This window comes from Pristiophorus japonicus, chromosome 2 (genome assembly GCF_044704955.1).
Source record: "Pristiophorus japonicus isolate sPriJap1 chromosome 2, sPriJap1.hap1, whole genome shotgun sequence".
Lineage (NCBI taxonomy): Eukaryota > Metazoa > Chordata > Chondrichthyes > Pristiophoridae > Pristiophorus > Pristiophorus japonicus.
The window spans coordinates 28,209,882-28,281,970 of NC_091978.1; positions in this window are offsets into that span (position 1 = coordinate 28,209,882).

Below are 72,089 nucleotides of genomic sequence, written 5' to 3' on the forward strand. Positions count from 1 at the left end.
AAATGAATATCTGCTGAAACAATATCTGAAGGCAATGTTGGTTTAATCAATATCTGAAGGGAGATTTCAGGTTAATCAATATCAGAAGGGAATATTGGCTTAATCAATATCTGAGAGGATGTTGGGTTAATCTATATCTGAAGGGAATGTTGGGGCAATCTATATCTGAAGCGAATGTCTGCCTAATCAATATTTGAAGGGAATGTTGGGTTGATCAATATCTGAATGCAATGTCAGGTTAATCAATATCTGAAGGGCATGTTGGGTCAATCAATATCTGAAGAGAATGTAGGGTTAATTAATGTCTGAAGGGAATGGTGCGTAAATCAATATCTGAAAGGAATGTTGGATGAATCAATATCTGAAGAGAATGTGGGTTTAATCAATATCTGATGGGAATGCGGAGTTATTCAATATTTGAAGGGAATGTCAGGTTAATCAATATCTGAAGGGAATGTCAGGAATATCAATATCAGCAGGGAAAGTTGGGTTGATCAATATCTGAGGGGAATGTCAGGTTAATCAATATTTGAGGGAAATATCGGGTTAATCAATATCTGAAGGGAATGTTAGGTAAATCAAGATCTGAAAGGAATGTCAGGTTAATCAATATCTGAAGGGAATGTTGAGTTCATCACTATCTGAAGGGAGTGTTGAGAAAATCATTATCTGAAGAGAATGTTGGGTTAATCAATATCTGAAGGGAATTTTGGATCAATCATTATCTGAAGGGAATGGTTGGTTAATCAATGTCTGAAGGGGATGCTGTGTTAATCAAGGTCTGAAGGGAATGTCTGCGTAATCAATGTCTGAAGGGAATGTTGGGTTAATCAATATCTGAAGGGAATGTTGATTAATCAATATTTGAATGGAATGTTGGGTTAATCATTATCTGAAGGGAATGTTGAGTTAATCAATATCTGAAGGGAATGTTGGGTTAATCTATATCTGAAGCGAATGTCTGCCAAATCAATATCTGTAGGGAATGCTGGGTTAATCAATATCTGAAGGTAATATCAGGTTAATCATTATCTGAAGGGAATGTTGGGTTCATCATTATCTGAAGGGAATGTTTGGTTAATCAATGTCTGAAGGGGATGTTGTGTTAATCAATGTCTGAAGGGAATGTCCGCGTAATCAATGTCTGAAGGGAATGTTGGGTTAATCAATATCTGAAGGGAATGTTGTGTTAATCAATAACTGAAGCGAATGTCTGCGTAATCAGTGTCTGAAGGGAATGTTGGGTTAATCAATATCTGAAGGGAATGTTGAGTTAATCAATATCTGAAAGGAATGTTGGGTTAATCTATATCTGAAGCGAATGTCTGCCGAATCAATATCTGAAGGAAATGTTGGGTTGATCAATCTCTGAAGGGAATGTTGGGATAATCAATATCTGAAGAGAATGTAGGCTTAATCAATATCTGAGTGTAATGTATGGTTAATCAATATCTGAGGGGAATGTTGGGTTAATCAATACCTGAATGGAAATTTGAGTTCATCAGTATCTGAAGGGAGTGTCGGCTTAATCAATATCTGAAGGGAATGTTGGGTTAATCAATATGTGAAGGGAATGTTGGGTTAATCAATATCTGTTGTAAATGTCAGTTTAATCAATATCTGAAGCAAATATCTGCTTAATCAATATCTGAAGGGAATCTAGGGTTAATGAATATCTGAAGGGAATGTTGCGTTAATCAACATCAGAAAGGAATGTTGGATGATCAATATCTGAAGGGAATGTTGGTTTAATCAATATCTGATGCAAATGATGTGTTAATCAATATCTGAAGGGATGGTCAGCTTAACCAATATCTGAAGGGAATGTCAGGAATTTCAATATCAGCAGGGAAAGTTGGGTTGATCAATATCTGAGGGGAATGTCAGGTTAATCGATATCTGAGGGAAATGTCGGGTGAATCAATATCTAAAGGAACTATCAGATTAATAAATATCTGAAGGGAATTTCAGGTTCATCAAGATCTGAAAGGATTGACAGGTTAATCAATATCTGAAGGGAATGACAGGTTAATCAATATCTGAAGGGAATGTTGAGTTCATCAATGTCTGAAGGGAATGTTGAGAAAATCAATAACTGAAGATATGTTGGGTTAATCAATATCTGAAGGGAATTTTGGGTTAATCAATATGTGAAGGGAATGTTGGGTTAATCAATATCTGAAAGGAATGTTGGATGAATCAATATCTGAAGGGAATGTTGGTTTAATCATTATCTGATGGAAATGCTGTGTTATTCAATATTTGAAGGGATGGTCAGCTTAATCAATATCTGAAGGGAATGTCAGGATTATCAATATCAGCAGGGAAAGTTGGGTTGATCAATATCTGAGGGGAATGTCAGGTTAATTGATATCTGAGGGAATTGTCGGGTTAATCAATATCTAAAGGGACTATCATATTAATAAATATCTGAAGAGACTGTAGGGTTAATCAATATCTGAAGGGAATGTCAGGTTAATCAAGATCTGAAAGAAATGTCAGGTTAATCAATATCTGAAGGGAATGTCGGGTTAATTAATTTCTGAAGGTGATGTCAGGTGAATCAATATCTGAAGGGAATGACAGGTTAATCAATATCTGAAGGGAATGTTGCGTTCATCAATATCTGAAGGGAATGTTGAGAAAATCAATATCTGAAGAGAATGTTGGGTTAATCAATATCAGAAGGGATTTTTGGGTCATTCAATATCTGAAGGAAATGCTGGGTTAATCAATATCTGAAGGGAATGTCAGGTTAATCATTATCTGAAGGGGATGTTGTGTTAATCAATGTCTGAAGGGAATGTTGAGTTAATCAATGTCTGAAAGGAGTGTTCTGTTAATCAATATGTGAAGAGAATGTTGGTTTAATGAATATCTGTTGTGAATGTCAATTTAATCAATATCTGAAACGAATGTCTGCTTAATCAATATCTGAAGGGAATGTTGGGTTAATGAATATCTGAAGGGAATGTTGCGTGAATCAATATCTGAAAGGAATGTTGGATGAATCAATATCTGAAGGGAATGTTGGTTTAATCGATATCTGATGGGAATGCTGTGTTATTCAATATTTGAAGGGAATGTCAGGTTAATCAAATTCTGAAGGGAATGTCAGGAATATCAATATCAGCAGGGAAAGTTGGGTTGATCAATATCTGAGGGGAATGTCAGGTTAATCGATATCTGAGGGAAATGTCGGGTGAATCAATATCTAAAGGAACTATCAGATTAATAAATATCTGAAGGGAATTTCAGGTTCATCAAGATCTGAAAGGATTGACAGGTTAATCAATATCTGAAGGGAATGACAGGTTAATCAATATCTGAAGGGAATGTTGAGTTCATCAATGTCTGAAGGAAATGTTGAGAAAATTAATAACTGAAGATATGTTGGGTTAATCAATATCTGAAGGGAATTTTGGGTCAATCAATATCTGAAGGGAATGTTGGATTAATCAATATCAGAAGGGAATGTTGGGTTAATCTATATCTGAAGAGAATGTGGGTTTAATCAATATCTGATGGGAATGCAGAGTTATTCAATATTTGAAGAGAATGTCAGGTTAATCAATATCTGAAGGGTATGTCAAGAATATCAATATCAGCAGGGAAAGTTGGGTTGATCAATATCTGAGGGGAATTTCAGGTTAATCGATATTTGAGGGAAATATCGGGTTAATCAATATCTAAAGGGACTATCAGATTAATTAATATCTGAAGGGACTGTTGGGTTAATCAATATCTGAAGGGAATGTTAGGTGAATCAAGATCTGAAAGGAATGTCAGGTTAATCAATATCTGAAGGGAATGACAGGTTAATTAATATCTGAAGGGAATATTGAGTTCATCACTATCTGAAGAGAATGTTGGATTAATCAATATCTGTAAGGAATTTTGGGTCAATCATTATCTGAAGGGAATGTTTGGTTAATCAATGTCTGAAGGGGATGCTGTGTTAATCAATGTCTGAAGGGAATGTCTGCGAAATCAATGTCTGAAGGGAATGTTGGGTTAATCAATATCTGAAGGGAATGTTGATTAATCAATATTTGAATGGAATGTTGGGTTAATCAATATCTGAAGGGAATGTTGAGTTAATCAATATCAGCAGGGAATGATGGGATAATCTATATCTGAAGCGAATGTCTGCCGAATCAATATCTGTAGGGAATGCTGGGTTAATCAATATCTGAAGATAATGTCAGGCTAATCATTATCTGAAGGGAATGTTGGGTTCATCATTATCTGAAGGGAATGTTGTGTTAATCAAAAACTGAAGCGAATGTCTGCGTAATCAGTGTCTGAAGGGAATGTTGGGTTAATCAATATCTGAAGGGAATGTTGAGTTAATCAATATCTGAAGGGAATGTTGAGTTAATCAATATCTGAAGGTAATGTTGGATTCATCAATATCAGAAGGGAATGTTGGGTTAATCTATATCTGAAGCGAATGTCTGCCTAATCAATATCTGAAGGAAATGTTGGGTTGATCAATCTCTGAAGGGAATGTTGGGATAATCAATATCTGAAGAGAATGTAGGCTTAATCAATATCTGAGTGGAATGTAGGGTTAATCAATATCTGAGGGGAATGTCAGGTTAATCAATATCTGAATGGAAATTTGAGTTCATCAGTATCTGAAGGGAGTGTCGGGGTAATCAATATCTGAAGGGAATGTTGGGTTAATCAATATGTGAAGGGAATGTTGGGTTAATCAATATCTGTTGTAAATGTCAGTTAAATCAATATCTGAAGCAAATATCTGCTTAATCAATATCTGAAGGGAATGTAGGGTTAATGAATATCCAAAGGGAATGTTGCGTTAATCAATATCTGAAAGGAATGTTGGATGAAGCAATATCTGAAGGGAATGTTGGTTTAATCAATATCTGATGGAAATGCTGTGTTATTCAATATTTGAAGGGAATGTCAGCTCAATCAATATCTGAAGGGAATGTCAGGATTATCAATATCAGCAGGGAAAGTTGGGTTGATCAATATCTGAGGGGAATGTCAGGTTAATTGATATCTGAGGGAATTGTCGGGTTAATCAATATCTAAAGGGACTATCATATTAATAAATATCTGAAGAGACTGTAGGGTTAATCAATATCTGAAGGGAATGTCAGGTTAATCAAGATCTGAAAGAAATGTCAGGTTAATCAATATCTGAAGGGAATGTCGGGTTAATCAATTTCTGAAGGGGATGTCAGGTGAATCAGTATCTGAAGGGAATAACAGGTTAATCAATATCTGAAGAGAATGTTGGGTTAATCAATATCAGAAGGGAATTTTGGGTCATTCAATATCTGAAGGGAATGGTGTGATAATCAATATCTGAAGGCAATGTCAGGTTAATCATTATCTGAAGGGGATGTTGTGTTAATCAATGTCTGAAGGGAATGTTGAGTTAATCAATGTCTGAAAGGAATGTTCTCTTAATCAATATGTGAAGGGAATGTTGGTTTAATGAATATCTGTTGTGAATGTCAGTTTAATCAATATCTGAAGGGAATGTTGAGTTCATCAATGTCTGAAGGAAATGTTGAGAAAATCAATAACTGAAGATATGTTGGGTTAATCAATATCTGTAGGGAATTTTGGGTCAATCAATATCTGAAGGGAATGTTGGATTAATCAATATCAGAAGGGAATGTTGGGTTAATCTATATCTGAAGCGAATGTCTGTCTCATCAATATCTGAAGGAAATGTTGGGTTGATCAATATCTGAAGGGAATGTTGGGATAATCAATATCTGATGGAAATCCTGTGTTATTCAATATTTGAAGGGAATGTCAGGTTCATCAATATCTGAAGAGAACGTTGGGTTATTCTATATCTGAGGCGAATGTCTGCCTAATCAATATCTGAAGCAAATGTTGGGTTGAACATTATCTGAAGTGAATGTTGGGTTAATCAATAGCTAAATGGAATGTTGTATGAATCAATATCTGAAGGGGATGTTGGGTTAATCAATGTCTGAAGGGAAATATCATGTTAATCAACAACTGAATGGAATGATGGGTTAATCAATATCTGAAGGGAATGTCAGGTTAATCAATATTTGAAGCGAATTTTGGATTAATCAATATCTGAGGAGAATGTCGGGTTAATCAATATCTGAAGACAATGTTGGGTTAATCAATATCAGAAGTGAATGATGGATAATCAATATCTGAAGGGAATGCTGGTTTAATCAATATCTGATGTGAATGTCAGGTTAGTCAATATCTGAAGCGAATGTCTGCTTAATCAATATCTGAAGCGATTGTTGGAATAATCAATATCTGAAGGGAATGTTGGGTTCATCAATATCTGATGGGAATGTTGGGATAATCCATATCTGAAGCGAATGTCTGCTTTATCAATTTCTGAAATGAATATCTGCTGAAACAATATCTGAAGGCAATGTTGATTTAATCAATATCTGAAGGGAGATGTCAGGTTAATCAATATCTGAAGGGAATATTGGCTTAATCAATATCTGAGAGGATGTTGGGTTAATCTATATCTGAAGGGAATGTTGAGTCAATCTATATCTGAAGCGAATGTCTGCCTAATCAATATTTGAAGGGAATGTTGGGTTGATCAATATCTGAATGCAATGTCAGATTAATCAATATCTGAAGGGCATGTTGGGTCGATCAATATCTGAAGAGAATGTAGGGTTAATTAATGTCTGAAGGAAATGGTGCGTAAATCAATCTCTGAAAGGAATGTTGGATGAATCAATATCTGAAGAGAATGTGGGTTTAATCAATATCTGATGGGAATGCGGTGTTATTCAATATTTGAAGGGAATGTCAGGTTAATCAATATCTGAAGGGAATGTCAGGAATATCAATATCAGCAGGGAAAGTTGGGTTGATCAATATCTGAGGGGAATGTCAGATTAATCGATATTTGAGGGAAATATCGGGTTAATCAATATCTAAAGGGACTATCAGATTAATAAATATCTGAAGGGACTGTAGGGTTAATCAATATTTGAAGGGAATGTCAGGTTAATCAATATCTGAAGGGAATGTCAGGATTATCAATATCAGCAGGGAAAGTTGGGTTGATCAATATCTGAGGGGAATGTCAGGTTAATTGATATCTGAGGGAAATGTCGGGTTAATCAATATCTAAAGGGACTATCAGATTAATAAATATCTGAAGGGACTGTAGGGTTAATCAATGTCTGAAGGGGATGCTGTGTTAATCAATGTCTGAAGGGAATGTCTGCGTAATCAATGTCTGAAGGGAATGTTGGGTTAATCAATATCTGAAGGGAATGTTGAGTTAATCAATAACTGAAGCGAATGTCTGCGTAATCAATGTCTGAAGGGAATGTTGGGTTAATCAATATCTGAAGGGAATGTTGGGTTAATCAATATCTGAAGGGAATGTTGTGTTAATCAATATCAGCAGGGAATGTTGGGTTAATCTATATCTGAAGCGAATGTCTGCCGAATCAATATCTGTAGGGAATGCTGGGTTAATCAATATCTGAAGGTAATGTCAGGTTAATCATTATCTGAAGGGAATGTTGGGTTCATCATTATCTGAAGGGAATGTTTGGTTAATCAATGTCTGAAGGGGATGCTGTGTTAATCAGTGTCTGAAGCGAATGTCTGCGTAATCAATATCAGAAGGAAATGTTGGGTTGATCAATCTCTGAAGGGAATGTTGGGATAATCAATATCTGAAGAGAATGTAGGCTTAATCAATACCTGAGTGGAATGTAGGGTTAATCAATATCTGAGGGGAATGTCGGGTTAATCAATATCTGAATGGAAATTTGAGTTCATCAGTATCTGAAGGGAGTGTAAGGTTAATCAATATCTGAAGGGAATGTTGGGTTAATCAATATGTGAAGGGAATGTTGGGTTAATCAATATCTGTTGTGAATGTCAGTTTAATCAATATCTGAAGCGAATATCTGCTTAATCAATATCTGAAGGGAATGTAGGGTTAATGAATATCTGAAGGGAATGTTGCGTTAATCAATATCTGAAAGGAATGTTGGATGAATCAATATCTGAAGGGAATGTTGGTTTAATCAATATCTGATGGAAATGCTGTGTTATTCAATATTTGAAGGGAATGTCAGGTTAATCAATATCTGAAGGGAATGTCAGGATTATCAATATCAGCAGGGAAATTTGGGTTGATCAATATCTGAGGGGAATGTCAGGTAATTGATATCTGTGGGAATTGTCGGGTTAATCAATATCTAAAGGGACTATCAGATTAATAAATATCTGAAGAGACTGTAGGGTTAATCAATATCTGAAGGGAATGTCAGGTTAATCAAGGTCTGAAGGGAATGTCTGCTTAATCGATATCTGAAGGGAATGTTGGGTTAATCAATATCTGATGGGAATGTTGGGTTAATCAATATCTGAAGGGTATGTTGGGTTAATCAATACCTGAAGTAAATATCTGCTGAATCAATATCTGAAGGGAATGTTGGGTTAATCTGTATCTGAGATGAATGTTGAGTTAATCAATACCTGAGGGAAATGCAGGTTTAATCAATATCTGATGTGAATGTCAGGTTAGTCAATATCTGAAGCGAGTGTCTGCTTAATCAATATCTGAAGCGATTGTTGGAATAATCAATATCTGAAGGGAATGTTGGGTTCATGACTATCTGATGGGAATGTTGGGATAATCCATATCTGAAGCGAATGACTGCTTTATCAATATCTGAAATGAATATCTGCTGAAACAATATCTGAAGGGAATGTAGGTTAAATGAATTTCTGAGGGAGATGTCAGGTTAATCAATATCTGAAGGGAATATTGGCTTAATCAATATCTGAGAGGCTGTTGGGTTAATCTATATCTAAAGGGAATGTTGGGTCAATCTATATCTGAAGCGAATGTCTGCCTAATCAATATTTGAAGGGAATGTTGGGTTGATCAATATCTGAATGCAATGTCAGGTTAATCAATATCTGAAGGGCATGTTGGGTCAATCAATATCTGAAGAGAATGTAGGGTTAATTAATGTCTGAAGGGAATGGTGCGTTAATCAATATCTGAAAGGAATGTTGGATGAATCAATATCGGAAGAGAAAGTGGGTTTAATCAATATCTGATGGGAATGTGGAGTTATTCAATATTTGAAGGGAATGTCAGGTTAATCAATATCTGAAGGGTATGTCAGGAATATCAATATCAGCAGGGAAAGTTGGGTTGATCAATATCTGAGGGGAATGTCAGGTTAATCGATATTTGAGGGAAATTTCGGGTTAATCAATATCTAAAGTACTATCAGATTAATAAATATCTGAAGGGACTGTAGGGTTAATCAATATCTGAAGGGAATGTTAGGTGAATCAAGATCTGAAAGGAATGTCAGGTTAATCAATATCTGAAGGGAATGACAGGTTAATTAATATCTGAAGGGAATGTTGAGTTCATCACTATCTGAAGGGAATGTTGAGAAAATCATTATCTGAAGAGAATGTTGGGTTAATCAATATCTGAAGGGAATTTTGGGTCAATCAATATCTGAAACGAATGCTGGGTTAATCAATATCTGAAGGGAATTTTGGGTCAATCATTATCTGAAAGGAATGTTTGGTTAATCAATGTCTGAAGGGGATGCTGTGTCAATCAATGTCTGAAGGGAATGTCTGCGTAATCAATGTCCGAAGGGAATGTTGGGTTAATCAATATCTGAAGGGAATGTTGATTAATCAATATTTGAATGGAATGTTGGGTTAATCAATATCTGAAGGGAATGTTGAGTTAATCACTATCAGCAGGGAATGTTGGGTTAATCTATATCTGAAGCGAATGTCTGCCGAATCAATCTCTGAAGGAAATGTTGGGTTGATCAATCTCTGAAGGGAATGTTGGGTTAATCAATATCTGTTGTGACTATCAGTTTAATCAATATCTGAAGCGAAAATCTGCTTAATCAATATCTGAAGGGAATGTAGGGTTAATGAATATCTGAAGGGAATGTTGCATTAATCAATATCTGAAAGGAATGTTGGATGAATCAATATCTGAAGGGAATATTGGTTTAATCAATATCTGATGGAAATGATGTGTTATTCAATATTTGAAGGGAATGTCAGGTTCATCAATATCTGAAGGGAATGTCAGGATTATCAATATCAGCAGGGAAAGTTGGGTTGATCAATATCTGAAGGGAATGTCAGGTTAATTGATATCTGAGGGAATTGTCGGGTTAATCAATATCTAAAGGGACTATCAGATTAATAAATATCTGAAGAGACTGTAGGGTTAATCAATATCTGAAAGGAATGTCAGGTTAATCAAAATCTGAAGGAAATGTCAGGTTAATCAATATCTGAAGGGAATGTCGGGTTAATTAATTTCTGAAGGGGATGTCAGGTGAATCAATATCTGAAGGGAATGACAGGTTTATCAATATCTGATGGAATGTTGGGTTAATCAATATTTGAAGGGAATGTGGGGTTAATCAATATCTGAAGTGAATATCAGGTTAATCAATATCTGAACGGCATGTTGGGTGAATCAATATCTCAAGGGAAAGTCTGCCGAATCAATATCTGAAGGGAATGTCAGGATTATCAATATCAGCAGGGAAAGTTGGGTTGATCAATATCTGAAGGGAATGTCAGGTTAATTGATTTCTGAGGGAATTGTCGGGTTAATCAATATCTAAAAGGACTATCAGATTAATAAATATCTGAAGAGACTGTAGGGTTAATCAATATCTGAAAGGAATGTCAGGTTAATCAAGAATTGAAAGAAATGTCAGGTTAATCAATATCTGAAGGGAATGTCGGGTTAATCAATTTCTGAAGGGGATGTCAGGTGAATCAATATCTGAAGGGAATGACAGGTTACTCAATATCTGTTGGAATGTTGGGTTAATCAATATTGAAGTGAATGTGGGGTTAATCAATATCTGAAGTGAATATCAGGTTAATCAATATCTGAAGGGAATGTTGGGTTAATCAATATCTGAAGACAATATCGGGTTAATCAATATCTGATGGAATGTCAGGTAAATCAATATCTGAAGGAAATGTCTGCTTAATCAATATCTGAAGGGAATGTTGGGTTAATCAATATCTGATGGTAATGTTGGGTTAATTAATATTTGAAGGGAATGTCGGGTTAATCAATATCTGAAGGGAATGTAGTGTTAATGAATTTCTGAGGGCGTTGTCAGGTTCATCAATATCTGAAGTAAATGTTGGAATAATCAATATCTGATGTGAATGTCAGGTTAGTCAATATCTGAAGCGAATGTCTGCTTAATCAATATCTGAAGGAAATGTTGGGTTGATCAATATCTGAAGGAAATGTTGGGTTAATCAATATCAGAAGGGAATGTCTGCTTAATCGATAGCTGAAGGGAATGTTGGGTTAATCAATATCTGATGTGAATGTTGGGTTAATCAATATCTGAAGGGTATGTCTGCTTAATCGATAGCTGAAGGGAATGTTGGGTTAATCAATATCTGATGTGAATGTTGGGTTAATCAATATCTGAAGGGTATGTTGGGTTAATCAATATCTGAAGTAAATATCGGTTGAATCAATATCTGAAGGGAATGTTGGGTTAATCTGTATCTGAAGTGAATGTTGAGTTAATCAATATCTGAAGGGAATGCTGGTTTAATCAATATCTGATGTGAAAGTCAGGTTCGTCAATATCTGAAGCGAATGTCTGCTTAATCAATATCTGAAGCGATTGTTGGAATAATCAATATCTGATGGGAATGTTGGGATAATCCATATCTGAAGCGAATGTCTGCTTTATCAATATCTGAAATGAATATTTGCAGAAACAATATCTGAAGGCAATGTTGGTTTAATCACTATCTGAAGGGAGATGTCAGGTTAATCAATATCTGAAGGGAATATTGGCTGAATCAATATCTGAGAGGATGTTGGGTTCATCTATATCTGATGGGAATGTTGGGTCAATCTGTATCTGAAGCGAATGTCTGCCTAATCAATATTTGAAGGGAATGTTGGGTTGATCAATATCTGAATGGAATGTCAGGTTAATCAATTTCTGAAGGGCATGTTGGGTCAATCAATATCTGAAGAGAATGTAGGGTTAATTAATGTCTGAAGGGAATGGTGCGTAAATCAATATCTGAAAGGAATGTTGGATGAATCAATATCTGAAGAGAATGTGGGTTTAATCAATATCTGATGGGAATGCGGAGTTATTCAATATTTGAAGGGAATGACATCTTAATCAATATCTGAAAGGAAATTTGAGTTCATCAGTATCTGAAGGGAGTGTCGGGGTAATCAATATCTGAAGGGAATGTTGGGTTAATCAATATCTGAAGGGAATGTTGGGTTAATCAATATCTGTTGTAAATGTCAGTTTAATCAATATCTGAAGCGAATATCTGCTTAATCAATATCTGAAGGGAATGTAGGGTTAATGACTATCTGAAGGGAATGTTGCGTTCATCAATATCTGAAAGAAGTGTTGGATGAATCAATATCTGAAGGGAATGTTGGTTTAATCAATATCTGATGGAAATGCTGTGTTATTCAATATTTGAAGGAAATGTCAGGTTAATCAATATCTGAAGGGAATGTCAGGATTATCAATATTAGCAGGGAAAGTTGCATTGATCAACATCTGAGGGGAATGTCAGGTTAATCAAGATCTGAAAGAAATGTCAGGTTAATCAATATCTGAAGGGAATGTCGGGTTAATCAATTTCTGAAGGGGATGTCAGGTGAATCAATATCTGAAGGGAATGACAGGTTAATCAATATCTGAATGGAATGTTGCGTTCATCAATATCTGAAGGGAATGTTGAGAAAATCAATATCTGAAGAGAATGTTGGGTTAATCAATATCAGAAGGGAATTTTGGGTCAATCATTATCTGAAGGGAATGCTGTGTTAATCAATATCTGAAGGGAATGTCAGGTTAATCATTCTCTGAAGGGAATGTTGGCTTCATCATTATCTGAAGGGAATGTTTGGTGAATCAATGTCTGAAGGGGATGTTGTGTTAATCAATGTCTGAAGGGAATGTCACGTTAATCAATAACTGAAGCGAATGTCTGCGTAATCAAGATCTGAAGAGAATGTTGGGTTGATCAATATCGAAGGGAATGTTGGATTAATCAATATCAGTCGGGAATGTTGGGTTAATCTATATCTGAAGTGAATGTCTGCCTAATCAATATCTGAAGGGAATGTTGGGTTAATCAATATCTGAATGGAATGTCAGGTTAATCATTATCTGAAGGGAATGTTGGGTTCATCATTATCTGAAGGGAATGTTTGGTTAATCAATGTCTGAAGGGGATGTTGTATTAATCAATGTCTGAAGGGAATGTCTGCGAAATCAATGTTTGGTGAATCAATGTCTGAAGGGGATGTTGTGTTAATCAATGTCTGAAGGGAATGTCACGTTAATCAATAACTGAAGCGAATGTCTGCGTAATCAAGATCTGAAGAGAATGTTGGGTTGATCAATATCGAAGGGAATGTTGGATTAATCTATATCTGAAGTGAATGTCTGCCTAATCAATATCTGAAGGAAGTGTTGGATCAATCAATATCTAAACAGAATGTTGTATTAATCAATATCTGAAGGGAATGTTGGGTTAATTAATATTTGAAGGGAATGTCGTGTTAATCAATATTTGAAGGGAATGTAGTGTTAATGAATTTCTGAGGGCGATGTCAGGTTCATCAATATCTGAAGTAAATGTTGGAATAATCAAGATCTGAAGGGAATGTTGGGTTAATCAATATCTGAAGAGAATATCGGGTTAATCAATATCTGAAGGGAATGCTGTTTTAATTAATATCTGATGTGAATGTCAGGTTAGTCAATATCTGAAGCGAATGTCTGCTTAATCAATATCTGAAGCGATTGTTGGAATAATCAATATCTGAACGGAATGTTGGGTTAATCAATATCTGATGGGAATGTTGGGTTAATCAATGTCTGAAGGGTATGTTGGGTTAATCTATATCTGAAGGGAATGTTGGATAAATCAATATTTGAATGGAATCTTGGGTTAATTAATATTTGAAGGGAATGTTGGGTTAATCAATATCTGAAGAGAATGTAGGGTTAATGAATTTCTGTGGGAGATGTCAGGTTATTCAATATCTGAAGGGAATATTGGCTTCATCAATATCAGAGAGGATGTTGGGTTAATCTATATCTGAAGGGAATGTTGGGTCAATCTATATCTGAAGAGAATGTCTGCCTAATCAATTTCTGAAGGGAATGTTGGGTTAATCAATCTCTGAATGGAATGTCAGGTTAATCAATATCTGAAGGGCATGTTGGAATAATCAAGATCTGAAGGAAATGTTGGGTTAATCAATATCTGAAGAGAATATCGGGTTAATCAATATCTGAAGAGAATGCTGGTTTAATTAATATCTGAAGCGAATGTCTGCTTAAGCAATATCTGAAGCGATTGTTGGAATAATCAATATCTGAACGGAATGTTGGGTTAATCAATATCTGATGGGAATGTTGGGTTAATCAATATCTGAAGGGAATATCTGCTTTATCAATATCTGAAGGGAATGTTGGGTTAACCAATGTCTGAAGAGTATGTTGGGTTAATCAATATCTGAAATGAATATCTGCTGAAGCAATATATGAAGGCAATGTTGGTTGAATCAATATCTGAAGGGAATGTTGGGTTAATCTATATCTGAAGGGAATGTTGGCTTAATCAATATTTGAATGGAATCTTGGGTTAATTAATATTTGAAGGGAATGTCGGGTTAATCAATATCTGAAGAGAATGTAGGGTTAATGAATTTCTGAGGGAGATGTCAGGTTAATCAATATCTGAAGGGAATATTGGCTTAATCAATATCAGAGAGGATGTTGGGTTAATCTATATCTGAAGGGAATGTTGGGTCAATCTATATCTGAAGAGAATGTCTGCCTAATCAATTTCTGAAGGGAATGTTGGGTTAATCAATATCTGAATGGAATGTCAGGTTAATCATTATCTGAAGGGAATGTTGGGTTCATCATTATCTGAAGGGAATGTTTGGTTAATCAATGTCTGAAGGGGATGTTGTATTAATCAATGTCTGAAGGGAATGTCTGCGAAATCAATGAATGAAGGGAATGTTGGGTTAATCAATATCTGAAGAGAATGTTGCGTTAATCAATAAGTGAAGCGAATGTCTGCATAATCAATGTCTGAAGGGAATGTTGGGTAAATCAATATCTGAAGGGAATGTTGAGTTCATCAATATCTGAAGGGAATGTCTGCTTTATCAATATCTGAAGGGAATGTCTGGTTAATCAATGTCTGAGGCAATGACAGGTTCCTCAATATCTGAAGGAAATGTCAGCTTAATCAATATCTGATGGGATGTTGGGTTACTCTATATCTGAATGGAATGTTGAGATAATCAATATCTAAAGGAAATGTTGGCTTAATCAGTATCTGAGGGGATTTTATGTTAATCTATTTCTGAAGAGAATGTTGGGTTAAGAAATATCTGAATGGAATGCCAGGTTAATCAATATCTGAAGGTTATGATGAGTTAATCAATATCTAAAGGGAATGTTGGGTTTATCACTATCTGAATAGAATGTTGGTGAAACCAGTATCTGAAGGGAATTTCGGGTTCATCAATATCTGAAGGGAATGTTGATTTAATTAATATCTCAAGGGAATTTTGGATTAATCATAATCAGAAGGGAATGTTGGGTTAATCTATATCTGAAGTGAATGTCTGCCTAATCAATATCTGAAGGAAATGTTGGCTGGATCAATATCTGAACGGAATGTTGGGTTAATCATTATCAGAAGGGAATGTTGGGTTAATCAATATCTAAACGTAATATTGCATTAATCACTATCTGAAGGGGATGTTGGGTTAATCAATGTCTGAAAGGAATGTCACGTTAATCAATAACTGAAGCGAATATTGGGTTAATCAATATCTGAAGGGAATGTCAGGTTAATCAATATCTGAAGCGAATGTTGGATTAATCAATATCTGAGGAGAATGTCTGGTTAATCAATATCCGAAGAGAATGTCGGGTGAATCAATATCTGAAGCAAATGTCTGCTTTGTCAATATCTGACGGGAATATTGGGTTAATTAATGTCTGAAGGGTATGTTGGGTGAATCAATATCTGAAATGAATATCTGCTCAATCAATATCTGAAGGCAATGTTGGTTTAATCAATATATGAAGGGAATGTTATGTAAATCAATATCTGAAGGGAATGTTGGGTTAATCAATATTTGAATGGAATCTTGGGTTAATTAATATTTGAAGGGAATGTCGGGTTAATCAATTTCTGAAGGGAATGTAGGTTTAATAAATTTCTGAAGGAGATGTCAGGTTAATCATAATCTGAAGGGAATGTTGGTTTAATCAATATCTGAAGGGATGTTGGGTTAATTTATATCTGAAGGGAATGTTGAGATAATCAATATCTAAAGGGAATGTTGGCTTAATCAATATCTGAGGGGATGCTATGTTTATCTATATCTGAAGAGAATGTTGGGTTAATCACTGTCTGAAGGGAATTTTGGGTTTATCAATATCTGAAGGCAATGTTGGGTTAATCAATATCTGAAGTGAATGTTGGGTTAATCAATATCTGAAGTGAATGTCAGGTTAATCAATATCTGAACTGCATGTTGGGTTAATCAATATCTCAAGGGAATGTCTGCCGAATCAATATCTGAAGGGAATGTTGGGTTCATCAATATCTGAAGGGAATGTTGCGTTAATCAATATCTGAAGGGAATGTTGGGTTTATCAATATCTGATGGGAATATTGGGTTGATCAATATCTGAAGAGAATGTCTGCTTTAGCAATATCTGATGGGAATGTTGGATTAATCAATATCTGAAGGGTATGTTGGGTTAAACAATAGCTGAAGTAAATATCTGCTGAATCAATATCTGAAGGGAATGTTGGGTTAATCTGTATCTGAAGTGAATGTTGAGTTAATCAATATCTGAAGAGAATGTCCGGTTAATCAATATCTGAAGGGAATGCTGGTTTAATCAATATCTGATGTGAATGTCAGGTTAATCAATATCTGAAGAGAATGTTTTCTTAATTAATATCTGAAGTGAATATTGGAATAATCAAGATCTGAAGGGAATGTTGGGTTAATCAATATCTGAAGAGAATATCGGGTTAATCAATATCTGAAGGGAATGCTGGTTTAATTAATATCTGATGTGAATGTCAGGTTCGTCAATATCTGAAGCGAATGTCTGCTTAATCAATATCTGAAGCGATTGTTGGAATAATCACTATCTGAACGGAATGTTGAGTTAATCAATAACTGATGGGAATGTTGGGTTAATCAATATCTGAAGCAAATGTCTGCTTTATCAATATCTGAAGGGAATGTTGGGTTAATCAATGTCTGAAGGGTATGTTGGGTTAATCAATATCTGAACTGAATATCTGCTGAAACAATATCTGAAGGCAATGTTGGTTTCATCAATATCTGAAAGGAATGTTGGGTTAATCAATATTTGAATGGAATCTTGGGTTAATTAATATTTGAAGGGAATGTCGGGTTAATCAATATCTGAAGGGAATGTAGGTTTAATGAATTTCTGAGGGAGATGTCAGTTTAATCAATATCTGAAGGGAATATTGGCTTAATCGATATCTGAGAGGATGTTGGGTTAATCTATTTCTGATGGGAATGTTGGGTCAATCTATATCTGAAGAGAATGTCTGCCTAATCAATATCTGAAGGGAATGTTGGGTTAATCAATATCTGAATGGAATGTCAGGTTAAGCAATATCTGAAGGGCATGTCGGGTTAATCAATATCTGATGGAATGTCAGGTTAATCAATATCTGAAAGGAATGTGGGGTTAATCAATATCTGAAGTGAATGTCAGGTTAATCAATATCTGAACGGCATGTTGGGTTAATCAATATCTCAAGGGAATGTCTGCCGAATCACTATCTGAAGGGAATGTTGGGTTAATCAATATCTGAAGGGAATGTTGGGTTAATCAATATCTGAAGGGAATGTTAGGTTAATCAATATCAGCAGGGAAAGTTGGGTTGATCAATATCTGAGGGGAATGTCAGGTTAATCGATATCTGAGGGAAATGTCGGGTGAATCAATATCTAAAGGGACTATCAGGTTAATAAATATCTGAGGGGACTGTCGGGTTAATCAATATCTGAAGGGAATGTTAGGTGAATCAAGATCTGAAAGGAATGTCAGGTTAATCAATATCTGAAGGGAATGACAGGTTAATCAATATCTGAAGGGAATGTTGAGAAAATCAATATCTGAAGAGAATGTTGGGTTAATCAATATCTGAAGGGAATTTTGGGTCAATCAATATCTGAAGGGAATGCTGGGTTAATCAATATCTGAAAGGAATGTCAGGTTAATCATTATCTGAAGGGAATGTTGGGTTCATCATTATCTGAAGGGAATGTTTGGTTTATCAATGTCTGAAGGGCATGCTGTGTTAATCAATGTCTGAAGGGAATGTCTGCGTAATCAATGTCTGAAGGGAATGTTGGGTTAATCAATATCTGAAGGTAATGTTGAGTTAATCAATGTATGAAGGGAATGTTGAGTTAATCAGTATCTGAAGGGAATGTTGAGTGAATCAATATCAGAAGGGAATGTTGGGTTAATCTATATCTGAAGCGAATGTCTGCCTAATCAATATCTGAAGTGAATGCTATGCTAATCAATATCTGAAGGGAATGTCAGGTAAATCATTATCTGAAGGAATGTTGGGTTCATCAATGTCTGAAGGGAATGTCTGCGCAATCAATGTCTGAAGGGAATGTTGGGTTAATCAATATCTGACAGGAATGTTGAGTTAATCAATAACTCAAGCGAATGTCTGCGTTTACAATGACTGAATGGAATGTTGGGTTAATCAAAATCTGAAGGGAATGTTGCGTGAATCAATATCTGAAAGGAATGTCTGCCTAATCAATATCTGAAGGGAATGTTGATTTAATTAATATCTAATGGGAATGCTGTGTTTTTCAATATTTGAAAGGAATGTCAGGTTCATCAATATCTGAAGAGAATGTCAGGAATATCAATATCAGCAGGGAAAGTTGGGTTGATCAATATCTGAGGGGAATGACAGGTTAATTGATATCTGAGGGAAATGTCGGGGGAATCAATATCTAAAGGAACTATCAGATTAATAAATATCTGAAGGGACTGTAGGGTTAATCAATATCTGAAGGGAATTTCAGGTTCATCAATATCTGAAGGGAATGTTGAGAAAATCAATAACTGAAGAGAATGTTGGGTTAATCAATATCCAAAGGGAATTTTGGGTCAATCAATATCTGAAGGGAATGCTGGGTTAATCAATATCTGAAGGGAATGTCAGGTTAATCATTATCGGAAGGGAATGTTGGGTTCATCATTATCTGTAGGGAATGTTGGATGAATCAATGTCTGAAGGGGATGTTGTGTTAATCAATGTCTGAAGGGAATGTCACATTCATCAATAACTGAAGCGAATGTCTGCGTAATCAAGATCTGAAGAGGATGTTGGGTTTATCAATATCTGATGGGAATGCTGTGTTATTCAATATTTGAAGGGAATGTCAGGTTAATCAATATCTGAAGGGAATGTTGGATTAATCAATATCAGAAGGGAATGTTGGGTTAGTCTATATCTGAAGCAAATGTCTGCCGAATCAATATCTGAAGGAAATGTTGGGTTGATCAATATCTGAAGTGAATGTTGGGTTAATCAATGTCTGAAGGGAATGTCATGTTAATCAATTACTGAAGCGAATGTTGGGTTAATCATTATCTGAAGGGAATGTCAGGTTAATCAATATTTGAAGCGAATGTTGGATGAATCAATATCTGAGAAGAATGTCGGGTTAATCACTATCTGAAGACAATGTTGGGTTAATCAATATCTGAAGGGAATGTTATGTTAATCAATATCTGAAGGGAATGATGGATAATCAATATCTGATGAGGATGTTGGGTTAATTAATGTCTGTAGGGAATGTCAGGTTAATCAATAACTGAAGGGAAAGTTGGGTTAAACAATATCTGAATGGAATGTTGGATTAATCAATATCTGAAGTTGGTGTTGGGTTAATCAATGTCAGAAGGGAATGTCAAGTTAATCAATAATTGAATCGAATATTGGGTAAATTAATATCTGAAGGGAATGTCAGGTTAATCAATATCTGACGCGAATGTTGCATTAATCAATATCTGAGTAGAATGTCGGGTTAATGAATATCTGAAGTGAATGTTGGGTTACTCAATATCTAAAGGGAATGTTGGTTTAATCAATATCTGAGTGGAATGTAGGGTTAATCAATATCTGACGGGAATGTCGGGGTGATCAATATCTGAAGGGAATTTGGGTTAATCAATATCTGAAGGGAATGTTGCATTAATCAATATCTGAAAGGAATGTTGGATGAATCAATATCTGAAGGGAATGTTGGTTTAATCAATATCTGAAGGGAATGTCAGGTTAATCAATATCTGAAGGGAATGTTGAGTTCATCAATATATGAAGGGAATGTCAGGATTATTAATATCAGCAGGGAAATTTGGGTTGATCAATATATGAGCGGAATGTCAGGTTAATCGATATCTGAGGGAAATGTCGGGTTAATCAATATCTAAAGGGACTATCAGATTGATAAATATCTGAAGGGACTGTAGAATTCATCAATATCTGAAGGGAAATGTCAGGTTAATCAAGATCTGAAAGGAATGTCAGGTTAATCAATATCTGAAGGGAATGTCGGGTTAATCAAATTCTGAAAGGGATGTGACGTTAATCATTATCTGAAGGGAATGACAGGTTAATCAATATCTGAAGGGAATGACAGGTTAATCAATATCTGAAGGGAATGTTGAGTTGATCAATATTTGAAGGGAATGTTGAGAAAATCAATATCTGAAGAGAATGTTGGGTTCATCAATATCTGAAGGTAATTTTGGGTCAATCAATATCTGAAAGGAATGTCTGCCGAATGAATATTTGAAGGGAATGTTGGGTTAATCAGTGTCTGAAGGGGATGTTGTGTTAATCAATGTCTGAAGGGAATGTCACATTCATCAATAACTGAAGCGAATGTCTGCGTAATCAATATCTGAAGGGAATGTTGGGTTAATCAATATCAGAAGGGAATGTTGGGTTAATTTATATCTGAAGCGAATGTCTGCCTAATCAATATCTGAAGGAAATGTCACGTTAATCAATAACTGAAGTGAATGTCTGCATAATCAATATCTGAAGGGAATGTTGGGTTAATCAATATCTGAAGTGGGTGTTGGGTTAATCAATGTCAGAAGGGAATGTCAAGTTAATCAATAACTGAATCGAATATTGGGGTAAATTAATATCTGAAGGGAATGTCAGGTTAATCAATATCTGACGCGAATGTTGCGGATATCAATATCTGAGTAGAATGTCGGGTTAATGAATATCTGAAGTGAATGTTGGGTTACGCAATATCTGAAGGGAATGTTGATATGATCAATATCTGAAGCGAATGCTGGGTTAATCAATATCTCAAGGGAATGACTGCCGAATCAATATCTGAAGGGAATGTTGGGTTAATCAATATCTGATGGAATGTCAGGTTAATCAATATCTGAAGGGAATGTCTGCTTAATCATTATCTGGAGGGAATGTTGGGTTAATGAATATCTGATGGGAATATTGGGTTAATCAATATCTGAAGAGAATGTCTGCTTTATCAATATCTATAGGGAACGATGGGTTAATCAATATCTGAAGGGTATGTTGGCTGAATCAATATCTGAAGTAAATATCTACTGAATCAATATCTGAAGGGAATGTTGGGTTAATCTGTATCTGAAATGAATGTTGAGTTAATCAATATCTGAAGAGAATGTCAGGTTAATCAATATCTAAAGGGAATGTGGGTTCAATCAATATCTGATGTGAATGTCAGGTTAATCAATATCTGAAGCGAACGTTTGCTTAATCAATATCTGAAGTGAATGTTGGAATAAACAAGATCTGAAGGGAATGTTGGGTGAATCAATATCTGAAGATTATATCGGGTCAATCAATATCTGAAGGGAATGTTGGTTTAATTAATATCTGACGTGAATGTCAGGATAATCAATATCTGAAGCGAATGTCTGCTTAATCAATATCTGAAGTGAATGTTGGAATAATCAATATCTGATGGGAATGTTGGGTTAATCAATATCTGAAGTGAATGTCAGGTTAATCAATAACTGAAGGGAAAGTTGGGTTAAACAATATTTGAATGGAGTGTTGGATTAATCAAGATCTGAAGGGGATGTTAGGTTAATCAATGTCAGAAGGGAATGTCACGTTAATAAATAACTGAAGCGAATATTGGGTAAATTAATATCTGAAGGGAATAACAAGTTAATCAATATCTGACGCGAATATTGCGTTAATCAATATCTGAGTAGAATGTAGGGTTAATGAATATCTGAAGAGAATGTTGGCTTAATCAATATCTGAGGGGAATGTTAGGTTCATCAATATCTGAAGGGAATGTCAGGTTAATCGATATCTAAAGGGAATGTCGGGTTAATCAATATCTGACGGGAATGTCGGGTTAATCATTACCTGAAGGGAAATTTGGGGTAATCAATATCTGAAGGGAATGTTGGGTTTATCAATATGAGAAGGGAATGTCAGGTTAATCAATATCTGAAGGGAATGTTGAGTTCATCAATATCTGAAGGGAATGTTGAGAAAATCAATATCTGAAGAGAATGTTGGGTTAATCAATATCTGAAGGAAATGATGGTTTAATCAATATCTGAGTGGCATCTGGGTTAATCAATATCTGACGGGAATGTCGGGTTAATCAATATCTGAAGGAAAATTTGGGTTAATCAATATCTGAAGGGAGTGTCGGGGGAATCAATATGTGAAGGGAATGTTGGCTTAATGAATATCTGTTGTGAATGTCAGTTTAATCAATATCTGAAGCGAATGTCTGCATAATCAATATCTGAAGGGATTGTAGGGTTAATGAATATCTGAAGGGAATGTTGCGTTAATCAATATCTGAAAGGAATGTTGGATGAATCACTATCTGAAGGGAATGTTGGTTTAATTAATATCTGATGGGAATGCTGTGTTATTCAATATTTGAAGGGAATGTCAGGTTAATCAATATCTGAAGGGAATGTCAGGAATATCAATATCAGCAGGGAAAGTTGGGTTGATCAATATCTGAGGGGAATGTCAGGTTAATCGATATCTGAGGGAAATGTCGGGTTAATCAATATCTAAAGGGACTGTCAGATTAATAAATATCTGAAGGGACTGTAGGGTTAATCAATATCTGAAGGGAATGTTAGGTTAATCAAGATCTGAAAGGAATGTCAGGTTAATCAATATCTGAAGGGAATGACAGGTTAATCAATATCTGAAGGGAATGTTGAGTTGATCAATATCTGAAGGGAATGTTGAGAAAATCAATATCTGAAGTGAATGTTGGGTTAATCAATATCTGAAGGGAATTTTGGGTCAATCAATATCTGAAGGGAATGTCTGCCAAATCAATATCTGAAGGGAATGTTGGGTTAATCAGTGTCTGAAGGGGAAGTTGTGTTAATCAATGTCTGAAGGGAATGTCACGTTCATCAATAACTCAAGCGAATGTCTGCGTAATCAATATCTGAAAGGAATGTTGTGTTAATCAATATCTGAAGGGAACGTTGGGTTAATTTATATCTGAAGCGAATGTCTGCCTAATCAATATCTGAAGGAAATGTTGTGTTAATCAATATCTAAAGGGAATGTTGGCTTAATCAATATCTGAGGGGATGTTATGTTGATCTATATCTGAAGAGAATGTTGGGTTAATCACTATCTGAATTGAATGTTGGGTAAATCAATATCAGAAGGGAATTTTGGGTTAATCAATATCTGAAGTGAATGTCAGGTTAATCAATAACTGAAGGGAATGTTGGGTTAAACAATATGTGAATGGAGTGTTGGATTTATCAATATCTGAAGGGGATGTTGGGTTAATTAATGTCTGAAGGGAATGTCAGGTTAATCAATAACTGAAGGGAAAGTTGGGTTGAACAATATTTGAATGGAGTGTTGGATTAATCAATATCTGATAGGGATGTTGGGTTAATCAATGTCAGAAGGGAATGTCACGTTAATCAATAACTGAAGAGAATGTTGGCTTAATCAATATCTGAGGGGAATGTTAGGTTCATCAATATCTGAAGGGAATGTCAGGTTAATCGATATCTAAAGGGAATGTCGGGTTAATCAATATCTGAAGTGAATGTTGGGTTACTCAATATCTGAAGGGAATGTTGGTTTAATCAATATCTGAGTGGCATGTAGGGTTAATCAATATCTGACGGGAGTGTCGGGGTAATCAATATCTGAAGGGAATGTTGGCTGAATGAATATCTGTTGTGAATGTCAGTTTAATCAATATCTGAAGTGAATGTCTGCTTAATCAATATCTGAAGGGAATGTAGGGTTAATGAATATCTGAAGGGAATGTTGCGTTCATCAATATCTGATGGGAATGCTGTGTTATTCAATATTTGAAGGGAATGTCAGGTTAATCAATATCTGATGGGAATGTCAGGAATATCAATATCAGCAGGGAAAGTTGGGTTGATCAATATCTGAGGGGAATGTCAGGTTAATCGATATCTGAAGGAAATGTCGGGTTAATCAATATCTAAAGGGACTGTCAGATCAATAAATATCTGAAGGGACTGTCGGGTTAATCAATATCTGAAGGCAATGACAGGTTAATCAATATTTGAAGTGAATGCTGAGTTCATCAATATATGAAGGGAATGTTGAGAAAATCAATATCTGAAGAGAATGTTGGGTTCATCAATATCTTAATGGAATTTTGGGTCAATCAATATCTGAAGGGAATGCTGGGTTAATCAATATCTGAAGGGAATGTCATGTTAATCATTATCTGAAGGGAATGTTGGGTTCATCGTCATCTGAAGGGAATGTTGGGTTAATCAATGTCTGAAGGGGATGTTGTGTTCAACAATATCTGAAGGGAATGTCAGGTTAATCATCATTTGAAGGGAATGTTGGGTTCATCGTTATCTGAAGGGAATGTCGGGTTAATCAATATCTGAAGGGAATGTAGGGTTAATGAATTTCTGAGGGAGATGTCAGGTTAATCAATATCTGAAGGGAATGTTGGTTTAATCAATATCTGATGGGAATGCTGTGTTATTCAATATTTGAAGGGAATGTCAGGAATATCAATATCAGCAGGGAAAGTTGGGTTGATCAATATCTGAGGGGAATGTCAGTTTAATCGATATCTGAGGGAAATGTCGGGTTAATCAATATCTAAAGGGACTGTCAGATTCATAAATTTCTGAAAGGAATGTCAGGTTAATCAATATCTGAAGGGAATGACAGGTTAATCAATATCTGAAGTGAATGTTGAGTTCATTAATATCTGAAGGGAATGTTGAGAAAATCAATATCTGAAGAGAATGTTGGGTTAATCAATATCTGAAGGGAATTTTGGGTCAATCAATATCTGAAGGGAATGCTGGGTTAATCAATATCTGAAGGGAATGTCAGGTTAATCATTATCTGAAGGGAATGTTGTGTTCATCAATATCTGAAGGGAATGTCTGGTTAATCATTCTCTGAAGGGTATGTTGGATTGATCAATATCTGAAGTGAATATCTGCTTTGTCGATATCTGAAGGGAATGTTGGGTTAATCAATATCTGAAAAGAATGTCAGGTTAATCAATATCTGAAGGGAAAGTTGGGTTAAACAATATTTGAATGGAAAGTTGGATTAATCAATATCTGAAGGGGATGTTGGGTTAATCAATGTCAGCAGGGAATGTCACGTTAATCAATAACTGAAGCGAATATTGGGTAAATTAATATCTGAAGGGAATAACAAGTTAATCAATATCTGAGGCGAATGTTGCATTACTCAATATCTGAGTAGAATGTCGGGTTAATGAATATCTGAAGAAAATGTTGGCTTAATCAATATATGAGGGGAATGTTAGGTTCATCAATATATAAAGGGAATGTCAGGTTAATCGATATCTGAAGGGAGTGTCGGGGGAATCAATATCTGAAGGGAATGTTGGGTTAATCAATATGTGAAGGGAATGTTGGCTTAATGAATATCTGAATAGAATATAGGGTTAATTAATATCTGAAGGGAATGTTGCGTGAATCAATATCTGAAAGGAATGTTGGATGAATCAATATCTGAAGGGAATGTTGGTTTAATCAATATCTGATGGGAATGCTGTGTTATTCAATATTTGAAGGGAATGTCAGGTTAATCAAATTCTGAAGGGAATGTCAGGAATATCAATATCAGCAGGGAAAGTTGGGTTGATCACTATCTGAGGGGAATGTCAGGTTAATCGATATCTGAGGGAAATGTCGGGTGAATCAATATCTAAAGGGACTATCAGGTGAATAAATATCTGAAGGGACTGTCGGGTTAATCAATATCTGAAGGGAATGTTAGGTGAATCAAGATCTGAAAGGAATGTCAGGTTAATCAATATCTGAAGGGAATGATAGGTTAATCAATATCTGAAGGGAATGTTGAGTTCATCAATATCTGAAGGGAATGTTGAGAAAATCAATATCTGATGAGAATGTTGGGTTAATCAATATCTGAAGGGGATTTTGGGTCAATCAATATCTGAAGGGAATGCTGGGTTAATCAATATCTGAATGGAATGTCAGGTTAATCATTATCTGAAGGGAATGTTGGGTTCATCATTATCTGAAGGGAATGTTTGGTTGATCAATGTCTGAAGGGCATGCTGTGTTAATCAATGTCTTAAGGGAATGTCTGCGTAATCAATGTCTGAAGGGAATGTTGGGTTAATCAATATCTGAAGAGAATGTTGAGTTAATCAATGTCTGAAGGGAATGTCTGCGTAATCAATGTCTGAAGGGAATGTTGGGTTAATCAATATCTGAAGGGAATGTTGGGTTAATCAATATGTGAAGGGAATGTCAGGTTAATCAATATCTGACATGAATGTTGCGTTAATCAATATCTGAGTAGAATGTCGGGTTAATGAATATCTGAAGAGAATGTAGGCTTAATCAATATCTGAGGGGAATGTTAGGTTCATCGATATCTGAAGGGAATGTCAGGTAAATTGATATCTGAAGGGAATGTAGGGTTAATCACTATCTGAAGTGAATGTAGGGTTACTCAATATCTGAAGGGAATGATGGTTTAATCAATATCTGAGTGGCATGTAGGGTTAATCAATATCTGACGGGAATGTCGGGTTAATCAATACCTGAAGGAAAATTTGGGTTAATCAATATCTGAAGGGAGTGTCGGGGGAATCAATATCTGAAGGGAATGTTGGGTTAATCAATATGTGAAGGGAATGTTGGCTTAATGAATATCTGTTGTGAATGTCAGTTTAATCAATATCTGAAGCGAATGTCTGCTTAATCAATATCTGAATAGAATATAGGGTTAATTAATATCTGAAGGGAATGTTGCGTGAATCAATATCTGAAAGGAATGTTGGATGAATCAATATCTGAAGGGAATGTTGGTTTAATCAATATCTGATGGGAATGCTGTGTTATTCAATATTTGAAGGGAATGTCAGGTTAATCAAATTCTGAAGGGAATGTCAGGAATATCAATATCAGCAGGGAAAGTTGGGTTGATCACTATCTGAGGGGAATGTCAGGTTAATCGATATCTGAGGGAAATGTCGGGTGAATCAATATCTAAAGGGACTATCAGGTGAATAAATATCTGAAGGGACTGTCGGGTTAATCAATATCTGAAGGGAATGTCAGGTGAATCAAGATCTGAAAGGAATGTCAGGTTAATCAATATCTGAAGGGAATGACAGGTTAATCAATATCTGAAGGGAATGTTGAGTTCATCAATATGTGAAGGGAATGTTGAGAAAATCAATATCTGATGAGAATGTTGGGTTAATCAATATCTGAAGGGGATTTTGGGTCAATCAATATCTGAAGGGGATTTTGGGTCAATCAATATCTGAAGGGAATGCTGGGTTAATCAATATCTGAATGGAATGTCAGGTTAATCATTATCTGAAGGGAATGTTGGGTTCATCATTATCTGAAGGGAATTTTTGGTTAATCAATGTCTGAAGGGCATGCTGTGTTAATCAATGTCTTAAGGGAATGTCTGCGTAATCAATGTCTGAAGGGAATGTTGGGTTAATCAATATCTGAAGAGAATGTTGAGTTAATCAATGTCTGAAGAGAATGTCTGCGTAATCAATGTCTGAAGGGAATGTTGGGTTAATCAATATCTGAAGGGAATGTTGAGTTAATCAATATCTGAAGGGAATGTTGAGTTAATCAATATCAGAAGGGAATGTTGGGTTAATCTATATCTGAAGTGAATGTCTGCCTAATCAATATCTGAAGGGAATGCTGGGATAATCAATATCTGAAGGGAATTTTGGGTAAATCAATATCTGAAGGGAATGCTGGGTTAATCAATATCTGAAGGGAATGTCAGGTTAATCATTATCAGAAGGGAATGTTGGGTTCATCATTATCTGAAGGGAATGTTTGGTTAATCAATGTCTGAAGGGGATGTTGGGTTTATCAATGTCTGAAGGGAATGTCTGCGCAATCAATGTCTGAAGGGAATGTTGGGTTAATCAATATCTGACGGGAATGTTGAGTTAATCAATAACTCAAGCGAATATCTGCGTAATCAATGTCTGAATGGAATGTTGGGTTCATCAATATCTGAAGGGAATGTTGCGTGAATCAATATCTGATTGGAATGCTGTGTTATTCAATATTTGAAGGGAATGTCAGGTTAATCAATATCTGAAGAGAATGTCAGGAATATCAATATCAGCAGGGAAAGTTGGGTTGATCAATATCTGAGGGGAATGTCAGGTTAATCGATATCTGAGGGAAATGTTGGATGAATCAATATCTAAAGGAACTATCAGATTAATAAATATCTGAAGGGACTGTAGGGTTAATCAATATCTGAATGGAATTTCAAGTTCATCAAGATCTGAAAGGATTGTCAGGTTAATCAATATCTGAAGGGAATGACAGGTTTATCTATACCTGAAGGAAATGTTGAGTTCATCAATATCTGAAGGGAATGTTGAGAAAATCAATAACTGAAGAGAATGTTGGGTTAATCAATATTGAAGGGAATTTTGGGTCAATCAATATCTGAAGGGAATGCTGGGTTAATCAATATCTGAAGGGAATGTCAGGTTAATCATTATCTGAAGGGAATGTCGGGTTAATCAATATCTGAAGGGAATGCTGGTTTAATCAATGTCTGATGTGAATGTCATGTTAATCAATATCTGAAGCAAATGTTTGCTTAATCAATATCTGAAGTGAATGTTGGAATAATCAAGATCTGAAGGGAATGTTGGGTTCATCAATATCTGAAGAGAATGTCGGGTTAATCAATATATGAAGGGAATGCTGGCTTAATCAATATCTGATGTGAATGTCAGGTTAATCAATATCTGAAGCGAATGTCTGCTTAATCAATATCTGAAGTGAATGTTGGAATAATCAATATCTGAAGGGAATGTTGGGTTAATCAATATCTGATGGGAATGTTGGGTTAATCAATATCTGAAGTGAATGTCTGCTTTATCAATATCTGAAGTGAATGTTGGGTAAATCAATGTCTGAAGGGTATGTTGGGTGAATCAATATCTGAAATGAATATCTGCTGAATCAATATCTGAAAGGAATGTTGGTTTAATCAATATTTGAATGGAATCTTGGGTTAATTAATATTTGAAGGGAATGTCGGGTTAATCAATATCTGAAGGGAATGTTGGGTTAATCAATATCTGAAGGGAATGTTGGGTTAATCAATATTTGACTGGAATCTTGGGTTAATTAATATTTGAAGGGAATGTTGGCTTAATCAATATATGAGGGGATGTTGGATTAATCTATATCTGAAGGGAATGTTGAGATAATCAATATCTAAAGGGAATGTTGGCTTAATCAATATCTGAGGGGATGTTATGTTAATCTATATCTGAACAGAATGTTGGGTTGAGCAATATCTGAATGGAATGTCAGGTTAATCAATATCTGAAGGTTATGTTGAGTTAATCAATATCTAAAGGGAATGTTGGGTGAATCAATATCTGAAGGGAATTTTGGATTAATCAATATCAGAAGGGAATGTTGGGTTAACTGATATCTGATGTGAATGTCTGCTGAATCAATATCTGAAGGAAATGTTGGGTTGATCAATATCTGAACGGAATGTTGGGTTCATCAATATCAGAAGGGAATGTTGGGTTAATCAATATCTAAATGGAATATTGTATTAATCAATATCTGAAGGAGATGTTGGGTTAATCAATGTCTGAAAGGAATGTCACGTTAATCAATAACTGAAACGAATGTTCGATTAATTAATATCTGAGGAGAATATCGGGTGAATCAATATCTGAAGACAATGTTGGGTTAATCAATATCTGAAGGGAATGTCGGGTAAATCAATATCTGAAGAGAATGTTGGGTTAATCAATATCTGAAGAGAATGTCGGGTTAATCAATATCTGAAGCGAATGTCTGCTTCATCAATATCTGAAGGGAATGTTGGAATAATCAATATCTGAAGTGAATGTTGGAATAATCAATATCTGAAGGGAATGTTGGGTTCATCAATATCTAAACGGAATATTGTATTGATCAATATCTGAAGGGGATGTTGGGTTAATCAATGTCTGAAGGGATTGTCACGTTAATCAATAACTGAAGCGAATATTGGGTTAATCAATATCTGATGGGAATGTCACGTTAATCAATATATGAAGTGAATGTTGGAATAATCAATATCTGAAGGGAATGTTGTGTTCAACAATATCTGACGGGAATGTTGGGTTAATCAATATCTGAAGGGAATGTCTGCTTTATCAATATCTGAGGGGATGTAATGGTAATCTGTATCTGAAGAGAATGTTGGGTTAAGCAATATCTGAAGGGAATGTTGGTTTAATCAATATTTGAATGTAATCTTGGGTTAATTAATATTTGAATGGAATGTCGGGTTAATCAATATCTGAAGGGAATGTAGGGCTAATTAATTTCTCAGGGAGATGTCAAGTTAATCAATATCTGAATGGAATGTTGCTTTATTCAATATCTGAGGGGATGTTTGGTTAATCTATATCTGAAGGGAATGTTGAGATAATCAATATCTAAAAGGAATGTTGGCTTAATCAATAACTGAGGGGATGTAATGTTAATCTGTATCTGAAGAGAATGTTGGGTTCAGCAATATCTGAATGTAATGTGAGGTTAATCAATATCTGAAGATTTTGTTGAGTTAATCAATATCTAAAGGGAATGTTGGGTTCATCACTATCTGAATAGAATGTTGGGTAAATCAATATCTGAAGGGAATGTTGGGTTAATCAATATCTGAAGTGAATGTCAGGTTAATCAACATCTGAAGGGAATGTTGGGTTAATCACTGTCTGAAGGGAATTTTGGGATAATCAATATCTGAAGGCAATGTTGGGTGAATCAATATCTGAAGTGAATGTTGGGTTAATCAATATCTGATGGAATGACAGGTTAATCAATAACTGAAGGGTATGTTGAGATAATCAATATCTGAAGGAAATGCTGGGTTAATCAATATCTCAAGGGAATTTTGTGTTAATCAATAGCTGATGGAATGTCAGGTTAATCAATATTTGAAGGGAATGTCTGCTTAATCAATATCTGAAGGGAATGTTGGGTTAATCAATATCTGAAGGGTATGTTGCATTAATCAATATCTGATGTGAATATCTGCTGAATGAATATCTGAAGTGAATGTTGGAATAATCAAGATCTGAAGGAAATGTTGGGTAAATCAATATCTGAAGAGAATGTTGGGTGAATCAATATCTGAAGGGAATGCTGGTTTAATCAATATCTGAAGTGAATGTTGGGTTAATCAATATCTGAAGTGAATGTCGGGTTAATCGATACCTGAAGGTAATGGAGGGTTAATGAATTTCTGATGGAGATGTCAGGTTAATCAATATCTGAAGGGAATGTTGGCTTAATCAATATCTGAGGGGATTTTGGGTTAATCTATATCTGACGGGAATGTTGAGATAATCAATTTCTAAAGGGAATGTTGGACTTCATCAATATCTAAGGGGATTTTATGATAATCTATATCTGAAGAGAATGTTGGGTTCAGCAATATCTGAATGGAATGTCAGGTTAATCAATATCTAAAGTTATGTTGAGTTAAGCAATATCGAAAGGGAATGTTCGGTTAATCACTATCTGAATAGAATGTTGGGCCAATCAATATCTGAAGGGAATGTTGGGTTAATCAATATCTGAAGGGACTGTTGAGTTAATCAATATCTGAAGGGAATTTTGGATTAATCAATATCAGAAAGGAATGCTACGTTAATCTCTATCTGATGTGAATGTCTGCCTAACCAATATCTGAAGGAAATGTTGGGTTGATCAATATCTGAACGGAATGTTGGGTTAATCAATATCAGAAGGGAATGTTGGGTTAATCAATATCTAAACGGAATATTGTATTAATCAATATCTGAAGGGGATGTTGGGTTAATCAATGTCTGAAGCGAATGTCACGTTAATCAATAACTGAAGCTAAAGTTGGGTTAATCAATATCTGAAGGGAATGTCAGGTTGATCAATATCTGAAGTGATGTTGGCTTAATCGATATCTGAGGAGAATGTCGGGTTAATCAATATCTGAAGAGAATGTTGGGTTAATCAATATCTGAAGGCAATTTTGGGTGAATCAATATCTGAAGGGAATGTTGTGTTAATCAATATCTGAAGAGAATGTCGGGTTAATCAATATCTGAAGGGAATGCTGGTTTATTCAATATCTGATGTGAATGTCAGGTTAATCAAGATCTGAATCCAATGTCTGCTTAATCAATATCTGAAGTGAATGTTGGAATAATCAATATCTGAAAGGAATGTTATATTGAACAATATCTGATGGGAACGTTGGGTTAATCAATATCTGAAGCTAATGTCTGCTTTATCAATATCTGAAGGGAATGTTGGGTTAATCAATATCTGAAGGGTATGTTGTGTTAATCAATGTTTGAAATGAATATCTGCTGAATCAATATCTGAAGGGAATGTTGGGTTAATCAATATTTGAATGGAATCTTGGGTTAATCATATCTGAAGGGCATGTAGGGTTAAAGAATTTCTGTGGGAGATGTCAGGTTAATCAATATCTGAAGGGAATTTTGGTTGAATCAATATCTGAGGGGATGTTGGGTTAATCTATATCTGAAGGGAATGTTGAGATAATCAATATCGAAAGGGAATGTTGGCTTGATCAATAAATGAGGGGATGTAATGTTAATCTGTATCTGAAGAGAATGTTGGGTTAAGCAATATCTGAATGTAATGTGAGGTTAATCAATATCTGAAGGTGATGTTGAGTTAATCAATATCTAAAGGGAATGTTGCGTTAATCACTATATGAATAGAATGTTGGGTAAATCAATATCTGAATGTAATTTAGGGTTAATCAATATCTGAAAGGAATGTTGGGTTGATCAATATTTGAATGGAATCTTGGGTTAATTAACATTTGAAGGGAATGTCTGGTTAATCGATATCTGCAGGGAATGTAGTGTTAATGAATTTCTGAGGGAGATGTCAGGGTAATCAATATCTGAAGTGAATGTTGGGTTTATTAATATCTGAGGGGATGATGGGTTAATCTATATCTGAAGGGAATGTTGAGATAATCAATATCTAAAGGGAATGTTAGCTTAATCAATATCTGAGGGAATGTTATGTTAATCTATATCTGAAGAGAATGTTGGGTTCAGCAATATCTGAATGGAATATCAGGTTAATCAATATCTGAAGGTTATGTTGAGTTAATCAATATCTAAAGGGAATGTTGGGTTAATCACTATCTGAATAGAATGATGGGTAAATCAATATCTGAAGGGAATGTTGGGTGAATCAATATCTGAAGGGAATTTAGGATGAATCAATATGCAGGGAGACAGAGGGAGACAAAAATGAGGTAAAAGCAAAAGACAGAAAGGAGATGAGGAAAAGTGGAGGGCAGAGAAACCCAAGGCAAAGAACAAAAAGGGCCACTGTACAGCAAAATTCTAAAAGGACAAAGGGTGTTAAAAAAGCAAGCCTGAAGGCTTTGTGTCTTAATGCAAGGAGTATCCGCAATAAGGTGGATGAATTAAGTGTGCAAATAGATGTTAACAAATATGATGTGATTGGGATTACGGAGACATGGCTCCAGGATGATCAGGGCTGGGAACTCAACATCCAGGGGTATTCAACATTCAGGAAGGATAGAATAAAAGGAAAAGGAGGTGGGGTAGCATTGCTGGTTAAAGAGGAGATTAATGCAATAGTTAGGAAAGACATTAGCTTGGATGATGTGGAATCTATATGGGTAGAGCTGCAGAACACTAAAGGGCAAAAAACATTAGTGGGAGTTGTGTACAGACCTCCAAACAGTAGTAGTGATGTTGGGGAGGGCATCAAACAGGAAATTAGGAGTGCATGCAATAAAGGTGCAGCAGTTATAATGGGTGACTTTAATATGCACATAGATTGGGCTAGCCAAACTGGAAGCAATACGGTGGAGGAGGATTTCCTGGAGTGCATAAGGGATGGTTTTCTAGACCAATATGTCGAGGAACCAACTAGGGGGAGGCCATCTTAGACTGGGTGTTGTGTAATGAGAGAGGATTAATTAACAATCTTATTGTGCGAGGCCCCTTGGGGAAGAGTGACCATAATATGGTGGAATTCTGCATTAGGATGGAGAATGAAACAGTTAATTCAGAGACCATGGTCCAGAACTTAAAGAAGGGTAACTTTGAAGGTATGAGGCGTGAATTGGCTAAGATAGATTGGCGAATGATATTTAAGGGGTTGACTGTGGATGGGCAATGGCAGACATTTAGAGACCGCATGGATGAATTACAACAATTGTACAATCCTGTCTGGCGTAAAAATAAAAAAGGGAAGGTGGCTCAACTGTGGCTATCTAGGGAAATCAGGGATAGTATTAAAGCCAAGGAAGTGGCATACAAATTGGCCAGAAATAGCAGCGAACCTGGGGACTGGGAGAAATTTAGAACTCAGCAGAGGAGGACAAAGGGTTTGATTAGGGCAGGGAAAATGGAGTACGAGAAGAAGCTTGCAGGGAACATTAAGGCGGATTGCAAAAGTTTCTATAGGTATGTAAAGAGAAAAAGGTTAGTAAAGACAAACGTAGGTCCCCCGCAGTCAGAATCAGGGGAAGTCATAACGGAGAACAAAGAAATGGCAGACCAATTGAACAAGTACTTTGGTTCAGTATTCACTAAGGAGGACACAAACAACCTTCCGGATATAAAAGGGGTCAGAGGGTCTAGTAAGGAGGAGGAACTGAGGGAAATCTTTATTAGTCAGGAAATTGTGTTGGGGAAATTGATGGGATTGAAGGCCGATAAATCCCCAGGGCCTGATGGACTGCATCCCAGAGTACTTAAGGAAGTGGCCTTGGAAATAGCGGATGCATTGACAGTCATTTTCCAACATTCCATTGACTCTGGATCAATTCCTATGGAGTGGAGGGTAGCCAATGTAACCCCTCTTTTTAAAAAAGCGGGGAAAGAGAAAGCAGGAAATTATAGACCGGTCAGCCTGACCTCATTAGTGGGTAAAATGATGGAATCAATTATTAAGGATGTCATAGCAGCGCATTTGGAAAATGGTGAAATGAAACGTCCAAGTCAGCATGGATTTGTGAAAGGGAAATCATGCTTGACAAATCTTCTGGAATTTTTTGAGGATGTTTCCAGTAAAGTGGACAAAGGAGAACCAGTTGATGTGGTATATTTGGACTTTCAGAAGGCTTTCGACAAGGTCCCACACAGGAGATTAATGTGCAAAGTTAAAGCACATGGGATTGGGGGTAGTGTGCTGACGTGGATTGAGAACTGGTTGTCAGACAGGAAGCAAAGAGTAGGAGTGAATGGGTACTTTTCAGAATGGCAGGCAGTGACTAGTGGGGTACCGCAAGGTTCTGTGCTGGGGCCCCAGCTGTTTACATTGTACATTAATGATTTAGACGAGGAGATTAAATGTAGTATCTCCAAATTTGCAGATGACACTAAGTTGGGTGGCAGTGTGAGCTGCGAGGAGGATGCTGTGAGGCTACAGAGTGACTTGGATAGGTTAGGTGAGTGGGCAAATGCGTGGCAGATGAAGTATAATGTGGATAAATGTGAGGTTATCCACTTTGGTGGTAAAAACAGAGAGACAGACTATTATCTGAATGGTGACAGATTAGGAAGGGGGAAGGTGCAGCGAGACCTGGGTGTCATGCTACATCAGTCATTGAAGGTTGGCATGCAGGTACAGCAGGCGGTTAAGAAAGCAAATGGCATGTTGGCCTTCATAGCGAGGGGATTTGAGTACAGGGGCAGGGAGGTGTTGCTACAGTTGTATAGGGCCTTGGTGAGGCCACACCTGGAGTATTGTGTACAGTTTTGGTCTCCTAACTTGAGGAAGGACGTTCTTGCTATTGAGGGAGTGCAGCGAAGATTCACCAGACTGATTCCCGGGATGGTGGGACTGACCTATCAAGAAAGACTGGATCAACTGGGCTTGTATTCACTGGAGTTCAGAAGAGTGAGAGGGGACCTCATAGAAACGTTTAAAATTCTGACAGGCTTGGACAGGTTGGATGCAGGAAGAATGTTCCCAATGTTGGGGAGGTCCAGAACCAGGGGTCACAGTCTAAGGATAAGGGGTAAGCCATTTAGGACCGAGATGAGGAGAAACTTCTTCACCCAGAGAGTGGTGAACCTGTGGAATTCTCTACCACAGAAAGTCGTTGAGGCCAATTCACTAAATATATTCAAAAGGGAGTTAGATGAAGTCCTTACTACTCGGGGGATCAAGGGGTATGGTGAGAAAGCAGGAAGGGGGTACTGAAGTTTCATGTTCAGCCATGAACTCATTGAATGGCGGTGCAGCCTAGAAGGGCTGAATGGCCTGCTCCTGCACCTATTTTCTATGTTTCTATGTTTCTACAATATCAGAATGGAATGTTGGGTTAATCTATATCTGATGTGAATGTCTGCCTAATCATTATCTGAAGGAAATGTTGGGTTGATCAATATCTGAACGGAATGTTGGGTTAATCAATATCAGAAGGGAATGTTGGGTTAATCAATATCTAAACGGAATATTGTATTAATCAATATCTGCAGGGGATGTTGGGTTTATCAATGTCTGAAGGGAATGTCACGTTAATCAATAACTGAAGCGAATGTTGGGTTAATCAATATCTGAAGGGAATGTCAGGTTAATCAATATCTGAATCGAATGTTGGATTAATCAATATCAGAGGAGAATGTCGGGTTAATCAATATCTGAAGAGAATGTTGGGTTAATCAATATTTGAAGGCAATTTTGGGTTAATCAATATCTGAAGGGAATGTCGGGTTAATCAATATCTGAAGGGAATGCTGGTTTAATCAATATCTGATGTGAATGTCAGGTTAATCAATATCTGAAGCGAATGTCTGCTCAATCAATATTTGAAGTGAATGTTGGGTTGATCAATATCAGAAGGGAATGTGGGGTTAATCAATATCTAAACGGAATATTGTATTAATCAATATCTGAAGGGGATGATGGGTTTATCAATGTCTGAAGGGAATGTCACGTCAATCAATAACTGAAGCGAATGTTGAGTTAATCAATATCTGAAGGGAATGTCGGGTTAATCAATATCTGAAGGGAACGTAGTGTTCATGAATTTCTGAGGGAGATGTCAGGTTAATCAATATCTGAAGGGAATGTTGGGTTAATCTATATCTGAAGGGAATGTTGAGATAATCAATATCGAAAGGGAATGTTGGTGTAATCAATAAATGAGGGAATGTCGGGTTAATCAATATCTGAAGGGAATGTAGTGTTAATGAATTTCTGAGGGAGATGTCAGGTTAATCAATATCTTAAGGGAATTTTGGGTTAATCAATATCTGAAGGGAATGTTGGGTTAATCAATATTTGAATGGAATCTTGGGTTAATTAACATTTGAAGGGAATGTCTGGTTTATCGATATCTGCAGGGAATGTAGCGTTAATGAATTTCTGAGGGAGTTGTCAGGGTAATCAATATTGGAAGTGAATGTTGGGTTAATAAATATCTGAGGGGATGTTGGGTTAATCTATATCTGAAGGGAATGTTAAGAGAATCAATATCTAAAGGGAATGTTAGCTTAATCAATATCTGAGGGAATGTTATGTTAATCTATATCTGAAGAGAATGTTGGGTTCAGCAATATCTGAATGGAATATCAGGTAAATCAATATCTGAAGGTAATTTTGGGTTAATCAATATCTGAAGGGAATGTCGGGTTAATCAATATCTGAAGGGAATGCTGGTTTAATCAATATCTGATGTGAATGTCAGGTTAATCAATATCTGAAGCGAATGTCTGCTCAATCAATATTTGAAGTGAATGTTGGGTTGATCAATATCAGAAGGGAATGTGGGGTTAATCAATATCTAAACGGAATATTGTATTAATCAATATCTGAAGGGGATGATGGGTTTATCAATGTCTGAAGGGAATGTCACGTCAATCAATAACTGAAGCAAATGTTGAGTTAATCAATATCTGAAGGGAATGTCGGGTTAATCAATATCTGAAGGGAACGTAGTGTTCATGAATTTCTGAGGGAGATGTCAGGTTAATCAATATCTGAAGGGAATGTTGGGTTAATCTATATCTGAAGGGAATGTTGAGATAATCAATATCGAAAGGGAATGTTGGTGTAATCAATAAATGAGGGAATGTAAGGTTAATCAATATCTGAAGGGAATGTCGGGTTAATCAATATCTGAAGGGAATGTAGTGTTAATGAATTTCTGAGGGAGATGTCAGGTTAATCAATATCTTAAGGGAATTTTGGGTTAATCAATATCTGAAGGGAATGTTGGGTTAATCAATATTTGAATGGAATCTTAGGTTAATTAACATTTGAAGGGAATTTCTGGTTTATCGATATCTGCAGGGAATGTAGCGTTAATGAATTTCTGAGGGAGTTGTCAGGGTAATCAATATTGGAAGTGAATGTTGGGTTAATAAATATCTGAGGGGATGTTGGGTTAATCTATATCTGAAGGGAATGTTAAGAGAATCAATATCTAAAGGGAATGTTAGCTTAATCAATATCTGAGGGAATGTTATGTTAATCTATATCTGAAGAGAATGTTGGGTTCAGCAATATCTGAATGGAATATCAGGTAAATCAATATCTGAAGGTAATTTTGGGTTAATCAATATCTGAAGGGAATGTTGAGTTAATCAATATCTGAAGGGAATTTTGGATTAATCAATATCAGAATGGAATGTTGGGTTAATCTATATCTGATGTGAATGTCTGCCTAATCAATATCTGAAGGAAATGTTGGGTTGATCAATATCTGAACGGAATGTTGGGTTAATCAATATCAGAAGGGAATGTTGGGTTAATCAATATCTAAACGGAATATTGTATTAATCAATATCTGAAGGGAATGTTGGGTTAATCAATGTCTGAAGGGAATGTCACGTTAATCAATATCTGAAGAGAATGTTGGGTTAATCAATATCTGAAGGTAATGTCGGGTTAATCAATATCTGAATGGAATGTTGGGTTAATCAATATCTGAAGAGAATGTTGGGATAATCAATATCTGAAGGGAATGTAGGGTTAATCAATATCTGATGGGAATGTTGAGTCAATCAATATCTGAAATGAATATCTGCTGAATCAATATCTGAAGGGAATGTTGGTTCAATCAATATTTGAATGGAATCTTGGGTGAATTAATATTTGAAGGGAATGTCGGGTTAATCAATATCTGAATGGACTGTCGGGTTAATCAATATCTAAGGCGATGTTGGGTTAATCTATATCTGAAGGGAATTTTGAGATAGTCAATATCTAAAGGGAATGTTGGCTTTATCAATAACTGAGGATATGTTATGTTACTCTGTATCTGAAGAGAATGTTGGGTTAATCACTATCTGAATGGAATGTCAGGTTAATCAACATCTGAAGATTATGTTGAGTTGATCAATATCTAAAGGGAATGTTGGATTAATCACTATCTGAATAGAATGTTGGGTGAATCAATATCTGAAGGGAATGTTGGGTTAATCAATATCTGAAGGGAATGATGGTTTATTCAATATCTGAATAGAATGTTGGGTAAATCAATAGCTGAAGGGAATTTTGGGTTAATCAATGTCTGAAGGGAATGTTGAGTTAATCAATATCTGAAGAAAATGTTGGATTCATCAATATCAGAAGGGAATGTTGGGTTAATCTATATCTGATGTGAATGTCTGCCAATCAATATCCGAAGGAAATGTTGGGTTGATCAATATCTGAAATGAATGTTGGGTTAATCAGTATCAGAAGGGAATGTTGGGTTAATCAATATATAAACAGAATATTGTATTCATCAATATCTGAAGGGGATGTTAGGTTTATCAATGTCTGAAGGAAATGTCACGTTAATCAATAACTGAAGCGAATTTTGGGTTAATCAATATCTGAAGGGAATGTCGGGTTAATCAATATCTGAAGGGAATGTTGGGTTAATAAATATCTGAATTGAATGTTGGATTAATCAATATCTGAGGAGAATTTCGGGTTAATCAATATCTGAAGAGAATGTTGGGTTAATCAATATCTGAAGGGAATGTCGGGTTAATCAATATCTGAAGGGAATGTTGGGTTAATCAATATCTGAAGAGAATGTCTGCTTAATGAATATCTGAAGTGAATGTTGGAACAATCAATATCTGAAGGGAATGTTGGGTTAATCAATATCTGATGGGAATGATGGGTTAATCAATATCTGAAGCGAATATCTGCTTTATCAATATCTGAAGGGAATGTTGGGTTAATCAATGTCTGAAGGGTATGTTGGGTAAATCAATATCTGAAATGAATATCTGCTGAATCAATATCTGAAGGGAATGTTGTTTTAATCAATATTTGCATGGAATCTTGGCTGAATTAATATTTGAAGGGAATGTCGGGTTAATCAATATCTGAAGGGAATGTAGGGTTAATGAATTTCTGAGGGATATGTCACGTTAACAAATATCTGAAGTGAATTTTGGTTTAATCAATATCTGAGGGGATGTTGGGTTAATCAATATCTGAAGGGAATGTTGAGATAATCAATATCTGAAGGGAATTTTGGCTTAATCAATAACTGAGGGTATGTTATGTTACCCTGTATCTGAAGAGAATGTTGGGTTAATCACTATCTGAATAGAATGTTGGGCAAGTCAATATCTGAAGGGAATGTTGGGTTAATCAATATCTGAAGGGAATGTTGGGTTAATCAATATTTGAATGGAATCTTGGGTTAATTAATATTTGAAGGGAATGTCGTGTTAATCAATATTTGAAGGGAATGCAGGGTTAATGAATTTCTGATGGAGATTTCAGGTTAATCAATATCTGAAAGGAATGTTGAGATAATCAATATCGAAAGAGAATGTTCGCTGAATCAATATCTGAGGGGATGTTATGGTAATCTATGTCTGAAGAGAATGTTGGGTTAAGCAATATCTGAATGGAATGTCACGTTAATCAATATCTGAAGGTTGTGTTGAGTTAATCAATATCTAAAGGGAACGTTGGGATAATCACTATCTGAATAGAATGTTGGGTAAATCAATATCTGAGGGGAATTTTGGGTTAATCAATATCTGAAGGGAATGTTGGGTTAATCAATATCTGAAGTGAATGTCAGGTAAATCAATTTCTGAACGGAATGTTGCGTTAATCAATATCTGAAGGGAATGTTGGGTTAATCAATATCTGATCAAATGTCAGGTTAATCAATATCTGAAGGGAATGTTGAGATAATCAATATCTGAAGGGAATGTTGGGTTAATCATTATCTGAAGGGAATGTTGGGTAAATCAATATCAGAAGGGAATGTTGGGTTAATCATTATCTGAAGGGAATGTCGGGTGCATCAATATCTGAAGGGAATGTTGGGTTAATCAATATCTGAAGGGAATGTCGGGTTAATCAATATCTGAAGGGAATGTTGGATTAATCAATATCTGAAGGGAATATTGGGTTAATCAATATCGGATCGGATTGTTGGGTTGATCAATATCTGAAGGGAATGTCTGATTTATCAATATCTGAAGGGAATGTTGGGTTAATCAATATCTGAATGGTATGTTGGGTGAATCAATAACTGAAGTGAATATCTACTTGATCAATATCTGAAGGGAATGTTGAGATAATCAATATCTGAAGGGAATGTTGGGTTAATCATTATCTGAAGTGAATGTCAGGTAAATCAATTTCTGAACGGAATGTTGCGTTAATCAATATCTGAAGGGAATGTTGGGTTAATCAATATCTGATCAAATGTCAGGTTAATCAATATCTGAAGGGAATGTTGAGATAATCAATATCTGAAGGGAATGTTGGGTTAATCATTATCTGAAGGGAATGTTGGGTAAATCAATATCAGAAGGGAATGTCGGGTTAATCAATATCTGAAGGGAATGTTGGATTAATCAATATCTGAAGGGAATATTGGGTTAATCAATATCGGATGGGATTGTTGGGTTGATCAATATCTGAAACGAATGTCTGATTTATCAATATCTGAAGGGAATGTTGGGTGAATCAATATCTGAACGGTATGTTGGGTGAATCAATAACTGAAGTGAATATCTGCTTGATCAATATCTGAAGGGAATGTTGGGTTAATCTGTATCTGAAGTGAATGTTGAGTTAATCAATATCTGAAGGGAATGTTAGGTTCATCAATTTCTGATGGGAATGTTGGGTTAATCAATATTTGAAGGAAATGTAGGGTTAATGAATTTCTGAGGGGGATGTCAAGTTAATCAATATCTGAAGGGAATGACAGGTTAATCAATATCTGAAGGGAATGTCACATTAATCAATATTTGAAGGGAATCTTGGGTTAATTAATATTTGAACGGAATGTCGGGTTAATCAATATCTGAAGGGAATGTTGGGTTAATCAATATTTGAAGGGAATGTAGGGTTAATGAATTTCTGAGGGGGATGTCAAGTTAATCAATATCTGAAGGGAATGACAGGTTAATCATTATCTGAAGGGAATGTCGGGTGAATCAATATCTGAAGGGAATGTTGGGTTGATCAATATCTGAAGGGAATTTTGGTTTAATCAATATCTGAGGGAATGTTGGGTTAATCAATATCTGAAGGGAATGTTGAGATAATCAATATCTGAAGGGAATTTTGGTTTAATCAATAACTGAGGGTATGTTATGTTACTCTGTATCTGAAGAGAATGTTGGGTTAATCACTATCTGAATAGAATGTTGGGCTAGTCAATATCTGAAGGGAATGTTGGGTTAATCAATATCTGAAGGGAATGTTGGGTTAATCAATATTTGAATGGAATCTTGGGTTAATTAATATTTGAAGGGAATGTCGGGTTAATCAATATCTGAAGAGAATGTAGGGTTAATGAATTTCTGATGGAGATGTCAGGTTAATCAATATCTAAAGGATATGTTGGCTTAATCAATATCGGAGGGGATGTTATGTTAATCTATATCTGAAGAGAATGTTGGGTTCAGCAATATCTGAATGGAATGTCACGTTAATCAATATATGAAATGAATATCTGCTGAATCAATATCTGAAGGGAATGTTGGTTCAATCAATATTTGATTGGAATCTTGGGTTAATTAATATTTGAAGGGAATGTCGGGTTAATCAATATCTGAAGGGAATGTAGGGTTAATGAATTTCTCAGGGAGATGTCAGGTTAATCAAAATCTGAAGGGAATGTTGGGTTAATAAATATCTGAGGGGATGTTGGGTTTATCTATATCTGAAGGGAATGATGAGATATTCAATATCTAAAGGGAATGTTGGGTTAATCACTATCTGAATAGAATGTTGGGTAAATCAATATCTGAAGGGAATTGTGGTTTAATCAATATCTGAAGGGAATGTTGAGTTAATCAATATCTGAAGGGAATTTTGGATTAATCAATATCAGAATGGAATGTTGGGTTAATCTATATCTGATGTGAATGTCTGCCTAATCAATATCTGAAGGAAATGTTGGCTTGATCAATATCAGAAGGGAATGTGGGGTTAATCAATAACTAAACGGAATATTATATTAATCAATATCTGAAGGGGATGATGGGTTTATCAATGTCTGAAGGGAATGTCACGTCAATCAATAACTGAAGCGAATGTTGGGTTAATCAATATCTGAACTGAGGGAGATGTCAGGTTAATCAATATCTGAAGGGAATGTTGCGTTAATCTATATCTGAAGGGAATGTTGAGATAATCAATATCGAAAGGGAATGTTGGCGTAATCAATAAATGAGGGGATGTAAGGTTAATCAATATCTGAAGGGAATGTTGGGTTAATCAATATTTGAATGGAATCTTGGGTTAATTAACATTTGAAGGGAATATCTGGTTTATCGATATCTGCAGGGAATGTAGCGTTAATTAATTTCTGAGGGAGTTGTCAGGGTAATCAATATTGGAAGTGAATATTGGGTTAATAAATATCTGAGTGGATGTTGGGTTAATCTATATCTGAAGGGAATGTTAAGATAATCAATATCTAAAGGGAATGTTAGCTTAATCAATATCTGAGGGAATGTTATGTTAATCTATATCTGAAGAGAATGTTGGGTTCAGCAATATCTGAATGGAATATCAGGTAAATCAATATCTGAAGGTAATTTTGGGTTAATCAATATCTGAATGGAATGTTGGGTTAATCAATATCTGAAGAGAATTTTGGGATAATCAATATCTGAAGGGAATGTAGGGTTAATCAATATCTGATGGGAATGTTGAGTCAATCAATATCTGAAATGAATATCTGCTGAATCAATATCTGAAGGGAATGTTGGTTCAATCAATATTTGAATGGAATCTTGGGTGAATTAATATTTGAAGGGAATGTCAGGTTAATCAATATCTGAATGGAATGTAGGGTTAATCAATATCTAAGGCCATGTTGGGTTAATCTATATCTGAAGGGAATGTTGAGATAGTCAATATCTAAAGGGAATCTTGGCTTTATCAATAACTGAGGGTATGTTATGTTACTCTGTATCTGAAGAGAATGTTGGGTTAATCACTATCTGAATGGAATGTCAGGTTAATCAACATCTGAAGATTATGTTGAGTTGATCAATATCTAAAGGGAATGTTGGATTAATCACTATCTGAATAGAATGTTGGGTGAATCAATATCTGAAGAGAATGTTGGGTTAATCAATATCTGAAGGGAATGATGGTTTATTCAATATCTGAATAGAATGTTGGGTAAATCAATAGCTGAAGGGAATTTTGGGTTAATCAATGTCTGAAGGGAATGTTGAGTTAATCAATATCTGAAGAGAATTTTGGATTCATCAATATCAGAAGGGAATGTTGGGTTAATCTATATCTGATGTGAATGTCTGCCAATCAATATCCGAAGGAAATGTTGGGTTGATCAATATCTGAAATGAATGTTGGGTTAATCAGTATCAGAAGGGAATGTTGGGTTAAACAATATATAAACGGAATATTGTATTCATCAATATCTGAAGGGGATGTTAGGTTTATCAATGTCTGAAGGAAATGTCACGTTAATCAATAACTGAAGCGAATTTTGGGTTAATCAATATCTGAAGGGAATGTCAGGTTAATCAATATCTGAATTGAATGTTGGATTAATCAATATCTGAGGAGAATTTTGGGTTAATCAATATCTGAAGAGAATGTTGGGTTAATCAATATCTGAAGGGAATGTCGGGTTAATCAATATCTGAAGGGAATGTTGGGTTAATCAATATCTGAAGAGAATGTCTGCTGAATGAATATCTGAAGTGAATGTTGGAACAATCAATATCTGAAGGGAATGTTGGGTTAATCAATATCTGATGGGAATGATGGGTTAATCAATATCTGAAGCGAATATCTGCTTTATCAATATCTGAAGGGAATGTTGGGTTAATCAATGTCTGAAGGGTATGTTGGGTAAATCAATATCTGAAATGAATATCTGCTGAATCAATATCTGAAGGGAATGTTGTTTTAATCAATATTTGCATGGAATCTTGGCTGAATTAATATTTGAAGGGAATGTCGGGTTAATCAATATCTGAAGGGAATGTAGGGTTAATGAATTTCTGAGGGATATGTCACGTTAACAAATATCTGAAGGGAATTTTGGTTCAATCAATATCTGAGGGGATGTTGGGTTAATCAATATCTGAAGGGAATGTTGAGATAATCAATATCTGAAGGGAATGTCGGGTGCATCAATATCTGAAGGGAATGTTGGGTTAATCAATATCTGAAGGGAATGTCGGGTGCATCAATATCTGAAGGGAATGTTGGGTTAATCAATATCTGAAGGGAATGTTTGGTTAATCAATATCTGAATGGAATGTTGGTTTAATCAATATTTGAATGGAATATTGGCTTAATTAATATTTGAAGGAATGTCGTGTTAATAAATATCTGAAGGGAATGTAGGGTTAATGAATTTCTGAGGGAGATGTCAGGTTAATCAATATCTGAAGGGAATGTTGGCTTAATCAATATCTGAGGGGATGTTGGGTTAATCTATATCTGAAGGGAATGTTGAAATAATCAATATCTGAAGAGAATGTTGGCTTAATCAATATCTGAGGGGAAGTTATGTTAATCGATATCTGAAGAGAATGTTGGGTTGAGCAATATCTGAATGGAAAGTCAGGTTAATCAATATTTTAAGGTTATGTTGAGTTAATCAATATCTATAGGGAATGTTGGATTCATCACTATCTGAATAGAATGTTGGGCAAGTCAATATCTGAAGGGAATGTTGGGTTAATCAACATCTGAAGGGAATGTTGGGTTAATCAATATCTAAAGGGAATGTTGGGTTAATCACTATCTGAATAGAATGTTGGGTAAGTCAATATCTGAAGGGAATGTTGGGTTAATCAATATCTGAATGGAATCTTGGCTTAATTAATATTTGAAGGAATGTCGTGTTAATCAATATCTGAAGGGAATGTAGGGTTAATGAATTTCTGAGGGAGATGTCAGGTTAATCAATATCTGAAGGGAATGTTGGCTTAATCAATATCTGAAGAGAATGTTGGCTTAATCAATATCTGAGGGGAAGTTATGATAATCGATATCTGAAGAAAATGTTGGGTTGAGCAATATCTGAATGGAATGTCAGGTTAATCAATATTTTAAGGTTATGTTGAGTTAATCAATATCTAAAGGGAATGTTGGATTCATCACTATCTTAATAGAATGTTGGGTAAATCAATATCTGAAGGGAATGTTGGATTAATCAATATCTGAAGGGAATATTGGGTTAATCAATAGCTGATGGGAATGTTGGGTTAATCAATATCTGAAATGAATGACTGCTTTATCAATATCTGAAGGGAATGTTGGGTAAATCAATATCTGAAGGGTATGTTGGGTTAATCTGTATCTGAAGTGAACGTTGAGTTAATCAATATCTGAAGGGAATGTTAGGTTAATCAACATCTGATGGGAATGTTGGGTTAATCAATATCTGAAGGGAATGTTGGGTTAATCAATATTTGAAGAGAATCTTGGGTTAAATTAATATTTGAACGGAATGTCGGGTTAATCAATTTCTCAATGGACTGTGAGGTTAATCAATATCTGAAGGTTATGTTGATTTAATCAATATCTAAATGGAATGTTGGGTTTATCACTATCTGAGTCGAATGTTGGGTAAATCAATATCTGAAGGGAATATCAGGATAATCAATATCTGAAGGGAATGTTGAGTTGATCAATATCAGAGAGAATGTCAGGTTAATCAATATCTGAAGGGAATGTTGGGTTTTTCAATATCTGAAATGAATGTTGGATGAATTAATATCTGAAAGGAATGTTGGGTTAATAAATATCTGAAGTGAATGTTGGGTTAATCAATATCTAAAGGGAATATTGGGTTAATCACTATCTGAATAGAATGTTGGGTAAGTCAATATCTGAAGGGAATGTTGGGTTAATCAATATCTGAATGGAATGTTGGTTTAATCAATATTTGAATGGAATCTTGGCTTCATTAATATTTGAAGGAATGTCGTGTTAATCAATATCTGAAGGGAATGTAGGGTTAATGAATTTCTGAGGGAGATGTCAGGTTAATCAATATCTGAAGGGAATGTTGGCTTAATCAATATCTGAGGGGATGTTATGTTAATCGATATCTGAAGAGAATGTTGGGTTGAGCAATATCTGAATGGAATGTCAGGTTAATCAATATTTTAAGGTTATGTTGAGTTAATCAATATCTAAAGGGAATGTTGGGTTCATCACTATCTTAATAGAATGTTGGGTAAATCAATATCTGAAGGGAATTTTGTGTTAATCAATATCTGAAGGGAATGTTGGGTTAATCAATATCTGAAGTGAATGTCAGTTTAATCAATATCTGAAGGGTATGTTGAGATAATCAATATCTGATGGGAATGCTGGGTTAATCAATATCTCAAGGGAATTTTGGGTTCATCAATATCTGAAGTGAATATCTGCTGAATCAATATCTGAAAGGAATGTTGGGTTAATCTGTTATTGAAGTGAATGTTGAGTTGATTAATACCTGAAGAGAATGTTGGGTTAATCAATATCTGAAGGGAATGCTGGTTTAATCAATATCTGATGTGAATGTCAGGTTAATCAATATCTGAACAGAATTTTGGGTTCATCAATATCTGAAGGGTCTGTTGGGTTAATGAATATCTGAAGGGAATGTTGCGTTCATCAATATCTGAAATGAATGTTGGATGAATTAATATCTGAAGGGAATGTTGGGTTAATAAATATCTGAAGTGAATGTCTGGTTAATCAATATCTGAACGGAATTTTGGCTTAATCAATATCTGAAGGGAATGTTGTGTTTTTCAATATCTGATGGAATGTCAGGTTAATCAATCTCTGAAGGGAATGTTGAGATAATCAATATCTGAAGGGAATTTTGAGTTAATCAAAATCTGAATGGAATGTTGGGTTCATCAATATCTGAAGGGAATTTTGGGTTAATCGCTATCTGAGGGGAATGTTGGGTTAATCAATATCAGAAGGGAATGTTGGGTTAATCATTATCTGAAGGGAATGTTAAGTTAATCTATATTTGAAGCAAATGTCTGCCTAATCAATATCTGAAGGGAATGTTGAGTTCATCAATATCTGAAGTGAATGTCAGGTTAATCAATATCTGAACGGAATTTTGGGTTAATCAATATCTGAATGGAATGTTGGCTTGATCAATATCTGATGGAATGTCAGGTTAATCAATCTCTGAAGGGAATGTTGAGATAATCAATATCTGAAGGGAATTTTGAGTTAATCAAAATATGAATGGAATGTTGGGTTCATCAATATCTGAAGGGAATGTTGAGTTAAGCAAAATCTGAATGGAATGTTGGGTTCATCAATATCTGAAGTGAATGTCGGGTTAATCAATATCTGAAGGGAATGTCAGGTTAATCAATATCTGAAGTTTATATTGAGTTCATCAATATCGAAAGGGAATGTCGGGTTATTCACTATCTGAATAGAATGTTGGGTAAATCAATATCTGAAGGGAATGATGGGTTAATCAATATTTGAATGGAATCTTGGGTTAATTAATATTTGAAGTGAATGTCAGGTTAATCAATATCTGAAGGGAATGTTGGCTTAATCAATATCTGAGGGGATGTTGGGTTCATCTATATCTGAAGGGAATGTTGAGATAATCAATATCTAAAGGGAATGTTGGCTTAATCAATATCTGAGGGGATGTTATGTTAATCTATATCTGAAGAGAATGTTGGGTTGAGCAATATCTGAATGGAATGTCAGGTTAATCAATATCTGAAGGGAATGTTGAGATAATCTATATCTGAAAGAAATGTTGGGTTGATCAATATCTGAACGGAATGTTGGGTTAATCAATATCAGAAGGGAATGTTGGGTTAATCAATATATAAACGGAATATTGTATGAATCAATATCTGAAGGGGATGTTAGGTTTATCAATGTCTGAAGGGAATGTCACGTTAATCAATAACTGAAGCGAATGTTGGGTTAATCAATATCTGAAGGGAATGTTGGTTAATCAATATCTGAAGGGAATGTTGGGTTAATCAGTATCTGAAGCGAATGTCTGCTTTATCAATATCTGAAGGGAATGTTGGATTAATCAATGTCTGAAGGGTATGTTGGGTAAATCAATATCTGAAATGAATATCTGCGGAATCAATATCTGAAGGGAATGTTGTTTTAATCAATATTTGCATGGAATCTTGGGTGAATTAATATTTGAAGGGAATGTCGGTTTAATCAATATCTGAAGGGAATGTAGGGTTAATGGATTTCTGAGGGATATGTCACGTTAACAAATATCTGAAGGGAATTTTGGTTTAATCAATATCTGAGGGGATGTTGGGTTAATCAATATCTGAAGGGAATTTTGGCTTAATCAATAACTGAGGGTATGTTATGTTACTCTGTATCTGCAGAGAATGTTGGGTTAATCACTATCTGAATAGAATGTTGGGCAAGTCAATATCTGAAGGGAATGTTGGGTTAATCAATATCTGAAGGGAATGTTGGGTTAATCAATATTTGAATGGAATCTTGGGTTAATTAATATTTGAAGGGAATGTCGTGTTAATCAATATTTGAAGGGAATGTAGGGTTAATGAATTTCTGATGGAGATTTCAGGTTAATCAATATCTGAAAGGAATGTTGGCTTTATCAATATCTGAGGGGATGTTGGGTTAATCTATATCTGAAGGGAATGTTGAGATAATCAATATCGAAAGAGAATGTTCGCTGAATCAATATCTGAGGGGATGTTATGGTAATCTATGTCTGAAGAGAATGTTGGGTTAAGCAATATCTGAATGGAATGTCACGTTAATCAATATCTGAAGGTTGTGTTGAGTTAATCAATATCTAAAGGGAACGTTGGGATAATCACTATCTGAATAGAATGTTGGGTAAATCAATATCTGAGGGGAATTTTGGGTTAATCAATATCTGAAGGGAATGTTGGGTTAATCAATATCTGAAGTGAATGTCAGGTAAATCAATTTCTGAACGGAATGTTGCATTAATCAATATCTGAAGGGAATGTTGGGTTAATCAATATCTGAAGGGAATGACCGGTTCATCAATATCTGAAGCAAATGTCGGGTTAATCAATATCTGAAGGGAATGTTGGATTAATCAATATCTGAAGGGAATATTGGGTTAATCAACATCTGATGGGATTGTTGGGTTGATCAATATATGAAACGAATGTCTGATTTATCAATATCTGAAGGGAATGTTGGGTTAATCAATATCTGAATGGTATGTTGGGTGAATCAATAACTGAAGTGAATATCTGCTTGATCAATATCTGAAGGGAATGTTGGGTTAATCTGTATCTGAAGTGAATGTTGAGTTAATCAATATCTGAAGGGAATGTTAGATTCATCAATTTCTGATGGGAATGTTGGGTTAATCAATATTTGAAGGGAATGTAGGGTTAATGAATTTCTGAGGGGGATGTCAAGTTAATCAATATCTGAAGGGAATGACAGGTTAATCATTATCTGAAGGGAATGTCGGGTGAATCAATATCTGAAGGGAATGTTGGGTTAATCAATATCTGAAGGGAATGACCGGTTAATCAATATCTGAAGCAAATGTCGGGTTTATCAATATCTGAAGGGAATGTTGGATTCATCAATATCTGAAGGGAATATTGGGTTCATCAATAGCTGATGGGAATGTTGGGTTAATCAATATCTGAAGGAATGTTGGGTTTTTCAATATCTGATGGAATGTCAGGTTAATCAATCTCTGAAGGGAATGTTGAGATAATCAATATCTGAAGGGAATTTTGAGTTAATCAAAATCTGAATGGAATGTTGGGTTCATCAATATCTGAAGGGAATTTTGGGTTAATCGCTATCTGAGGGGAATGTTGGGTTAATCAACATATAAACGGAATATTGTATTAATCAATATCTGAAGGGGATGTTAGGTTTATCAATGTCTGAAGGAAATGTCACGTTAATCAATAACTGAAGCGAATGTTGGGTTAATCAATATCTGAAGGGAATGTCAGGTTAATCAATATCTGAATTGAATGTTGCATTAATCAATATCTGAGGAGAATTTCGGGTTAATCAATATCTGAAGAGAATGTTGGGTTAATCAATATCTGAAGGGAATGTCGGGTTAATCAATATCTGATGGGAATGTTGGGTTAATCAATATCTAAAGAGAATGTCTGCTTGATGAATATCTGAAGTGAATGTTGGAACAATCAATATCTGAAGGGAATGTTGGGTTAATCAATATCTGAAGCGAATGTCTGCTTTATCAATATCTGAAGGGAATGTTGGGTTAATCAATGTCTGAAGGGTATGTTGGGTAAATCAATATCTGAAATGAATATCTGCGGAATCAATATCTGAAGGGAATGTTTTTTTAATCAATATTTGCATGGAATCTTGGGTGAATTAATATTTGAAGGGAATGTCGGATTAATCAATATCTGAAGGGAATGTAGGGTTAATGAATTTCTGAGGGATATGTCACGTTAACAAATATCTGAAGGGAATTTTGGTTTAATCAATATCTGAGGGGATGTTGCGTTAATCAATATCTGAAGGGAATGTTGAGATAATCAATATCTGAAGGGAATTTTGGCTTAATCAATAACTGAGGGTATGTTATGTTACTCTGTATCTGAAGAGAATGTTGGGTTAATCACTATCTGAATAGAATGTTGGACAAGTCAATATCTGAAGGGAATGTTGGGTTAATCAATATCTGAAGGGAATGTTGGGTTAATCAATATTTGAATGGAATGTTGGGTTTATTAATATTTGAAGGGAATGTCGTGTTAATCAATATTTGAAGGGAATGTAGGGTTAATGAATTTCTGAGGGAGATCTTAGGTTAATCAATATCTGAAGGGAATGTTGGCTTAATCTATATCTGAGGGGATGTTGGGTTAATCTATATCTGAAGGGAATGTTGAGATAATCAATATCTAAAGAGAATGTTGGCTTAATTAGTATCTGAGGGGATGTTATGTTAATCTACATCTGCAGAGAATGTTGGGTTGAGCAATATCTGAATGGAATGTCAGGTTAATCTATATCTGAAGGTTATGTTGAGTTAATCAATATCTAAAGGGAATGTTGGGTTAATCACTGTCTGAATAGAATGTTGGATAAGTCAATATCTGAAGGGAATGTTGGGTTAATCAATATCTGAAGTGAATGTCAGTTTAATCAATATCTGAAGACTATGTTGAGATAATCAATATCTGATGGGAATGCTGGGTTAATCAATATCTCAAGGGAATTTTGGGTTCATCAATATCTGAAGTGAATATCTGCTGAATCAATATCTGAAAGGAATGTTGGGTTAATCTCTATCTGAAGTGACTGTTGAGTTGATTAATATCTGATGTGAATGTCAGGTTAATCAATATCTGAAGCGAATGTCTGCTTAATCAATATCTGAAGTGAATGTTAGAATAATCAATATCTGAACGGAATGTTGAGTTAATCAATATCTGATGGGAATGTTGTTTTAATCAATATTTGCATGGAATCTTGGCTGAATTAATATTTGAAGGGAATGTCGGGTTAATGAATATCTGAAGGGAATGTAGGGTTAATGAATTTCTGAGGGATATGTCACGTTAACCAATATCTGAAGGGAATTTTGGTTGAATCAATATCTGAGGGGATGTTGGGTTAATCAATATCTGAAGGGAATGTTGAGATAATCAATATCTGAAGGGAATTTTGGCTTAATCAATAACTGAGGGTATGTTATGTTACTCTGTATCTGAAGAGAATGTTGGGTTAATCACTATCTGAATAGAATTTTGGACAAGTCAATATCTGAAGGGAATGTTGGGTTAATCAATATCTAAAGGGAATATTGGGTTAATCAATATTTGAATGGAATCTTGGGTTAATTAATATTTGAAGGGAATGTCGTGTCAATCAATATTTGAAGGAAATGTAGGGTTAATGAATTTCTGAGGGAGATGTCAGGTTAATCAATATCTGAAGGGAATGTTGGCTTAATCTATATCTGAGGGGATGTTGGGTTAATCTATATCTGAAGGGAATGTTGAGATAATCAATATCTAAAGAGAATGTTGGCTTAATTAATATCTGAGGGGATGTTATGTTAATCTACATCTGCAGAGAATGTTGGGTTGAGCAATATCTGAATGGAATGTCAGGTTAATCAATATCTGAAGGTTATGTTGAGTTAATCAATATCTAAAGGGAATGTTCGGTTAATCACTATCTGAATAGAATGTTGGATAAGTCAATATCTGAAGGGAATGTTGGGTTAATCAATATCTGAAGGGAATGTTGTTTTAATCAATATTTGCATGGAATCTTGGGTGAATTAATATTTGAAGGGAATGTCGGGTTAATCAATATCTGAAGGGAATGTAGGGTTAATGGATTTCTGAGGGATATGTCACGTTAACAAATATCTGAAGGGAATTTTGGTTGAATCAATATCTGAGGGGATGTTGGGTTAATCAATATCTGAAGGGAATGTTGGGTTAATCAATATCTGAAGCGAATGTCTGCTTTATCAATATCTGAAGGGAATGTTGGGTTAATCAATGTCTCAAGGGTGTGTTGGGTAAATCAATATCTGAAATGAATATCTGCTGAATCAATATCTGAAGGGAATGTTGTTTTAATCAATATTTGCATGGAATCTTGGCTGAATTAATATTTGAAGGGAATGTCGGGTTAATCAATATCTGAAGGGAATGTAGGGTTAATGAATTTCTGAGGGATATGTCACGTTAACCAATATCTGAAGGGAATTTTGGTTGAATCAATATCTGAAGGGAATGTTGAGATAATCAATATCTGAAGGGAATGTTGGCTTAATCAATAACTGAGGGTATGTTATGTTACTCTGTATCTGAAGAGAATGTTGGGTTAATCACTATCTGAATAGAATGATGGGCAAGTCAATATTTGAAGGGAATGTTGGGTTAATCAATATCTGAAGGGAATGTTGGGTTAATCAATATTTGAATGGAATCTTGGGTTAATTAATATTTGAAGGGAATGTCGTGTTAATCAATATTTGAAGGGAATGTAGGGTTAATGAATTTCTGAGGGAGAAGTCAGGGTAATCAATAACTGAAGGGAATGTTGGCTTAATCAATATCTGAGGGGAGGTTATGTTAATCTATATCTGAAGAGAATGTTGGGTTGAGCAATATCTGAATGGAGTGTTAGGTTAATCAATATCTGAAGGTTATGTTGAGTTAATCAATATCTAAAGGGAATGTTGGGTTAATCACTATCTGAATAGAATGTTGGGTTCATCAATATCTGAAGGGAATGTTGGGTTTATCAATATCTGAAGGGAATGTTGGTTTAATCAATATTTGAATGGAATCTTGGGTTAATTAATATTTGAAGGGAATGTCGTGTTAATCAATATCTGAAGGGAATATAGGGTTCATTAATTTCTGAGGGAAATGTCAGGTTAATCAATATCTGAAGGGAATGTGGCTTAATCAATAACTGAGGGTATGTTATGTTACTCTGTATATGAAGAGAATGTTGGGTTATATCACTATCTGAATAGAATGTTGGGCAAGTCAATATCTGAAGGGAATGTTGGGTTAATCAATATCTGAAGGGAATGTTGGGTTAATCAATATCTAAAGGGAATATTGGGTTAATCACTATCTGAATAGAATGTTGGGTAAGTCAATATCTGAAGGGAATGTTGGGTTAATCAATATCTGAATGGAATGTTGGTTTAATCAATATTTGAATGGAATCTTGGCTTCATTAATATTTGAAGGAATGTCGTGTTAATCAATATCTGAAGGGAATGTAGGGTTAATGAATTTCTGAGGGAGATGTCAGGTTAATCAATATCTGAAGGGAATGTTGGCTTAATCAATATCTGAGGGGATGTTATGTTAATCGATATCTGAAGAGAATGTTGGGTTGAGCAATATCTGAATGGAATGTCAGGTTAATCAATATTTTAAGGTTATGTTGAGTTAATCAATATCTAAAGGGAATGTTGGGTTCATCACTATCTTAATAGAATGTTGGGTAAATCAATATCTGAAGGGAATTTTGTGTTAATCAATATCTGAAGGGAATGTTGGGTTAATCAATATCTGAAGTGAATGTCAGTTTAATCAATATCTGAAGGGTATGTTGAGATAATCAATATCTGATGGGAATGCTGGGTTAATCAATATCTCAAGGGAATTTTGGGTTCATCAATATCTGAAGTGAATATCTGCTGAATCAATATCTGAAAGGAATGTTGGGTTAATCTGTTATTGAAGTGAATGTTGAGTTGATTAATACCTGAAGAGAATGTTGGGTTAATCAATATCTGAAGGGAATGCTGGTTTAATCAATATCTGATGTGAATGTCAGGTTAATCAATATCTGAACAGAATTTTGGGTTCATCAATATCTGAAGGGTCTGTTGGGTTAATGAATATCTGAAGGGAATGTTGCGTTCATCAATATCTGAAATGAATGTTGGATGAATTAATATCTGAAGGGAATGTTGGGTTAATAAATATCTGAAGTGAATGTCTGGTTAATCAATATCTGAACGGAATTTTGGCTTAATCAATATCTGAAGGGAATGTTGTGTTTTTCAATATCTGATGGAATGTCAGGTTAATCAATCTCTGAAGGGAATGTTGAGATAATCAATATCTGAAGGGAATTTTGAGTTAATCAAAATCTGAATGGAATGTTGGGTTCATCAATATCTGAAGGGAATTTTGGGTTAATCGCTATCTGAGGGGAATGTTGGGTTAATCAATATCAGAAGGGAATGTTGGGTTAATCATTATCTGAAGGGAATGTTAAGTTAATCTATATTTGAAGCAAATGTCTGCCTAATCAATATCTGAACGAAATGTTGAGTTCATCAATATCTGAAGTGAATGTCAGGTTAATCAATATCTGAACGGAATTTTGGGTTAATCAATATCTGAATGGAATGTTGGCTTTATCAATATCTGATGGAATGTCAGGTTAATCAATCTCTGAAGGGAATGTTGAGATAATCAATATCTGAAGGGAATTTTGAGTTAATCAAAATCTGAATGAAATGTTGAGTTCATCAATATCTGAAGTGAATGTCAGGTTAATCAATATCTGAACGGAATTTTGGGTTAATCAATATCTGAAGGGAATGTTGTGTTTTTCAATATCTGATGGAATGTCAGGTTAATCAATCTCTGAAGGGAATGTCAGGTTAATCAATATCTGAAATTTATATTGAGTTCATCAATATCGAAAGGGAATGTCGGGTTATTCACTATCTGAATAGAATGTTGGGTAAATCAATATCTGAAGGGAATGTTGGGTTAATCAATATTTGAGTGGAATCTTGGGTTAATTAATATTTGAAGTGAATGTCAGGTTAATCAATATCTGAAGGGAATGTTGGCTAAATCAATATCTGAGGGGATGTTGGGTTAACCTATATCTGAAGGGAATGTTGAGATAATCAATATCTAAAGGGAATGTTGGCTTAATCAATATCTGAGGGGATGTTATGTTAATCTATATCTGAACAGAATGTTGGGTTCAGCAATATCTGAATGAAATTTCAGGTTCATCAATATCTGAAGGTTATGTTGAGATAATCTATATCTGAAGGAAATGTTGGGTTGATCAATATCTGAACGGAATGTTGGGTTAATCAATATCAGAAGGGAATGTTGGGTTAATCAATATATAAACGGAATATTGTATGAATCAATATCTGAAGGGGATGTTAGGTTTATCAATGTCTGAAGGGAATGTCACGTTAATCAATAACTGAAGCGAATGTTGGGTTAATCAATATCTGAAGGGAATGTCAGGTTAATCAATATCTGAATCGAATGTTGGATTAATCAATATCAGAGGAGAATGTCGGGTTAATCAATATCTGAAGAGAATGTTGGGTTAATCAATATTTGAAGGCAATTTTGGGTTAATCAATATCTGAAGGGAATGTCGGGTTAATCAATATCTGAAGGGAATGCTGGTTTAATCAATATCTGATGTGAATGTCAGGTTAATCAATATCTGAAGCGAATGTCTGCTCAATCAATATTTGAAGTGAATGTTGGGTTGATCAATATCAGAAGGGAATGTGGGGTTAATCAATATCTAAACGGAATATTGTATTAATCAATATCTGAAGGGGATGATGGGTTTATCAATGTCTGAAGGGAATGTCACGTCAATCAATAACTGAAGCGAATGTTGAGTTAATCAATATCTGAAGGGAATGTCGGGTTAATCAATATCTGAAGGGAACGTAGTGTTCATGAATTTCTGAGGGAGATGTCAGGTTAATCAATATCTGAAGGGAATGTTGGGTTAATCTATATCTGAAGGGAATGTTGAGATAATCAATATCGAAAGGGAATGTTGGTGTAATCAATAAATGAGGGAATGTAAGGTTAATCAATATCTGAAGGGAATGTCGGGTTAATCAATATCTGAAGGGAATGTAGTGTTAATGAATTTCTGAGGGAGATGTCAGGTTAATCAATATCTTAAGGGAATTTTGGGTTAATCAATATCTGAAGGGAATGTTGGGTTAATCAATATTTGAATGGAATCTTGGGTTAATTAACATTTGAAGGGAATGTCTGGTTTATCGATATCTGCAGGGAATGTAGCGTTAATGAATTTCTGAGGGAGTTGTCAGGGTAATCAATATTGGAAGTGAATGTTGGGTTAATAAATATCTGAGGGGATGTTGGGTTAATCTATATCTGAAGGGAATGTTAAGAGAATCAATATCTAAAGGGAATGTTAGCTTAATCAATATCTGAGGGAATGTTATGTTAATCTATATCTGAAGAGAATGTTGGGTTCAGCAATATCTGAATGGAATATCAGGTAAATCAATATCTGAAGGTAATTTTGGGTTAATCAATATCTGAAGGGAATGTTGAGTTAATCAATATCTGAAGGGAATTTTGGATTAATCAATATCAGAATGGAATGTTGGGTTAATCTATATCTGATGTGAATGTCTGCCTAATCAATATCTGAAGGAAATGTTGGGTTGATCAATATCTGAACGGAATGTTGGGTTAATCAATATCAGAAGGGAATGTTGGGTTAATCAATATCTAAACGGAATATTGTATTAATCAATATCTGAAGGGAATGTTGGGTTAATCAATGTCTGAAGGGAATGTCACGTTAATCAATATCTGAAGAGAATGTTGGGTTAATCAATATCTGAAGGTAATGTCGGGTTAATCAAAATCTGAATGGAATGTTGGGTTAATCAATATCTGAAGAGAATGTTGGGATAATCAATATCTGAAGGGAATGTAGGGTTAATCAATATCTGATGGGAATGTTGAGTCAATCAATATCTGAAATGAATATCTGCTGAATCAATATCTGAAGGGAATGTTGGTTCAATCAATATTTGAATGGAATCTTGGGTGAATTAATATTTGAAGGGAATGACGGGTTAATCAATATCTGAATGGACTGTAGGGTTAATCAATATCTAAGGCGATGTTGGGTTAATCTATATCTGAAGGGAATTTTGAGATAGTCAATATCTAAAGGGAATGTTGGCTTTATCAATAACTGAGGATATGTTATGTTACTCTGTATCTGAAGAGAATGTTGGGTTAATCACTATCTGAATGGAATGTCAGGTTAATCAACATCTGAAGATTATGTTGAGTTGATCAATATCTAAAGGGAATGTTGGATTAATCACTATCTGAATAGAATGTTGGGTGAATCAATATCTGAAGGGAATGTTGGGTTAATCAATATCTGAAGGGAATGATGGTTTATTCAATATCTGAATAGAATGTTGGGTAAATCAATAGCTGAAGGGAATTTTGGGTTAATCAATGTCTGAAGGGAATGTTGAGTTAATCAATATCTGAAGAGAATTTTGGATTCATCAATATCAGAAGGGAATGTTGGGTTAATCTATATCTGATGTGAATGTCTGCCAATCAATATCCGAAGGAAATGTTGGGTTGATCAATATCTGAAATGAATGTTGGGTTAATCAGTATCAGAAGGGAATGTTGGGTTAATCAATATATAAACAGAATATTGTATTCATCAATATCTGAAGGGGATGTTAGGTTTATCAAGTCTGAAGGAAATGTCACGTTAATCAATAACTGAAGCGAATTTTGGGTTAATCAATATCTGAAGGGAATGTCGGGTTAATCAATATCTGAAGGGAATGTTGGGTTAATAAATATCTGAATTGAATGTTGGATTAATCAATATCTGAGGAGAATTTCGGGTTAATCAATATCTGAAGAGAATGTTGGGTTAATCAATATCTGAAGGGAATGTCGGGTTAATCAATATCTGAAGGGAATGTTGGGTTAATCAATATCTGAAGAGAATGTCTGCTTAATGAATATCTGAAGTGAATGTTGGAACAATCAATATCTGAAGGGAATGTTGGGTTAATGAATATCTGAAGGGAATGTTGCGTTCATCAATATCTGAAATGAATGTTGGATGAATTAATATCTGAAGGGAATGTTGGGTTAATAAATATCTGAAGTGAATGTCTGGTTAATCAATATCTGAACGGAATTTTGGCTTAATCAATATCTGAAGGGAATGTTGTGTTTTTCAATATCTGATGGAATGTCAGGTTAATCAATCTCTGAAGGGAATGTTGAGATAATCAATATCTGAAGGGAATTTTGAGTTAATCAAAATCTGAATGGAATGTTGGGTTCATCAATATCTGAAGGGAATTTTGGGTTAATCGCTATCTGAGGGGAATGTTGGGTTAATCAATATCAGAAGGGAATGTTGGGTTAATCATTATCTGAAGGGAATGTTAAGTTAATCTATATTTGAAGCAAATGTCTGCCTAATCAATATCTGAACGAAATGTTGAGTTCATCAATATCTGAAGTGAATGTCAGGTTAATCAATATCTGAACGGAATTTTGGGTTAATCAATATCTGAATGGAATGTTGGCTTTATCAATATCTGATGGAATGTCAGGTTAATCAATCTCTGAAGGGAATGTTGAGATAATCAATATCTGAAGGGAATTTTGAGTTAATCAAAATCTGAATGAAATGTTGAGTTCATCAATATCTGAAGTGAATGTCAGGTTAATCAATATCTGAACGGAATTTTGGGTTAATCAATATCTGAAGGGAATGTTGTGTTTTTCAATATCTGATGGAATGTCAGGTTAATCAATCTCTGAAGGGAATGTCAGGTTAATCAATATCTGAAATTTATATTGAGTTCATCAATATCGAAAGGGAATGTCGGGTTATTCACTATCTGAATAGAATGTTGGGTAAATCAATATCTGAAGGGAATGTTGGGTTAATCAATATTTGAGTGGAATCTTGGGTTAATTAATATTTGAAGTGAATGTCAGGTTAATCAATATCTGAAGGGAATGTTGGCTAAATCAATATCTGAGGGGATGTTGGGTTAACCTATATCTGAAGGGAATGTTGAGATAATCAATATCTAAAGGGAATGTTGGCTTAATCAATATCTGAGGGGATGTTATGTTAATCTATATCTGAACAGAATGTTGGGTTCAGCAATATCTGAATGAAATTTCAGGTTCATCAATATCTGAAGGTTATGTTGAGATAATCTATATCTGAAGGAAATGTTGGGTTGATCAATATCTGAACGGAATGTTGGGTTAATCAATATCAGAAGGGAATGTTGGGTTAATCAATATATAAACGGAATATTGTATGAATCAATATCTGAAGGGGATGTTAGGTTTATCAATGTCTGAAGGGAATGTCACGTTAATCAATAACTGAAGCGAATGTTGGGTTAATCAATATCTGAAGGGAATGTCAGGTTAATCAATATCTGAATCGAATGTTGGATTAATCAATATCAGAGGAGAATGTCGGGTTAATCAATATCTGAAGAGAATGTTGGGTTAATCAATATTTGAAGGCAATTTTGGGTTAATCAATATCTGAAGGGAATGTCGGGTTAATCAATATCTGAAGGGAATGCTGGTTTAATCAATATCTGATGTGAATGTCAGGTTAATCAATATCTGAAGCGAATGTCTGCTCAATCAATATTTGAAGTGAATGTTGGGTTGATCAATATCAGAAGGGAATGTGGGGTTAATCAATATCTAAACGGAATATTGTATTAATCAATATCTGAAGGGGATGATGGGTTTATCAATGTCTGAAGGGAATGTCACGTCAATCAATAACTGAAGCGAATGTTGAGTTAATCAATATCTGAAGGGAATGTCGGGTTAATCAATATCTGAAGGGAACGTAGTGTTCATGAATTTCTGAGGGAGATGTCAGGTTAATCAATATCTGAAGGGAATGTTGGGTTAATCTATATCTGAAGGGAATGTTGAGATAATCAATATCGAAAGGGAATGTTGGTGTAATCAATAAATGAGGGAATGTAAGGTTAATCAATATCTGAAGGGAATGTCGGGTTAATCAATATCTGAAGGGAATGTAGTGTTAATGAATTTCTGAGGGAGATGTCAGGTTAATCAATATCTTAAGGGAATTTTGGGTTAATCAATATCTGAAGGGAATGTTGGGTTAATCAATATTTGAATGGAATCTTGGGTTAATTAACATTTGAAGGGAATGTCTGGTTTATCGATATCTGCAGGGAATGTAGCGTTAATGAATTTCTGAGGGAGTTGTCAGGGTAATCAATATTGGAAGTGAATGTTGGGTTAATAAATATCTGAGGGGATGTTGGGTTAATCTATATCTGAAGGGAATGTTAAGAGAATCAATATCTAAAGGGAATGTTAGCTTAATCAATATCTGAGGGAATGTTATGTTAATCTATATCTGAAGAGAATGTTGGGTTCAGCAATATCTGAATGGAATATCAGGTAAATCAATATCTGAAGGTAATTTTGGGTTAATCAATATCTGAAGGGAATGTTGAGTTAATCAATATCTGAAGGGAATTTTGGATTAATCAATATCAGAATGGAATGTTGGGTTAATCTATATCTGATGTGAATGTCTGCCTAATCAATATCTGAAGGAAATGTTGGGTTGATCAATATCTGAACGGAATGTTGGGTTAATCAATATCAGAAGGGAATGTTGGGTTAATCAATATCTAAACGGAATATTGTATTAATCAATATCTGAAGGGAATGTTGGGTTAATCAATGTCTGAAGGGAATGTCACGTTAATCAATATCTGAAGAGAATGTTGGGTTAATCAATATCTGAAGGTAATGTCGGGTTAATCAAAATCTGAATGGAATGTTGGGTTAATCAATATCTGAAGAGAATGTTGGGATAATCAATATCTGAAGGGAATGTAGGGTTAATCAATATCTGATGGGAATGTTGAGTCAATCAATATCTGAAATGAATATCTGCTGAATCAATATCTGAAGGGAATGTTGGTTCAATCAATATTTGAATGGAATCTTGGGTGAATTAATATTTGAAGGGAATGACGGGTTAATCAATATCTGAATGGACTGTAGGGTTAATCAATATCTAAGGCGATGTTGGGTTAATCTATATCTGAAGGGAATTTTGAGATAGTCAATATCTAAAGGGAATGTTGGCTTTATCAATAACTGAGGATATGTTATGTTACTCTGTATCTGAAGAGAATGTTGGGTTAATCACTATCTGAATGGAATGTCAGGTTAATCAACATCTGAAGATTATGTTGAGTTGATCAATATCTAAAGGGAATGTTGGATTAATCACTATCTGAATAGAATGTTGGGTGAATCAATATCTGAAGGGAATGTTGGGTTAATCAATATCTGAAGGGAATGATGGTTTATTCAATATCTGAATAGAATGTTGGGTAAATCAATAGCTGAAGGGAATTTTGGGTTAATCAATGTCTGAAGGGAATGTTGAGTTAATCAATATCTGAAGAGAATTTTGGATTCATCAATATCAGAAGGGAATGTTGGGTTAATCTATATCTGATGTGAATGTCTGCCAATCAATATCCGAAGGAAATGTTGGGTTGATCAATATCTGAAATGAATGTTGGGTTAATCAGTATCAGAAGGGAATGTTGGGTTAATCAATATATAAACAGAATATTGTATTCATCAATATCTGAAGGGGATGTTAGGTTTATCAAGTCTGAAGGAAATGTCACGTTAATCAATAACTGAAGCGAATTTTGGGTTAATCAATATCTGAAGGGAATGTCGGGTTAATCAATATCTGAAGGGAATGTTGGGTTAATCAATATCTGAATTGAATGTTGGATTAATCAATATCTGAGGAGAATTTCGGGTTAATCAATATCTGAAGAGAATGTTGGGTTAATCAATATCTGAAGGGAATGTCGGGTTAATCAATATCTGAAGGGAATGTTGGGTTAATCAATATCTGAAGAGAATGTCTGCTTAATGAATATCTGAAGTGAATGTTGGAACAATCAATATCTGAAGGGAATGTTGGGTTAATCAATATCTGATGGGAATGTTGCGTTAATCAATATCTGAAGTGAATGTTGAGATAATCAATATCTGAAGGGAATTTTGGCTTAATCAATAACTGAGGGTATGTTATGTTACTCTGTATCTGAAGAGAATGTTGGGTCAATCACTATCTGAATAGAATGTTGGGCAAGTCAATATCTGAAGGGAATGTTGGGTTAATCAATATCTGAAGGGAATGTTGGGTTAATCAATATTTGAATGGAATCTTGGGTTAATTAATATTTGAAGGGAATGTCGTGTTAATCAATATTTGAACGGAATGCAGGGTTAATGAATTTCTGATGGAGATTTCAGGTTAATCAATATCTGAAAGGAATGTTGAGATAATCAATATCGAAAGAGAATGTTCGCTGAATCAATATCTGAGGGGATGTTATGGTAATCTATGTCTGAAGAGAATGTTGGGTTAAGCAATATCTGAATGGAATGTCACGTTAATCAATATCTGAAGGTTGTGTTGAGTTAATCAATATCTAAAGGGAACGTTGGGATAATCACTATCTGAATAGAATGTTGGGTAAATCAATATCTGAGGGGAATTTTGGGTTAATCAATATCTGAAGGGAATGTTGGGTTAATCAATATCTGAAGTGAATGTCAGGTAAATCAATTTCTGAACGGAATGTCGGGTGCATCAATATCTGAAGGGAATGTTGGGTTAATCAATATCTGAAGGGAATGTCGGGTTAATCAATATCTGAAGGGAATGTTGGATTAATCAATATCTGAAGGGAATATTGGGTTAATCAATATCGGATCGGATTGTTGGGTTGATCAATATCTGAAGGGAATGTCTGATTTATCAATATCTGAAGGGAATGTTGGGTTAATCAATATCTGAATGGTATGTTGGGTGAATCAATAACTGAAGTGAATATCTGCTTGATCAATATCTGAAGGGAATGTTGAGATAATCAATATCTGAAGGGAATGTTGGGTTAATCATTATCTGAAGTGAATGTCAGGTAAATCAATTTCTGAACGGAATGTTGCGTTAATCAATATCTGAAGGGAATGTTGGGTTAATCAATATCTGATCAAATGTCAGGTTAATCAATATCTGAACGGGAATGTTGAGATAATCAATATCTGAAGGGAATGTTGGGTTAATCATTATCTGAAGGGAATGTTGGGTAAATCAATATCAGAAGGGAATGTCGGGTTAATCAATATCTGAAGGGAATGTTGGATTAATCAATATCTGAAGGGAATATTGGGTTAATCAATATCGGATGGGATTGTTGGGTTGATCAATATCTGAAACGAATGTCTGATTTATCAATATCTGAAGGGAATGTTGGGTGAATCAATATCTGAACGGTATGTTGGGTGAATCAATAACTGAAGTGAATATCTGCTTGATCAATATCTGAAGGGAATGTTCGGTTAATCTGTATCTGAAGTGAATGTTGAGTTAATCAATATCTGAAGGGAATGTTAGGTTCATCAATTTCTGATGGGAATGTTGGGTTAATCAATATTTGAAGGAAATGTAGGGTTAATGAATTTCTGAGGGGGATGTCAAGTTAATCAATATCTGAAGGGAATGACAGGTTAATCAATATCTGAAGGGAATGTCACATTAATCAATATTTGAAGGGAATCTTGGGTTAATTAATATTTGAACGGAATGTCGGGTTAATCAATATCTGAAGGGAATGTTGGGTTAATCAATATTTGAAGGGAATGTAGGGTTAATGAATTTCTGAGGGGGATGTCAAGTTAATCAATATCTGAAGGGAATGACAGGTTAATCATTATCTGAAGGGAATGTCGGGTGAATCAATATCTGAAGGGAATGTTGGGTTGATCAATATCTGAAGGGAATTTTGGTTTAATCAATATCTGAGGGAATGTTGGGTTAATCAATATCTGAAGGGAATGTTGAGATAATCAATATCTGAAGGGAATTTTGGTTTAATCAATAACTGAGGGTATGTTATGTTACTCTGTATCTGAAGAGAATGTTGGGTTAATCACTATCTGAATAGAATGTTGGGCTAGTCAATATCTGAAGGGAATGTTGGGTTAATCAATATCTGAAGGGAATGTTGGGTTAATCAATATTTGAATGGAATCTTGGGTTAATTAATATTTGAAGGGAATGTCGGGTTAATCAATATCTGAAGAGAATGTAGGGTTAATGAATTTCTGATGGAGATGTCAGGTTAATCAATATCTAAAGGATATGTTGGCTTAATCAATATCGGAGGGGATGTTATGTTAATCTATATCTGAAGAGAATGTTGGGTTCAGCAATATCTGAATGGAATGTCACGTTAATCAATATATGAAATGAATATCTGCTGAATCAATATCTGAAGGGAATGTTGGTTCAATCAATATTTGATTGGAATCTTGGGTTAATTAATATTTGAAGGGAATGTCGGGTTAATCAATATCTGAAGGGAATGCAGGGTTAATGAATTTCTCAGGGAGATGTCAGGTTAATCAAAATCTGAAGGGAATGTTGGGTTAATAAATATCTGAGGGGATGTTGGGTTAATCTATATCTGAAGGGAATGATGAGATATTCAATATCTAAAGGGAATGTTGGGTTAATCACTATCTGAATAGAATGTTGGGTAAATCAATATCTGAAGGGAATTGTGGTTTAATCTATATCTGATGTGAATGTCGAGTTAATCAATATCTGAAGGAAATGTTGGGTTGATCAATATCAGAAGGGAATGTGGGGTTAATCAATAACTAAACGGAATATTGTATTAATCAATATCTGAAGGGGATGATGGGTTTATCAATGTCTGAAGGGAATGTCACGTCAATCAATAACTGAAGCGAATGTTGGGTTAATCAATATCTGAACTGAGGGAGATGTCAGGTTAATCAATATCTGAAGGGAATGTTGCGTTAATCTATATCTGAAGGGAATGTTGAGATAATCAATATCGAAAGGGAATGTTGGCGTAATCAATAAATGAGGGGATGTAAGGTTAATCAATATCTGAAGGGAATGTTGGGTTAATCAATATTTGAATGGAATCTTGGGTTAATTAACATTTGAAGGGAATATCTGGTTTATCGATATCTGCAGGGAATGTAGCGTTAATGAATTTCTGAGGGAGTTGTCAGGGTAATCAATATTGGAAGTGAATATTGGGTTAATAAATATCTGAGTGGATGTTGGGTTAATCTATATCTGAAGGGAATGTTAAGATAATCAATATCTAAAGGGAATGTTAGCTTAATCAATATCTGAGGGAATGTTATGTTAATCTATATCTGAAGAGAATGTTGGGTTCAGCAATATCTGAATGGAATATCAGGTAAATCAATATCTGAAGGTAATTTTGGGTTAATCAATATCTGAATGGAATGTTGGGTTAATCAATATCTGAAGAGAATTTTGGGATAATCAATATCTGAAGGGAATGTAGGGTTAATCAATATCTGATGGGAATGTTGAGTCAATCAATATCTGAAATGAATATCTGCTGAATCAATATCTGAAGGGAATGTTGGTTCAATCAATATTTGAATGGAATCTTGGGTGAATTAATATTTGAAGGGAATGTCAGGTTAATCAATATCTGAATGGAATGTAGGGTTAATCAATATCTAAGGCCATGTTGGGTTAATCTATATCTGAAGGGAATGTTGAGATAGTCAATATCTAAAGGGAATCTTGGCTTTATCAATAACTGAGGGTATGTTATGTTACTCTGTATCTGAAGAGAATGTTGGGTTAATCACTATCTGAATGGAATGTCAGGTTAATCAACATCTGAAGATTATGTTGAGTTGATCAATATCTAAAGGGAATGTTGGATTAATCACTATCTGAATAGAATGTTGGGTGAATCAATATCTGAAGAGAATGTTGGGTTAATCAATATCTGAAGGGAATGATGGTTTATTCAATATCTGAATAGAATGTAGGGTAAATCAATAGCTGAAGGGAATTTTGGGTTAATCAATGTCTGAAGGGAATGTTGAGTTAATCAATATCTGAAGAGAATTTTGGATTCATCAATATCAGAAGGGAATGTTGGGTTAATCTATATCTGATGTGAATGTCTGCCAATCAATATCCGAAGGAAATGTTGGGTTGATCAATATCTGAAATGAATGTTGGGTTAATCAGTATCAGAAGGGAATGTTGGGTTAAACAATATATAAACGGAATATTGTATTCATCAATATCTGAAGGGGATGTTAGGTTTATCAATGTCTGAAGGAAATGTCACGTTAATCAATAACTGAAGCGAATTTTGGGTTAATCAATATCTGAAGGGAATGTCAGGTTAATCAATATCTGAATTGAATGTTGGATTAATCAATATCTGAGGAGAATTTTGGGTTAATCAATATCTGAAGAGAATGTTGGGTTAATCAATATCTGAAGGGAATGTCGGGTTAATCAATATCTGAAGGGAATGTTGGGTTAATCAATATCTGAAGAGAATGTCTGCTGAATGAATATCTGAAGTGAAAGTTGGAACAATCAATATCTGAAGGGAATGTTGGGTTAATCAATATCTGATGGGAATGATGGGTTAATCAATATCTGAAGCGAATATCTGCTTTATCAATATCTGAAGGGAATGTTGGGTTAATCAATGTCTGAAGGGTATGTTGGGTAAATCAATATCTGAAATGAATATCTGCTGAATCAATATCTGAAGGGAATGTTGTTTTAATCAATATTTGCATGGAATCTTGGCTGAATTAATATTTGAAGGGAATGTCGGGTTAATCAATATCTGAAGGGAATGTAGGGTTAATGAATTTCTGAGGGATATGTCACGTTAACAAATATCTGAAGGGAATTTTGGTTCAATCAATATCTGAGGGGATGTTGGGTTAATCAATATTTGAAGGGAATGTTGAGATAATCAATATCTGAAGGGAATGTCGGGTGCATCAATATCTGAAGGGAATGTTGGGTTAATCAATATCTGAAGGGAATGTCGGGTGCATCAATATCTGAAGGGAATGTTGGGTTAATCAATATCTGAAGGGAATGTTGGGTTAATCAATATCTGAATGGAATGTTGGTTTAATCAATATTTGAATGGAATATTGGCTTAATTAATATTTGAAGGAATGTCGTGTTAATAAATATCTGAAGGGAATGTAGGGTTAATGAATTTCTGAGGGAGATGTCAGGTTAATCAATATCTGAAGGGAATGTTGGCTTAATCAATATCTGAGGGGATGTTGGGTTAATCTATATCTGAAGGGAATGTTGAAATAATCAATATCTGAAGAGAATGTTGGCTTAATCAATATCTGAGGGGAAGTTATGTTAATCGATATCTGAAGAGAATGTTGGGTTGAGCAATATCTGAATGGAAAGTCAGGTTAATCAATATTTTAAGGTTATGTTGAGTTAATCAATATCTATAGGGAATGTTGGATTCATCACTATCTGAATAGAATGTTGGGCAAGTCAATATCTGAAGGGAATGTTGGGTTAATCAATATCTGAAGGGAATGTTGGGTTAATCAATATCTAAAGGGAATGTTGGGTTAATCACTATCTGAATAGAATGTTGGGTAAGTCAATATCTGAAGGGAATGTTGGGTTAATCAATATCTGAATGGAATGTTGGTTTAATCAATATTTGAATGGAATCTTGGCTTAATTAATATTTGAAGGAATGTCGTGTTAATCAATATCTGAAGGGAATGTAGGGTTAATGAATTTCTGAGGGAGATGTCAGGTTAATCAATATCTGAAGGGAATGTTGGCTTAATCAATATCTGAAGAGAATGTTGGCTTAATCAATATCTGAGGGGAAGTTATGATAATCGATATCTGAAGAAAATGTTGGGTCGAGCAATATCTGAATGGAATGTCAGGTTAATCAATATTTTAAGGTTATGTTGAGTTAATCAATATCTAAAGGGAATGTTGGATTCATCACTATCTTAATAGAATGTTGGGTAAATCAATATCTGAAGGGAATGTTGGATTAATCAATATCTGAAGGGAATATTGGGTTAATCAATAGCTGATGGGAATGTTGGGTTAATCAATATCTGAAATGAATGACTGCTTTATCAATATCTGAAGGGAATGTTGGGTAAATCAATATCTGAAGGGTATGTTGGGTTAATCTGTATCTGAAGTGAACGTTGAGTTAATCAATATCTGAAGGGAATGTTAGGTTAATCAACATCTGATGGGAATGTTGGGTTAATCAATATCTGAAGGGAATGTTGGGTTAATCAATATTTGAAGAGAATCTTGGGTTAAATTAATATTTGAACGGAATGTCGGGTTAATCAATTTCTCAATGGACTGTGAGGTTAATCAATATCTGAAGGTTATGTTGATTTAATCAATATCTAAATGGAATGTTGGGTTTATCACTATCTGAGTCGAATGTTGGGTAAATCAATATCTGAAGGGAATATCAGGATAATCAATATCTGAAGGGAATGTTGAGTTGATCAATATCAGAGAGAATGTCAGGTTAATCAATATCTGAAGGGAATGTTGGGTTTTTCAATATCTGAAATGAATGTTGGATGAATTAATATCTGAAAGGAATGTTGGGTTAATAAATATCTGAAGTGAATGTCAGGTTAATCAATATCTGAACGGAATTTTGGGTTAATCAATATCTGAAGGGAATTTTGGGTTTTTCAATATCTGATGGAATGTCAGGTTAATCAATCTCTGAAGGGAATGTTGAGATAATCAATATCTGAAGGGAATTTTGAGTTAATCAAAATCTGAATGGAATGTTGGGTTCATCAATATCTGAAGGGAATTTTGGGTTAATCGCTATCTGAGGGGAATGTTGGGTTAATCAATATCAGAAGGGAATGTTGGGTTAATCATTATCTGAAGGGAATGTTAAGTTAATCTATATTTGAAGCAAATGTCTGCCTAATCAATATCTGAAGGGAATGTTGAGTTCATCAATATCTGAAGTGAATGTCAGGTTAATCAATATCTGAACGGAATTTTGGGTTAATCAATATCTGAATGGAATGTTGGCTTGATCAATATCTGATGGAATGTCAGGTTAATCAATCTCTGAAGGGAATGTTGAGATAATCAATATCTGAAGGGAATTTTGAGTTAATCAAAATATGAATGGAATGTTGGGTTCATCAATATCTGAAGGGAATGTTGAGTTAAGCAAAATCTGAATGGAATGTTGGGTTCATCAATATCTGAAGTGAATGTCGGGTTAATCAATATCTGAAGGGAATGTCAGGTTAATCAATATCTGAAGTTTATATTGAGTTCATCAATATCGAAAGGGAATGTCGGGTTATTCACTATCTGAATAGAATGTTGGGTAAATCAATATCTGAAGGGAATGTTGGGTTAATCAATATTTGAATGGAATCTTGGGTTAATTAATATTTGAAGTGAATGTCAGGTTAATCAATATCTGAAGGGAATGTTGGCTTAATCAATATCTGAGGGGATGTTGGGTTCATCTATATCTGAAGGGAATGTTGAGAT